Here is a 72,089-nt window from a genome sequence, read left to right as displayed (position 1 = left end):
ATACTACCTTCCTGGGATATAAAAGGAAAACCCATCTAAAGCCATCATCAATCCATCTTTCACCCAATCAGAGTTCTTCCAACAACCCTAAGCTCTTCCCCTATCATGTGTCTGGATTGCCATCTAAGCTTCACAGTGGAAGCGCACGGGTTAACATAGCCATTTTTGTATCAGTTCATTTGAAATGAAAGAAGTCTCTATTATTCTCATATTTTTTGTGTGTCCTCTACTCCTTGGTCAGATTCTAACTGCTGTGCCATGTAATTTCTACAAGAGGTAGCACCAATTAGCTTTTTAGTAATGAAAACCATCACAAAGTTCCTAAAAGCTCAAGATGGTAGTGAAATGATCTCAAAAGTAAAACATCTATCCAAAAATACAAAAAGCTATAAAAAGATTAAGAGGAAGTACCAAAAAAGCACACCAATTGCACCAAATGTTGGTGCGCAGATCGGACGCTGTATGCTCGCGTAGTGAATGACGGAAGGTCCCCAAGAACAATGAACTCTACTTTTTGCACAAATTACAAGGTAAAAAGCATGAACGACAAGAGCAAGAGACCAATTGGGTGCAATCTCCCCCCATGCATTGTGTGAGCGCTCCACAAAGCACCTATTTTATGTATATTTCATCTTCATGCTCAAATAATAGCCCAAATTACAAAATAGCAAGCTTTTAGCTTTTGAGTTTGCTTTTACACAAAAATAGGAATAAAGCTAATGGACGGTGCCCAAAGAATCTGGCCTGCCCAATACAATGTCCAAATAGAAATAACATAACCGTGCGCCCATGCGCATACAAAATAATAATAAATAATCGATGCCTCAATAAATAGGCATGACAAAATATAGGCGTGGCGCCTATCACAATATAATCCATAAACCGAATACTCGCTATCCTCCAATGCTTTCCTTCGCCACTGCTGCTATCTCTACACATCAACTGAAGCATTCACAATCGTTAGTAAAATAACACAATTAAAACCGACAAAAGTGAATACCTAGTAGTCTTCAGCTACATAAATAAATCAACTGGTTAGAAATAAATCCTAACCTTAATTTATTACGAGTGCGAACTCTAAACTCATAAACGTTTATTAATTTAATATGCATTTTGCGGAATCACCCGCTATGGAATCACCCATGTACACACTAAATTAATGAAACGCCCGAAAAGGACAGGCGTCCCCATCAACTTCTCGCACAAACAATCCACTTTGTGTATGAGCCCCGGTCATCAAAGTACACGGAATCCACCGTAAAACCTCACGGAATCCACCGTGGCACGGAATCCACTGTGAAATATGCCTCTTGGCATCATACCCCCGGGGTGGGATAGCAATTGACCTTAATTGCTATTAGCTCAATGTGGAGCTAACAGAGTGGGGAAAGCATTTAAGTCTTTAGCGTGCATCCATTGTGCTTCCTCTACAAGATGGTTGTTAAATTTAACTAGATATCTAGAATATCTTCGGCCAGTTCTAGTGGTCATAAAGTCAGTGTCTATGATAGCTTCTGGTTCAAGTATTTCAGTCTCTTCCTCTAACAAAGGTGGGTTTTCATAAACAGGGTGTACAGGTAATTGGCCTCTAAATGGTCTCAATAAACTAATGTGAAATGTGTTATGAATTTTCCAATGAGGTGGTAATTCTAACTTGAATGCATTGTCATTAATTTTATGAATGATCCTAAACGGTCCATAGAATCTAGGAGCTAATTTCACAACTGGATGTCTATCTACACTTTGTAGTCTACGTTTTTCTATTCTCAACGAAACATAGTCATCAACTTTGAAATTCATTGCTTGTCTTTTCTTGTTGGCTTGTTTGGTATATGATTGCTGGGCTTTGGCAATCATATCTTTAACCTCATCAAAAATAGTATTATGCATACTAGCAATATCATCAGCACTCTGAATTCTATTTGACAAAGATGCAACAGGTGTAGATAATCTATATCCATAAATCACTTCAAACGGTGCTTTCTTTGTAGATGTGTGTGGTGTATTGTTATATGCAAACTGTAATAAATGCAAATGTGTGTCCCATGTCTGTGGTTTAGAGATAGTGTATGCACGTAAAAGATCTAGAATTGTGCTATTAGTGGCTTCTGTTTGTCCATTAGTTTCAGGATGAAATGCAGATGAGAAATCAATCTTTGTGCCTAGGTTAGCAAACAGAGTAATCCAAAAGTTGTTACAAAATCTAGAATCACGATCTGAAATAATAACTTTTGGCAATCCATGGTTAGTAAAAACAGTTTTCAAAAACAATTGTGCTGCTTGTGATGATGTTAAAGTTTTCTTACATGGAATGAAATATGCTTGTTTACTAAATCTATCTACGACTGTCCAAATCATATCATGGTTAGATTTAGTATTAGGTAAACCAGTAATGAAATCCATAGAAATTTGTTCCCAAGGTTTAGATGGAATAGACAAAGGCATAAGTAATCCATACTGTTTACCATGATGTCTCTTAACTCTTTGACAAATCAAACATTCAGAAACAAAGTTAGACACATTAGTGTCCATATGCGGCCAATAAAAATCTTCAGTTAATGTACGTAAAGTAGATATGATACCTCTATGACCTTGATATGGGGGACAATGAATTTCATTCAAAACAAAAGATCGGAATGGAATTGTAACACACAATCTCTTTTCATAAAACATAAATCCATCATTATATGACAATGAATCAATAGGAATCAAGTTATTTTGAATTAATTTATTCCAATCAGTATGAAAAGTAATATCCTGATGATAAGTATCTTTCATAGCAATCAAAGAATCAAAAGATATAACAGAAATATTATGAATGGCAGGTCTTCTACTTAATGCATCAGCCACTACATTTTCTTTTCCGGGTTGGTATTGAATGATAGGATGAAAACTTTGAATAAAGGATGCCCATTTGATATGTCGGTCAGAGATTTGGGGTTGGCTAAGTAAATGCCTAATACTTTGCTGATCGGTCTTAATCATAAATTTTGAACCCATTAAGTAGTGTTTCCACTGTCTTAATGCTTGTACAACTGCTAACAGTTCTTTGTCATATGTGGAATATTTCAATTCAGAAGGTTTCAGCTTACAACTAGAATAGGCTATAGGATGGTTGTCTTGCATAAGTACAGCTCCTATTCCTGATCCACTAGCATTGGTCACTACTAGAAAGAATGGTCTATTAAAATCAGGCAACTGTAGAACAGGGGCATGGGTTAATGCATGTTTTAATAAGTCAAAGGATTTCTGTTGATTTTCAGACCAATGATAGACAATACCTTTCTTCAGAAGTTTGGTTAATGGTAAAGCAAGTAATGAAAAATTACGTACAAACTTCCTATAGAAACTAGCACGACCAAGGAATGAGCGTAACTCATGCACGTTTTTAGGTACAGGCCAATTCAATATTGCATCTATTTTCTTAGGATCAACTTTAATTCCATCAGATGATACAATATGACCTAAATACTCAATTTCTGTTTTAAAGAATTCACTCTTTTCAGGGTTTGCATACAATTGATTATCTTTTAGTAGCTGGAAAACCAATGACAAATGCTCATAATGTTCTTTCTCATTTTGACTAAACACCAAAATATAATCAAAGAAGACAATTACACAATATTGATATTTCAAAAATATACGGTTCATCATTCTACTAAACGTAGCAGGTGCATTAGTCAATCCAAATGGCATTACTAAAAATTCGTAGTGACCAAACTGTGTCCTAAATGCAGTCTTGAATATGTCAGACTTATCTAGTCTCACCTGATGATAACCAGACATAAGGTCTATTTTACTAAATATAGCAGATTCTTGCAGTTTGTCCATAAGGTCATCAACTCTAGGAATGGGATACCTATTCTTTACAGTGATCTTATTTAAAGCTCGATAGTCAATGCACATACGATAAGTATTATTCTTTTTCTTGACTAACAGAACAAGTGCACCAAATGGAGAACTGCTAGGTCTAATCAATCCTCTATTTAGTAATTCCTCAACTTGACTCTGAATTTCTTTTTGCTCTATCTGGTTATGTCTATATGGTGCTTTGCAAGGTGGTTGTGTGCTAGGGATCAAATCTATCTTATGGTCTTCTGGACGTGAAGGAGGTAAACCAGGTGGTAGGTCTTCTGCAAAACAGTCCTTAAAATGTGCAAGAAATTCTTTATGCCTAGGGTGCATATGATTTTCTTTTACTTGCAATTCATTCACCCAAATGAGATAAGATTTACTATTCTTGCGTAATCGTAATGCACGTTTAGCTTGAGTATGCGAAAGCAGTGGAAAAACATTAGATGCATGCATACCATATAATGTAATAGATTTTCCTTAAAAATTAATATTCATTGAGTGTGTGGAATAATCTATATCTGGGTTATGCTGGTGACGCCAAGGCATTCCTAAAATAATGTCACTCGACTGTAATGGAACAACTAGGAAATTTCTTCTTTCAGTGTATTGACCAATTTGAATCTCTAAGTCATGCATTTCCTGTGTACCATTATACCTAGTGCCTAAGAATGCAGCTTTGATGCAATAATGCGTAGGTACAGTATGTAACTTCAATTCTTTTACTAATTTTGTTGAAATAAAATCATGAGTGCTACCGTCATCATGCAAAATAATCTTTCCCTTTCCGTGCACCAAACATTTCATAGTCAATAAAGAATGTGGAGTAGGCATACCTGGCAAAGTATCCGAAGGTGCAATACTGTCATCCTCATCTTCAGTGAAATCAGGCATATCTTCATGTTCGTCTTCGTCCATTGCTCCAAGGTAGTTGATATGGGCAGGTGGCTTCTTTGAATGACAATTTGCTGCTAGATGTCCAGGCTGGTGGCATTTATAGCATACTATTGGCTTGGCTTTGGTTGCATTGTTTGCAATGGCGGGAAGTCTAGGGACATTAGGGTTTGGCTGTGGAATAGGCTTAGGGTTTTGATTGACATTGGATGGTAATGCATGTGGTTTTGCCCAATTTTTACGGAAAGATGATGAAGAGAAACGACCTGGATTAAATCTTTTAAAATTGGAATTGAATTGTTTAGATCCATAATTACCATTGGCTTGGAATTGCTGTGGACGTCTGTCTCTACCTCGTAGCTTATCTTCAATGTCGTGAGCTAGTGAAATGGCGTCTTCAAGAGTAGCAGGCTTGAACATGTTAACTTCAGCGTAGTAATGCCCAAGGAGTCCAGACATATACTTGCGCTTATGTGTCGCTTCAGGTACGTCTTCAAGCATGCGTAGCTGGAGTAATGCATTCCAAAAACGCTCTGTATACTGAGGAATAGGCTCATGATCCCGTTGCTGAAGAAGATCCCATTGCTTAATAGCTTTCTCATGAAATTGTGGAGGAAGGAAATTCTGCATGAACTTCTTCTTGAAATCCTCCAAGTAACAGGACAATCTATGCTCTTGCGTACTATAGTCCACCAAAGAGATGCTCTGTCCACTAAATGATTAGTGACACACTTGATTTTATCTTTTTCTGCATAGGTTTCCTCATGGAAATAGTCATCAAACTGACTAATGAATGCTAGAACAGTTTTTCCTTCTCGTATGCCATTGAAAGTACGAAATTTGAAACTTCTTTTACTTATCTTTGATTCCTTGCGGATGGTTTGAGCTTCAAGAGTTGCGTCGATGGTACGTCGAATAAGATCTTCAGCTTGAGGTTCTTCTTTGTCGGTAGACGCTCTTTGTAAATTTGCCAGTTGACCTTGCAATGCTTGCCTAGCCCTTCGTTCTTCTTTCAATTGCATCATGATTAAGTCCAGCTTTTGCTCCATCGTAGGCTTAGGTAGGTTGCCTTTAGCCATAAGATCATCCATATGTAGTTCCGTCATCCTGCAAAACTCAAAAGACCTTTCTCACTCAAAATCTAGTTAGCGGGATGAGCGTAGCTCAAGTTCGGGAATACAAGGCTTATGTGTTTTTGGGTATGGCTTTCACAATCTTCGGAAAATCTGCATTTTATCCTTCTTCGTATGCTGAAAATGCTTCAGCAAACCTGCGTATGAGTAGAGTACCTTCCAATGAACAACTTTGCAGTTCAGAGTTTCTGCGCAGGAACAATCCTTCTAGGAGTTTTGAGCACAAGTCAGTTCTGACTCTAGTTGACTTGTCTGACTTGTAGAGTTGCAGACTTATGTGACTTGCAGAGTTGCAGACTTGCAGAACTTAGTCGATTTATCTGACTTGCAGAATTTGACTTGAAGATACTTGCTGAACTTGATTGTTTGGGTGTGACCTGGAGTTAGTTGTGACTTGCAAGATTGAAGAGTTTTATGTGACTAAGCTTAATTGATTAAGCTTGAGGCTTCTTGGACAAAAAACGGCGCAAAACGTGGGGGGGGCATTTTTTTTTCCCACGGCGGAAAAATCGGAGGCCTCTGAAGACCTCGCGATGACAAATCGAAACTTTTTTTTAAAGCTTAGCAAGCTTTAATGCTAAGCTTACTAATAATAAAGCTTTGAAGTTTATGAGCTATGGAGGATTTCTCACTGTTTATCCACGACTTGATGAAGGAGATGTAGGAGTGGTCCTCCGCCTTTGTAGCCCGGTCCTTCGCGATCCAATGACAGAAACAGGGGTTCTTGATTGCCAGAAGTCTACCTGTATCGACGGTTCGCGACGAGATTGACCGTAGAGCCCGATCGTTCCAGGAGCTCCGCCTTTGCACGAGATGGGTAGCGATTGGAAGCTCTTGATCTTAGCTCTGCTCTGATACCATTGGTGCGCAGATCGGACGCTGTATGCTCGCGTAGTGAATGCCGGAAGGTCCCCAAGAACAATGAACTCTACTTTTTGCACAAATTACAGGGTAAAAAGCATGAACGACAAGAGCAAGAGACCAATTGGGTGCAATCTCCCCCCATGCATTGTGTGAGCGCTCCACAAAGCATGTATTTTATGTATATTTCATCTTCATGCTCAAATAATAGCCCAAATTACAAAATAGTAAGCTTTTAGCTTTTGAGTTTGCTTTTACACAAAAATAGGAATAAAGCTAATGGACGGTGCCCAAAGAATCTGGCACGCCCAATACAATGTCCAAATAGAAATAACATAACCGTGCGCCCATGCGCATACAAAATAATAATAAATAATCGATGCCTCAATAAATAGGCATGACAAAATATAGGCGTGGCGCCTATCACAATATAATCCATAAATCGAATACTCACTATCCTCCAATGCTTTCCTCCGCCACTGCTGCTATCTCTACACATCAACTGAAGCATTCACAATCGTTAGTAAAATAACACAATTAAAACCGACAAAAGTGAATACCTAGTAGTCTTCAGCTACATAAATAAATCAACTGGTTAGAAATAAATCCTAACCTTAATTTATTACGAGTGCGCACTCTAAACTCATAAACGTTTATTAATTTAATATGCATTTTGCGGAATCACCCGCTATGGAATCACCCATGTACACACTAAATTAATGAAACGCCCGAAAAGGACAGGCGTCCCCATCAACTTCTCGCACAAAGAATCCACTTTGTGTATGAGCCTCGATCATCAAAGTTTACGGAATCCATCGTAAAACCTCACGGAATCCACGGTAGCACTGAACCCACCGTGAAATATGCCTCCTGGCATCAAATGTTCAAAAAGAATGCACCAAGTTTCACCAAATGCTTCAGGTACTAGAGAGCTTAAAATATACCAAAGAAAACAAGAACCACCAGAATATCCCAAAATTAGCATGAGATAGTACAAATAAGAATTTTAGTTAATGAGAACAGCCAAAGAGAGTACCGAGAAACACTGAATAGTACTAAAAGGATTTCAAGAGTACCAAATGTATCCAAAACAACCATATGCTCTAAAAGGATTAAGAGATAATAAAGCATCAATTCCACCAAAGATTCAAAAAACACCTTATAATCCCAAAGTACCAAAAACCACCAAATGCACCCTACACTTTCAAGTGTACCAAATGCAATTCCTAAACCTAATGCATCAAAGAGAACCAAATGTATCAAATATGATCAAATCAACCAAATACTTTGAGAATGTACCAAGGTTTAACAAATGCTTCAAGTATCAGAGAGTTTGAAATGTGCCGACGAGTATAAGAAACACCAAAATGTACGAGAAAGAGCTAAAGTTTGTACCAATAAGCTTTTTACTAAGGAGAACAATTAGAGAGAGCTCCAAGGAGCACCAAATAGTATTGAAAGGGTTCTAAGAGTAGCAAATATATCCAAAATCATAAAGTGCTCCTGAAAGATTAAGAGGTAGTATTGGGGACAAACCAAGACAAAGTACATTTACCTACTCAATCTCAATCTCTTTTCCAAGCTGTTTATGTTCTCATTGACCCTAAGACATTGCAATATTCATTGGTGGTCAGCTTCCATCTCCTTTATCTCTGTATGGTTACACAAAATTTGCTATTGAAGCTCTTAAAGGCATACTTCATACACTTTAATGCCATTCTTTATGTGCTCGGCCCACTACATTCGACCCTCATACTTGAGTAATGCCTCATTTTGCTAGATCTCGAAGCTTTCAGTTCTTTTGACAACCTATTCAATGTACTCTGGGTCTTGCTAGGCATCCTCTCCAATAATGACTCCAAGTCAGTAATGTATAGACTGGCGCTACATAACCAAGCCTCGGCTTTGTATAAATGTCACTCGCAAACTTTATAAAGTGAGGCTTCTTTCTAGGAGGAGGGACACCAGCTTGGATAGCACCATTCGCCCTTCTCCATGTCTTAATCTTCTTTTCCAACCCCCTGGCCTACTCCTGCACATTTGAATTTACAATTTTCCCAAACCTAGCTCATGCCACTCTGTGGCCTATGGGGTCTTCTATCCCATCATGGCATCATTGAAATGCATAGATGCAAAATTGGTTGTGATCTCGCCACAAGATGGAGGTGCTTGATATGCCTTATGGAAAAGCAACTTGCAATCTTCTGCCAAGTGAGAGTGCATGTGGCTTATGTAGGTCTTTGCACATTTTTTGTGCGTGTGTTTGAAGACAATCAACCACTAGCCTTCACGAAGGGCATCTTTGCTTAAGTCCTTTGGAAGTGCTCCTTCCAAACTTAGGCCATACTCCTTGTGTAGCTCCTCTACCATATATCAAAATTTGCTTAGGCCATACTCCTTGTGTAGCTCTTCTACCATATATCAAAATTTGCTTAGCTGTGGGTACTCTTCTATTTTATTTTTTCTTGAGAGATGCTAATCAATACTCTAGAGTTGGGCATACCATGGCCCCATTTGAAAAATAAACAATGCTTAATGTATATAAATTTTATTTTGCTTTTTGGTGTGGAGAGAGGGGAGATGTGTGATTCAACTAGCCAAAATTATGTGGATACAAAGCAATCACATATGCTAATGTAGTCTTGGTAGAGGTTTTGATCAATGCAACAGTGCCAAATTTGGTTTATTACACCACCAAATTTGGTATTGTAAAGGTTTAGTTTCTCTGCTAGTTAGCTTAGAAAGGTCCAGAACTAGACAACCATCTACAACAAGCTCTTGGGAATTGCAACTACGATAGCATGCAATAATGTTGCTTTGATGTCATCATTGACCAAAATCACTCTATGCACAAGCATGCACTGGAAGATATGACCCCTTTGGTGTTTTTTAAAAATAAAAATGCTAACACAAATTCGTATTGATGTGTAAAGGTAGAACTTATGGCCTCAAAAAGAAGTCAAAGCTTTCTAAAGGCTAAAAATTTTAGCAACCACTTTATACATCTTTCTTACATCCTAAGCAATGTTAGGATTTGACATGCACCTCTACTTTTCATAGTATATTTTCTTTTGGACCTTGTCAATCCCAATTGCATGGAAAATTTGAACATTTTCAATCCATTGACAATCATAGTAAATTTAGACGTGAAAAGATAAAGTTGAATTAATAAATATCAAACAATACATATAACAATGGCCACTTGACATGGGCAATACATATAACTATGACAATCATAGTAAAATCATGCCTAATTTCACTTGAAGATTGAAGTTACAAAATAGAGAACCCACTTTAATACTTAAGAGTAAAAAGATTAGATATTTATCAAGCACATATTATATGCTTTAAATTGTTTTTGATTTTGGACGACCATTCCTTATTATTGCCTATCCATAACATTTTTCCAAAAACTTTACAGTTCCATATAGATTGATAATTTTTTGGGTTGACAATTTGATGAAAAGTTCCATGTTATTTTGCCATTCTTAGAACTAGTTAGAGACCCTTGGACTACCTTTGCATCTTAAGTTTAATCTTGCTATACAACTAATCAAATATTTACTTTAGTGTGAGCTGCAATGTGAGCCTGGATAGCCTAGGTATCTTAGTGGTTCCTGTGCATATACTATCTTAGAGCTTATCTCTATGAGCCACCTCGAGGGAGGGTTCCATGAGAGCATGATTATCTCTATTTTTTCCCTATTGATTTCAGAGCAAAATGGGATAGAAAAGTCTTCATACATATGAAGGAGTTCTTTCATGGGAGGTTTGCCCCAAACCCCATCACTTGGAGGGTTTTGAGTAGAAAGGATTATGAGAGCCAATCATAAGATTTTGCAAAATCCGTGATCAAAATAAGGTCTCCAATCTACAAGCTTTTCTCACCTCTCAAGCACAATTCTCACCTTCACCACATATGAGGGTCGCAACCATGCAATATGAGGGCCCTTTGCCATTGACATGGGGATCTCTTGCTTGGTGGTGAGCTATGGGGGGTTCACCTACCAAGTGATATAGTACTCTCCACCCTTGGGAGGGTCCTCTCTTGCTTAGTGGTGACCCATTGTGGGTTTAAACCATGCAAAGGTCATGATCAAACAACAAGCTCTTAAGAATTGAAACAATATGTTAATGGTATTTTGAGAAGGCTGCAGACACGCAAGTGTAGACTACTATTTTTTAGTGGATTATTATTTGTGAAGTACTTCAATGTAATATTTGTGGGCACTTATATTATTTGTGTACTCATGGATACCAAATTATCATGGATGCATTATTTACTAAGAGTTGCATGTAGATTGTATTTATCGCACCCACAAGTATTCCATAGATTGCGCATATATATTTGTGATTGGATTAGCATAGCCTTAGACTATTTAGACTAAGGTGTAAGCATGCATTGAGGTTTCATTGACTTAGATCCCACAAAGTGGGTAGGATGCACAAAAGAGGGTGCAAACCCTAATTCATAGTGGTGGAAACCCTAAAATGCAAAGTGGGGCACAAACCCTAACTCTAAAATGGTGCATTGTCCTAGAGAGGTGACCTAATCCTAACCCTAATTTGTGTCTATAAGGATAAAAGGTCTCTCTTGCAATTACCATTTTAGTACATCCATGTTGTGCGAAAGCTCTATCAATGCAACTATTGAAGCTTTCTATTCTCTTCTTCTATTCTATCATCTTGCTTCCATTGTTGAGAGTGAATGAGAGAGTGATAGTGAGAGATGTATTGAGTGAGGGACTAAGGGAAGGTTAAGCTCTTCATTGTCTTCTTGCTTTTCTCTTCTTCTCTACTAGCATCTCGACTCATTGATATACTTGGTGGTGGATGCAAAGGAGTGATGGCATTGGATTGTGTTGATCGCGATCATGGAACCATATTCAAGCCTTCAAGCTTTTAGACTACAACATAAGAAGGTAAGTTGGTGAGTTCACTACAACTAGACACTAGTCTTGTGTTCTTGCTTCCTTGGGATAGAGAGGAGGATACATGGTCAATTAGAGTGGAGTGTTGAGATAAGGTGAGAGATTGTCATCAAAGTGATGCCATGTGCATGTCTAATAATTCCTTGGTAGCACATTTTAGTGGTCCATCAGGGAACTATCCTAGATGGCTTCACTCAGCACTCACGAGAATGCACGAGGTCTATCATCTAGGTTTCCTAGAGTCCACCCCGTAACGGAAGGTACCAACCATCCCCATGAGGATGAACCTGCAAGCTCAGGGTCCTAATTTGACAACAATTGAGGACTTTATACATCAACTAGCTCATCGGAGGTGTCCCACAAGGGCTTCTCATCCAATTGGAGTGATCGTAGTTACCCTTGGGTCATGGAGTGCAACGCTTTTTTCCAGTAATAATTGGTTAGGATTCAGGGAACCTTAACAAAGTTTTGGCATAGCTGCCGCACCTTTCCCCTAAGATACTTTATGATTAAGGTTTTAAGACCTAACCTTAGGTAAGTCAACGCTCAGCTCTATCTATTTTTTCGTAATTAACATTTTGTTCAATCTCTTAAGAGAAGCTCCCAGCTTACCAAGACCACCCATCTGGGTGATCCATTAGGGATCTCGTCCACCCGCTTTCCACAAATGGTTTTCTTTAATTTTCTAATTACTTGTCACATTAGGCTATGGCATATAAAAGTACCTTCGTTAATTAACCCATTATCACAGGTTCCTTTGCATAATTTAACGACACAACACAAAGACAGAGAAAACAGTCTTTTGGTAAAACATATTTATTTATTATTTCACAAAGTTATTTACAACGATTTTCCCCTTCTTCCTATGCACAAGATAAACCTCCGTTCACCAAAAAATCCATTGTGTTCTTCATAGAAGAAAAGAAACCCTCCAAGATTTCCGTGCCTTCACTAGTATCAGGGACTCCAAATCCCATCCTAATTCGTGTGAGGGTCAAGAAATTCCTAGGAGCAATCGAGAGATTTACGACCAGAGTCCCCTTGGCACTCTCGCCTTCTCCTGCCTAATGGATTCCTTACCGAGTGACCTCAGTCCAAAGCTCCTCGTGGCGATACAAAACAATCCCCCTTGGAGTAGAGTTCTGCATCTAGCCGTGGCGAAGGCATAACACAATCTTTCCCCTTATTATTCTGATTATATATTTACAATCAGATATAACTATTGCAAGCACAATCAATCTTTATTGTGCAACCATCAATACATGCACAAATAAAAAAGAAACAATAGCAAGTGTTTTTAGCATAGGAAGCAAGGTCCCACCTTATTTTTAGGGTTTCGCTTCCTACTTGCAACTCTTTTTCGGGATCCACAAGTTATTTTGCGAATCTGAAGCCCATTTTATCCATATGAAAAATTTGCTATTTCCATCCTAAAAGATAATATGGGCATTGACACCTAAGGTAGGCAATTCATGCACTGTCTTGCCTAACCCATGCTTAGAAGGATTTCAAATGCTTTTCCAAGTTTGTTTAGACTTTAGAATTTGTATTGACAAATTCTTATTAATGTCCAACAAGTCCTACAGGCTTCTAATATTTATTTAATTTTTTGATACTAATAGTTTTAGGGTTTTCGAGTATTTTCTAGTTATTTTTGCTTCAACATTCTTGATATTTTAGGTTAGGTTTTCTCACTGATTCATACATAGGCCAACTCATGATATTGATGCTCTTGCTAATATAATCATTAATATTAACATTGCACGTGCTTTCAATAAGAAAATGATTTTTATTTTATTCTAATTATATTCCATGGTTTAATCGATGATGTTTGAAACTTTCAACGTTATCTAGAGAGATCAATTTTCATTTAGCTATGTTCTAAGTGCAATGTTGATTGTTTTTCTAAAACCTTTATTCTAGGCAATGCAAAATTCATAAGTGTAATTTTTCTTTCATCTTTTAGACATCGAATTATATTACTACGCACCTAATTTATGCACCTCTAGTATATATTTTCTTATAGAATTTTCAATTGATTTAATACATTGATTACTTCATGGTATTATCTAAATGATTTTCTATAAATTATTATAAAACTCATATGCATCCATTTATCATTAGCAAAATGAAATAGAGATAGTCACTTTCAGTGAAAGATTATAAAATATTCAATTCCCTAACACCGTCTACTTTTTTCTGTTATTATAATCACACGCATCATTAATGAAATAATAATACATATCACAAAATAAATTATAATTAAGATATTTTCTTAATGATAATCATATAATCATTTTCCAAGTGAAAGATTCTTTTCACTAAATAGTTAATTATTATATTACTTAGGCTATTTTCCTAAGCGATAGTTCATATGTATTTTCTTTAGAATGCATTTGTAATCGTTTAAAGCCAAATATAGTAATAAGCTTATAAAACATTATTTTTTTCCAAACCGACGAGATGTTACCTCTCTCAAGTTTGCTGTAATGAGGGGTTCGCCAATTCTTACTGCGTTATTTTCTCCATCAGTAGCGTTCTTTGCTTCCCTTGCTTCAAATGGGCTTTTTGAATTTCTACAACCTCGTGGAGCCATGGATGTCAGGTGAAATTGATGTGGTAGTTCAAGGAGAGTTGGTGGTTGTCCAGAAAAATTTCACCAGTATTTTGCTTAGCGATATGGCTGTATGAGAGGAAGGCGTAACAGGGGGTAGAGAAAATGGAAATGAGATAGAAGAGGGGTATTTTCCTCCTTCAAGGCTCAAGCTACAATGGAAAAGAGAAGTAGAGAAAATTTTCCATCATCAGGAAGTCTTCCTTCTTGCTTTTTTTGTGAAGGAGAGGGGGTGTATTTATAGGCATGAGGGGGAGCATGCAATCGACTCATTCTTTTGGCTACTTGCAAAGAGCCAAGTAAGCTTTCTTAAAAATCCATTTTGATTGCCTACATGTTGGATGGTGGTATGGGGATGATTTTAAAATGCTTTCTCTCCCTCCAGACATTAAAAAGTCATGAATTTTGGTCTATTTATTCAAAAATATGAATTTTTCTTCAAAATGACTTCATCTAGTGGTTTTTGGCCAAGTTACCTCATGACTTATCTATTTTATAAATTCATGCCATACTCTTTGATACTTAACTTATTCAATATCATGCTCCTTCTTGCGCGTTCTTTGTTTATCGATTAAGGCTTTTGCAATTTGTCTTGCGGTTACGAAATCAATGCAATCTTTGATGCATTAAATGGAATTCTGAATGCTAAATCAAATATAATGCAGAAAAAATTATGATCAAGCCATCGTAATATTATTTACGAGGTGTCTTTGCTTCTTATTGACTGGGAACATTGAGGCGTCCTCTCGTGTCAGATTGTGGAATTGATTTAATGCAAGACTCGATATTAAGAAAATTAAGTGCGATCACTTATGTGATAGCTCGATGAGTAATTTTTTTAAAAATGCCTCAAGCCTGAATTCATTTCTTGATATGAAGCATTGTAGCAGGAATATTACAAGTGAGTTGTAACTTCTAAAAGAATAAAAGTCCATCCAAAGTCCTAACTAGTGGTGTGTTTGGCTCAACATTTTGGTTCCATTGCTAGGACCTACGACAGTGCAACTACCAAGGTTCTCGTACTCTTACCATGTGGCAGAATAGGAGGCTTGTGTATGGGTGTGGATGGGATCAATTATGGGATACCAATCATTTGTATTTGTGGCTAGCATTCCAAAACCAATTCAGCTAGGTTAGGAAGGCCAAATCGAAAAAAGCCAATTCATTTGATTAAGATTGAAGCAATAGGAATTGTTAGGATAAGAAAAAATACAAAACTCAAACTCAAAAATACAACAAAACTCAAAAAAACACAAAAATGCAAAAATGCAAAACTCAAAACTCAAAATTCAAACTTTTCTTACTTAAACAAGCCATGTGACATTTTTATGGATTGAAGATACATCATGCTTGTCATGCTTGTTGAGTTGTGTATGTATTGAAGTGATAGCAATACGAAAATGTAAAAAGCAAAACACAAAACTCAACTCTTTATAATTGTATCAATGTTATAGATGCAACTTTCTTATTATTAATGATTAATAGTATGAGCATTGAAGGAAGAAGAGTGAGCAAACTCAAAAAACTCAAAACTAAAAAACACAACACAAAAGGCAAGAAAAACAAAACAAAATAAAACTCAAACTTCTCTTACATGAACAATTTGTGTCATACTATTGTGGATTGAACTTGCATCATGCTTATCATAGTTCTTTGGTTATATGTGCATTGAAGAAAGAGAAGTGATCAAAACTCAAAGCACACAATGCAAGAATTAAATACATAACCATTGTTTCATTGTTTGGTTGGTTGTTGCTTGTTGCCACTAGGGCACTTCCACACATGCACTTCCACACGCATGCGTAAGCACTTTCACACACGCACTTACTTCCACACTCGCACTTCCACAAACACACTTATGTACTAGGGCACTTCCACACACACACTTATGTACTAGGGGACTTCCACACATGCACTTCCACACGCATGTGTAAGCACTTTCACACATGCACTTACTTCCACACTCGCACTTCCACACACACACTTATGTACTAGGGCACTTCCACGCACACACTTATGTACTAGGGCACTTCCACACTTGCATTTTCACACTCACACTTATGTGCATGCACTTCTATACTAGGGCACTTTCACACACGCACTTTCATAGTAGGCCACTTTTACACTAGGGCACTTCCACACTCGCATTTCCATACTCACACTTCCACACACACACTTATGTACTAGGGCACTTCCACACTTACATTTTCACACTCACACTTATGTGCATGGACTTCTGCACTAGGGCACTTTCACACACACAATTACTCACTAGGCCACTTTCACACAAACAATTCCACACTAGGGTACTTCCACACGCACCACCTACCACTTACACACCCAAGGCCTCACACATGTACGTCCACACTTGCCACAATCCTATGCTTCCTTATGTGTACCTTGATTTTTGACCAAAAGAAAAGCATGATTTTATACAACTCTTTTTTATTGAAAATCCATTTCTCTTCATGTGATGTGAGATCTTATATATTAAAATCCATCATTGGAAGGAACTTTACAAACGCCTTGTGCACTCAATAGGCATTTGGCCGAGTTCAATCTAGTACACTTAGACATGCTTTCTCATATAAAAAATACTGAACCCTAAAATCAAAGGTCGCACTCTAAGGCCTAGACATGCTTTCTCACATCACAACGACCGAACCCTAGAATCAAAGGTCGCACTTCAAGGCCTAGACTCCAATCCAAAATTGACTTTGTTGTATGCGTTTGCAAAGCAGCAAGGTAATCCCCTCTCCTCTCCAATGGTGGGGTAGAATCCTTGTCCCAAATTTGATCCAACAACATCCAATCTTGACTCCTCTCTTGTCCAAGGTTCAATCCTTGAGGCCACATCCCTCAAGGATCCCATTGCTTAAGACATTGACCTCGTTAGTCGAGAGACTCTAAGCCCCCAAGCAAACACCATGGATGAGGCAACATTTCTTACTTCTCTTCCTAGTGATGTTCGAGAGAGTCCTTGGATAGCTACCAACAAGCTACACACCTTGATCATACACGACTCTCAAATGCAGACCTTGAAGCAAAAATCATGGCCCTTAAAGATCAAGGGACTAGTACCTTTAGAAAAATCCTCAAACACACAATGGACATAGAGAAGGAACTCCTAACCATGAAATCTGAATTAGATGGGATTAGGAACATGCTTTTGAATGTAAGAACATCAAGATTATCCACAAATACCCTAACTGACCTCGTTCAATGTAGGCTGTTTAATCACATCAACTTTCTCATTATAGGATCTTACATGGCCCAAACATTGCTAACTGGGATGGGTAACACCCTTGCCTAGCAAGACCATGCCAAAGTACCTCTAATGGCTAAGAACATTGACAAGTACATAATGGAGTTGACCATATAGCTTCATAGAGAAATTCAAGCAAGTTTGTGAGGCTAATAACCTTATAAGAGATGCCAAGCAAGCTCAAGCATTTTAACTCTGCATGGGTGAGAAGGGTCGTACTTGGTTTACATGTCTTGATATATAGCTAAGAAGGCTTCCTTTGTAACTCTTAAGACTCACTTTATTAGGCAATTCACAGAGGAGGCTGGCTATGGGGATAATTTAATTGTTTGACTCATGAGCATAGACCAACACGACAAAGAGAGCATGTGAGACTATGTATCTAGATTGAGAGAACTCTACAAGAGAATCCCATTAGCAAAAAAATCAGCTACCAAAGTAATTATGAATGACTCTACAAGAGAGCATGTGAGAATATGTATCTAGATTGCAAGGACTCTACAAGAGAATCCCATTAGCAAAAAAGCTAGCTACCAAAGCAGTTATGAAGGCTTTCATCAAGGGTATCCATGATAAAAAGATATATGAGGCGCTAGCTAGCAATTTTGTGCTAGATTGAACCAATTTGGATGGGGCCTTAGATGAACCAATTCATATAGAATACCTCCACAAGGAGATAACTCATGACAAGAAAGGAAAAGGCCTAGAATCTCAATCCCAATCTAGTAGAGGCAAACTTGAGATAGGAACCACCCAAAGTCAGAATCTCATGGCTAATGTGATGAAACAACAACGAGAGCTCTTGAAAATGATCGAGTCATTATGACAGACTCAACAGTATACTAGACAAAACTTGCATTTTATACATTGCAGCAATGATCACTTGCCATCTAAATGCTATCGATAAAGTAAGACTTACACAAATTGCGGGTGATTTGGTCACAAAGCATCTACATATAGAGTCCCTATGCAACTTTCCTATGCTAGAACATATGCAAATCGTGGGCTCCCATATCCAAGACCATAGAAAATGGCTCTTATTACTGCCCCAAATCAGAGACCGGCAGCTCCTCTAGCTGACATTAACCCATTTGGTATCCCACAGCCTCTAAGCCCAATCATAACTCATGTGCCACCTAGTGATACCCCCATTCACTATATTGAGAAGCTTGTCGACGATGAAGATTATACCAATCCGTATGTCTCCTATGAGGAGGAAGGAAATGCGGTGCTCATGGACTATAGAGAAGTCCCGATCACGATGTTAGGATGAAGTCAAGGGTGCAACTTGATGTAGCCCTGTGAGACTCTTGCCTGCTAGACTTGCCAACCCGATCACATCTCTGCACAATGCCCTTAAAAACAAGAACAATTGAAGGAGAATGAAGCTAACCAAAGGTGTCCTGAATGCAAAATAATTCTTATGTATCTCGATTTCCCAAAGAGGAAAGCTAGCTCTAGCAAAGCTATAGCACATATTGTGCTCTTAACTCTCTTTGCATTAGAAATACTAAAGGATAAGGATGTGATTCCCATCCCGATTAATGCCATTACTTGAGTGCAAGGTAAGCAAGGTGGAGTCAATATCCCTAGCCCATCTCTCGTGACTGGCTCTATCATTGGAAAGAAGAATGCAAAGAAGAAAGCTAAGTGTGTTGCTCTCAAGCTTAAGAGTGACAGTGAGACTTCAATTCCCAAAATTGCTTTGACTGTTGAGCAAGCTACATCTGCTCCACACACAAAAATGGTTGCATCAACAAAAGTATTTGAACACCTCAACCCCAAGCAACATTAAATTAAGTTGATTAGAAAAGTGAAGAATTGGGTGGAAGAGGCTCAAGCTGCAATTAGGGCTGAAGAAGCCAAGGACAATTTATAGCCACATGGCATTGATAGCACACTTCCCTTGGCCTCAAGAATTGGACCTAACACCTTCGAAAGACACACTACTAAACTTGGAGCACAACTGCCTACCCAAGGTTAGCCAAGGAAGTTACAATATTACGAAGTGCACCATGGGCTTTTGGATACCTTAGCCTCAAGGAGCGTCTCAATATCATTGGGTATGCTCTTCAAGAACACTCCTACCATTTGGACCACTTTCAAGACTTGGATTGATGGAAGTAACAAGACCTAGTCTATTGAGGATCACCCACAAAATCCATTGCTTATTAGCTCCCCACCTACCCTTATACTTGGCGCTCTTGGTATTGCCACATATTGGAAGGGTGCTTAACAACATGCCGTTCTGCTTGTGGTAGCACTTGGTGACTTCATGTGAAAAGGCATTATAGATATAGGAGCTGGTGTTAGCATCATGAATCCCTCCAATTATAGAAAAGGTCATAGTCAATCATGGATTGGCTTCCTATTCTTGCCACCTTGGAGCATTCATTCACTGAGGAAAGGGAGTACAAACAAGCTAACAAATGTCTGAGTCAACATAGACTTAAGGAAGCCCCCATAAGCAAGCTTGATATTCTTGATAAGATTCCTTACATGCCATTGTTGATGATGCATGCTAGTCCATCACAAACATCTATGCCAAATGGCTTCCGTGCATCCACTAATAGACTTAAACTCCATAAAGTCCTCTCATTATGGAGACCAGTTCTTCAAGAACGTGGGTGAGGCTAACCTACTTATCTTCAAAGACCTCTTAACATGTCTCATGTGGCACTAGACTAAACTATATCATGTTTTTTTTAATTATCATAATAGCCTTTTTATCTCCATGATACCCCCTAATGATTCTGATATAGAGGAGGGCAATGACTTTGAAGATGAACTAACTAAGTATGAAAGTGATACAAATCCTAATGGAAAAACCATGACTCTAATGGAACGACAATTGAACAAATCACAGTTGACCAAAAGCCCTCCAAATATCCTCCATTGCACATTGATGCTAGCCTTGTTTGTGTTAAATCTAACTTAGAATGGTTGGAGTACCTAAGTGCCATGGATTATGATTAGATGGCATCCCATACCTTTGACATTGCTTCCAAGTCTAATCATTCACTACTGAACCCTCAAATGAACCTACACTTTGATGCTCCACTGACATTAGATGAGTCTGATTTAGAGTTAGATGCTAGCACTAACTCAGATCCTAACATTCCTCGGCCTACCCGTAATGCATACTCCAAGATGAGCTTTTCGATTCACGTGAGACAGAAGCATCTTGAGAAAGCTCAAAAGAACCCTGACTTTGATATAGTCTCTCAACGTAAGCCCATGATCTCCCTAAACTCTTTACTAGATTGAAGAAGGGGGATTGGATTTTCATTATGCTTGGTGCCAAACGGCATGGTGCAACTCGTGAATCTATTGAAGACCTAGCTAAAGTAAAGGAATTTGACCTTGCTGAGGAGGGGGAACACCTAAACTAGCCTTTATTGCTGAGAATTTAAGTAAGGAAGATGAGTAGGTGTTCATCCGATTACTCAAGGAGTTCCGTGATATGTGTTTGCCTTGAATTACATAGATCTCAAAGGAGTGCCACCTCAAGTCCTTACTCACACTATTCTCATGTAGTTAGATGCCAAACTTGTCAAGCATAGATCCTATCCCAGGAATCCTTGCTACACCTAGCATGTGAAGGAGGAACTTGACAAATTATAGAAAGCATGATTCATTTATGAGATTGAGCATACTAACTAGGTATCACCCATTATTGTGGTACTAAAAAAGAATGGAAAAATTCAAGTATGTGTCAACTATAAGAAGGTTAATACAATGACCAAACACAATCACTATCCACTTCCCTATACAGATTACATGATTGAGATGATGGCTGGGAAGGAAGCTTATAGCTTCCTTGATGGATTCTCTAAAGTTCAAGTCACCAAGATGACCTGCCTTTGCCACTAAGTGGGGCGTCTTTGCTTACATTTTCATGCCATTTGGGCTAACCAATGCACCCGCCACATTTCAACAATTGATATGCACCATCTTCAAAGACATTGCATAAGTGGCTTTAAGTCTTTGTTCATGACCTCTATGTCCATTACCAGTTGGGAAGAGCACTTTGCAAGATATCGGTAGTATTAGCTTTCCCTAAATCCACTGAAATGTTAGTTCTAGGTAAAGCATGGCATTATTCTAGGACATATTGTGTCTAAGGATGGCATTGCTATTGATACAGCCAAGATCAAGATTATTGTGAAACTTCCACCTCCCACCAATTTGAAGGGTATTCAATGCTTTCTTAGGCATACTAGCTATTATCATAGCTTTTTCCTAAACTATGTTGTTATTGCCAAGCCCCTTTCTAATCTTTTGGTTGTGTGGGAATAGGCTACTGAATGCCAGGACACCTATGAGGCCTTGAAGGCTCTCATCTTTGCACCCATTTTACGAGCCCTAGAGTGGACAATCATGTTCCATGTTCATATTGATGCATCCAAATTTACCATTGGAGTTGTTTTGTACCAACCTGGTGAACATAACATGGACTTTCCAGTGAGCTTTGCAAGCAGGCAACTCACTGAGACTAAGATGAATTATTCCACCTTGAATGGAAAGGTTCAACAATAGTTTATGCAATTAACAAGTTTTGACATTATTTTCTTGCCACTCCCTTCATGTTTTTTGTTAATCGTTAAGCTCTACTTTATCTTGTGAATAAGCCATGTGCTATAGGTAGAATTTCCCGATAATGGATATTGCTTTTGCTTGAGTTTCATTTCTATGTGGTTGTGCCAAAAGGAAAACAGCATTAGATGGCTAATCACATGTCTCAATTAACCAACGAAGAAAAGGCAATGTGCATTGATTATAATTTACCCAATGCTCATTCGTTTCAACTTCAATAAGAGGCCCAATTATTCAAGGCTGATCTCACACCCCATTGGGCAAATGATATTATCACTATTTTAGAGAATGGAATTCTTGAACACCCCATTGAGAAGGCTTCTCACTCACTTCTTGATTAAGACTTAACCCTACCAAATGATTGCTGGCCAACTCTATAGACTAGGACATGATGGTCTTCTTTGACGATGCGTCTATGAACATGATATGGAGCATGTGCTCCAAGAAGCCCATACAAACATTGCTAGTGAACATTTTGATGGTCAGGCTACAACACATAAGGTTTCATAGGCCCATTTGTTGTGGTGGCCCACCTTGTTCAAGGATGTGACACGTTTTTTTAGGCATCGGATGAGTGCCAATGTACCAAACTTCCTATTCGCAAGGACAAGATGGAGCTATCACGTGGCATTACTAGACAACATTTTGAAAAGTGGGGGATTGACTTTGTAGGACCTATCACTCTAGTTGCCCAGTATTCACAAGCACGCTCATAGTGGCAAAATTGACAAATGATTAAATAGACTAAGGCACGAGCCACCAGTAATAATGACACTCGTATAATGGCTAAGTTCTTGTGGGAACACATGATTTCTCACTTTGGCTTCCTGATTGAGTTGGTTAGTGATCAGAGGACCCCCTTTTTTGTATGAGGTCATTGAGCATCTGCTCTCTACCTTTCTAATTATCCACTGCAAGTCATCTCCATATTATCCTCATGCCAATGGCCAAGTTGAGTCACCAACAAGATTTCACTCAATGTTTTGACTGAGACTATTTCTACTTTGCACTTTGATTGGGATAACAAGCTCATGGTTGCCCTTTGGACCTACTATATAATAGCTTTCAAATCTAGAAATGGCTAGTCCATTTTGACTCACCTATGGCACTGATGCTACTATGCTAGTTGAGTTTCTAATTCCTAGTCTTCGCATTGTAGTCCAGGAGCATTGGGAATGCACTAGTGCTTAAACCAACTTCCTTGTGGAGTTAGAATGCCCAACTAAAACTTTCCTTTAAGACACACATGTCCTCTTTGCTAAGTCCCAACTTAAGGCTTGGTTTGATAGATATGTGCAACATTGTTCCTTTGATAAATGTGGCATGATGCTCTTGTGCTCTCTTAAAGGCCATAAGCAAAAATTGAAATTGTGATCCTAGGATTGTATCGCATTCATCAAATGAGCAGGATAGAAAATGTCAAGCTTGAGACCATGGAGGGGGAAGGCATTGGACACTTCAATGGTAGTCATATTAAGAAGTATTACCCCCCCATGCATCCTCTTGATGTTCCTGTCAGTGCGGTCATGGTGGTTGAACAAACATGGTATGAGCAACTTGAACAAAAGGCTCACGTTTAGAAGTTGACTTCATCTAGCCCCATGTAGAACTCTTTATTTTTCAATGTAAGAGCTATTTCCATCTCTTTAATTGACCTTGTCATTCCTAGTCTTTCTTCGGATCCAGTTGACTGCTGCCAAGAAAGTCACTACCGATGGCATCATTGATGAAGGTTTTGACTTCAACACTCTCCAATATAACCTCTGGATGGATTTAGGCCAACCCACCTTGACACCCACTCACACTAAGATTAACCTCTATGGTGGCCAACCTTACCCACTATTAGATAAATATAAGTTATGCCTTACTATTGCAACTGAGAGTATCCCTCTTCTTTTTTACGTTCTTCCAAATTAAGAGGATGTGGAAAAGGAACTTATTTTGGGTTGACCATTTACGTGTCAGGTTCCTTGCACCATCAACTATGTCGATAGCGCATTAGATTGCAATTTCTAAGTGCGCATGTTGTTTTTTCTTTCAATAATGGGGATCTTTCTACGGGGAAAATGCCAACTCCTCATCCCACCCCTTCTCAATCTATTGGCTCCTTATTTTATCAATTACTCCATGCCCACCATCACCACACTACTCTTGTTAGTCGAGCCTTAAAACCCGTACCTGTGAAGTCTACTCACTTCCAGTGGTGACCTCACCTCCCATTAGCAGCTCCATCTCCACCTTCACAACCCTCAAAGCCATTACATAGGAAGCCAATTCCACATCGCAAGACTCCCCCATGCCCAAACTTTCCTTGTGTTGCGTGGCTCGGGCTCTCTTGGAGGCTCAAGGCTATTACAAGGGTAATGCCTATATTTGGATTCCCAAATGATCTAAACATTTATCTATCGTTTTTCCTTGGGCTTCATCCACAGTTGCTCTAGGTAGCACCAAGCACCAAACTTTTGATCTACAAGCTTCTCATTCATTCTCACCCCCAACTTTGTCATCTCATGTAGCGTTGGATTCTACATCCCCTTCCGCCCCAATTGCTCACCCACTTCCCACTAAAAAGGATTCACTTATTCTATCTCCCTCTAACTCCCCCTCTCCATCTTTTGCTCTTGGTCCACCCACTGATCCTATTCCACACCCACCCTTGAGCCCTCAGAATCATCTAAGGCATCCTTCTCTGCGACTCCCTCATGGCCAAGTCCGCCAATTGGATCAGGTAGCCCAAGCTAAAATCCAATATGAACGAGTAAAACTGATACAAAAACATATTCAAATTAGTTCCACCACTTCCAACCCACCTTCTGGTCTCAAACCTTTGCTCATCTATTGCTCTCTTAGTGGCATGGAAATAGACTTGGCCATGAAGGACAAATCCTTAGAAGCTAGTTGGTTACTTTAGTTCAACTATATGTTTACCATCTTTGTGAAATTTTTTGCCATGATTGACCTTAGCCTTGCCAACGATGAGTGTAATATCTCCGCACAATAAAAGTTAGTTGGTTAGTTCGAAAGTTAGTTAGTCAATTTATAAGTTAGTAAGATTACTAATTAAAGACTAACTAAGGTAAAAACTAACTAACATTAATTATTGATAATTTTTATTTAATTTAAAATATTTTATTTAGAAAAATCAAGAGTCATAAATTTGATATTTTTCTCGGATTGGCAAGGACCGTAGCCACCCTTCACGTAAATTACAACGTGAACAAGACTTATGAGTTATATTAATAACTAGGTTAATATGTATAGTTTGGATGGTCCAAAAATATTAGATTTTGGGCAAAACTAGTATATTTTAGATATTTTAGATATTATCCTAAAAAAAAGATATGGAGATTTTTAGAATTGGATGTCATTTAAAAGAAAAGACAAGCGATATTTTAGTTAGTTTGCAGATTTTATAAAAAAAATAAAATAAAGAGAGGATTGCGAAATCGCGCGCGCCGCGATCGCAGTTCACAGGCAGTGGACAGCACTTTGAACAGAGAAAAGAAGGAGTGAACCAAGAGCTTTCTAAGCAAGTGTCTTGGGGTTTTACCCCCCTTTCGGAGCCAATGGAACCATCAGATTTATGATCTGAGCATCAGATCACTGATTTTTCCAAGATCCCCCTCCATAAAGAGCTCCACTTCTCAACCACAAGCCCTCTTCTCTAGTTCACTATAAATATGAGGCATGGGAGAGGCATAAGGAGAATAAGGAGACCCCGAGAGGCTGCGAGAGAGAGGTAGAGAAGAGGATACTCCTCCAAGAGATTGTGAAGAAGAGCTTGAAAGAGAGCTTGAGAGAGAGAGAGAGAGAAGAGTCACCTCGAGAGGCTGCAAGGAAGAGAATTAGCTCAATTCCCTCTATCTCGATCCTCGACTTAACCATCTTCTCTTACGCTCTTCCATCTTGAATCTATTTCCACCTTCTTAATCTCTTGAGTTTACTTGCAGACGATGGCCTCCAAGCGAAGAATGTCGCGTGCGGATGACAATCCTGCAATCAGCAACAAGGCCTCGGGCAAAGGCATCACCATCAATCCAACTGTGGTTCCGGTCATAAGTAATGTATTTTCAAATTGATAGATGCTTGTTTTGACTCTCGTATGAGATACGTTAGGCCCCATACTATTGCACGAGTACAGGTCATGGGAAAGGATAAATTTCATCTCACCTACTCGGAAGATGGAGTTTGTGAAGTGCATATATCAAGGGAAGATAATTGCACCTAGTTACATATGACTTATTTGCTAGTAGAGCAATTACAAGGAAGAATTAGTCAAGTGTTATGAATGGCATAGTCGTCAAAAGAACGACATTAAAAGATTGGGCATACAAGTGCTAGATTAAAGTATAGTCAAGGGTTATAAATAGCATAATTGCTAAAATAATATGACGTTGAGAATCATGAATAGAAAGTACTAGTTTAAAGTTTAGATACTTCAAAGTTACTTAGCCTAAGAGCCTAGGAGTCTAATTACTTGAGATCATCTCACACTTATCTTATCAAGTATTTACATGTTATGCCTATGACATGTTTGATATATGAGGATAATTTTCTAGTTGCCTCATGACTTGACTAAGAGCTAGTACAAGAAATTGATCATAAGGGTTAAAGCTAGGATGTCTTGAGATCCGTTGTATAACGATGACTTTTGCCAATCCAAATTCAAGGTTGGGTTATCGATCAAGGTAAGTGACCTATAGAACTTATATCATGAATAGTGTTTGAACCCTTAACATATGCCCTAGCCGAAGGAATGAAGTGTTAAGAACATTTTTGCATAGTATTGCTCTTAGATCCCAAGGGGGAGAGCAAATATGCAATGGAAAATATTATATCATCTACTCTTGCATTGTTTTGGAAAGAATGCAATTGGTTTTGTTGGTTGATCGAACAATATTCTAGATGCTTTTACATTCAATTGGTTGTTAGTTGCTATTTGGATAATTATTCCAAGTGCTTGTGATTTATGGTAAATGCATGGCAAGGGTCTGTGATGACAAGTTGCCATGGGAATAAATGAATGTTTTCTTGGAAAATGATATTAGGCTGAATGCCTTGTTTGTGCTTGATTCTTAAAGGATTTAATTAAGGAAGGATATATTGTACGGGTGGATCACCTCCATGGTCGCACCACGTATTAACCCGAGAGGGCACTGCTCGATTCATGGGCAGAAGGTCGAGTGGTGAAAAGGCCAACCACGGGAATGATGTTTCGCTCCTAGACAGCTTGCGGGTCAGTTGGAGCTCTGGACACCCCTTGCTAGGTCTAGAATGGAGTTGAAGACCTCCGTGGCCCCCAACATCTGGGCATGTTGGGAGATCCTATTCTAGATAAAGGATTGAGTTTGTGGTGCCATGTGAATTGGACCAGTTACTTCTGCAGGGCAGAAGGGATACTTTTGTTGGACAGAAGCGATACATAATTTCTCCTGTATGGGCAGAGACAAAGATTAACTTGAAGATAAGTTAAGGAACTTGTTTGAACTTGTTTGTCAATAGATTGCTTTGCTCTGTTTTCGTGTCTATGCTATAAGTTATGCTAACGAACCCTGTTCCCTAAAAGGCTTAATTAATGAAGCTGGCTTTAAGTGTCACACATAAATGTGGTAGGACCTAATTAGAAAACTAAAGCTATTAAGGGAAGCGGGTGGACGGAACCCCCGACGGGTCCGTCCTACGGCAGGGTGGTCCCAGAGAACTGGGAGGCTTCTCACAAGTTTTTATCGTCATTCGACCTTTAGGTATTGACAGGTTAGAACCCGATTCATGCCATTTTAGGGGACCAGAATGGGACTATGCCCTATGGGCAGAGAGGTTGAGCAGCGCATCCCTCTCGTTTCCCATTCTCTTTGAAACAAGTGTGGCATGGGTCTACTTCGGATTGGGTATCTCTGCGTAAAGTAGGATGTCCAAAACCCGACGCTAGAATGCTAATAGGAGACCTTGACAACTAGGAACCCGAATTTCAGGTCGATCCTAGTGGGTTTGGTCATGAACGTTCCGTTGCGAGGCGGATTCGAGAAACCCTAGGCGACAAAACTCGGAACATTCCCTGGGAGTGCGGGCAGTGATGCTTAGATTTGTTTCTCGATAGACCACTAAAAGAGTGCCTGGAAAGCCGATGGGCGGGCACCTCACAGTGAGGCACTTGAACTTGCTACTCGATGAAATCCCACTTGGGAGAAACATGAACATCTCTTTTGTAAGAGTCTCTTGGTGTAGGCTAAATATGTCAAGACTCTTCCTTAGAAGTGTCTCCAGTCCTCTCATTTCAGCTCTTCTTATGCTCCAATGACCAAATGTGATGATGTCATTGAGATTTCAACTCTTACAACCAAAGGAACCACTTCTAGTCATTTCTTACACCACTAGTATAGCCATTGGCTTGAGATCACTCATGATGGCAATTGTCTAATGTCCATTTATGAGAAACGACATGCCATTAGTAACCTTTGGGCTGATCCTACACATCATTCTAATGTTTCACTCCATGCCATCATTTTATCTTGTGACCTAGAGGTGCCATCCAATTTGCAAAACCATCCCTTGTTTAACAAGATTTCTACATAGGAGGAACTACATGTGACTAGCTACTTTGCTAGTCCCTATGTACTCATAGATATTACCATTTATTTGTGTTATTTGGCTTTATGACTATTTGACCTTGATGCCTTTGTAGAAGTGGATTATAACCCCAACTTTTACACTTGGTGGCTATCCATCCTTCATCTTCACCCCCGACTAGTTGTCTTTACATTTTTGTCCATAATTAGTTTTCTTTCTCTTTTCCTTTACTGGTTACAACTGCAAGCTAGGAAGCTTGCTAGTCCTTTTTGTTTGCAGGGGAAATAGGGCCAATCCATTTTTGATATTCTTGATAACATGCAACGGTATGGTTTGGCTCTTATTTTATTTTGTGATGGTTATTCTCAAGTTGTGGTCTTATCCTTTTAAACAAATGGCTGTTGAGTGTTGAAATGACTTGTTTTTTGGCTGATTTTTGTTGTTTTTGAGAGCTGAATGGTTGATTTTATGAGATGATTGATTGATTTAGAAGTGGTTTGAGAGTGTTTTGGATGATAATGATTGTGTTTTGGAAGTTCATGATGTTTGTTGGTGGTTCTGTGATGTTCTGATAGATTCTGATTGGTTCTGTATACCTTCTGTTTTGTTCTGTTTTGCTCTGTTTTGGTTTGTTTTGTTCTGATTGTCTTCTGTAAGGAGGGATGGAGTATTGATTGATGAAGAATGAGATATTGTGAAAGTTTATTGAATGGTTTGTGAAAGTTTGGAATGGTTTGAGAATGAGTTATGTGGTTTTGATGATCTTCTGTAACCTTCTGTAGGTCTTCTGTAGAGCTTCTGCTTCTGTTCTACTTCTGTTCTGTTCTGTACTGTAGCTGTTCTGGTACTGTTCTGTAGACTGTTCTGTATGCTTCTGTAAGTGTTCTATGGAATGTATGTGTGACTTTGGGAAAGTTTTCTAGCCTTGGAAAGAGGTGAATACAAGTGCAAAAGAGCTGAAAGAAGTGGAAGAAGTAGCTGCTAAAGACTCAAGTGAAGACTAGAGTGAAGTGACAGTAGTGAGCTATGAAAAGACACTGTAGTGGCTCTGGTGACTCTTCATATCAGACATACCTCTTGGGAGGGGTATCCACGACCTAAGAAGGATTATTGAGAGTGATTTTTGAGAGATTGTCGTGAGGATATGATGTATTATTGATGGAGAGAGAGAGAGAGAGTCAGAGATAGCCAATTCTACTCAAACAGAGTGATTGTATAAGAGAGATTGAGAGAGAAGACTATGAAGATATTGAAGATGAATACTATGTGATGTATTTCCATTCAAAGATGGTGTATTCCTTTGCTTTCTTTGTTCTATTGATGGATTTTGTGAAGATATTGAAGAATATGGTTGATTCTATTAAAACCGTGGGAGATCTACATGATGCTGCATGAAGATTTGTTGTGTTTGGTGTTCTTTTCTTCATTGTGATCATATGAAACATCATAAATAAGCTTGTTGATGTTACAAGATAGATTTTCTTGCAAGAGAATTTCTTTTTTCCTTGGTGTTCCTCTCGGGGCTCCATGTTTTTGGTGCGCAGCCGGGGAAACTTGCCATCAACAAGCACCAAAAGAGGCTGAAAATGAAGGAAATGGCATTGCCAAGAAGAGAAGAATTCAATGGATGTTTGTAAAGTTCCTTCTTCCACTGAAGAGTTGGAATTCCTCATAATCAAAGCCACTTTCCATAAGAAGTTCATCCCACAATGGCGGAAACACATCACCATCATGATGCATGCTTTATGTGGTGGACAGTTTCCTCTTTCTATTGAAGCAGCAGAAACTTGCATCTTGGTGGCAAACTGTTTGGGAACAAACTGAAGAGCAGAAACAGAGAGAATGACCATCCATGGAAGATTTGGCATTCATTGAGAAGTTTCCAGACAACATCAAGTGGGAGATTGTGAAGAAGCTTCAGGAGTCTTGGTCTGTAGAGGTTCACAAAGATAAGAAGGAAAAGAGTTGGAATTTGTTCGTGGATGCTCAACAGCAAGATACATGGGATGCTTGGTGCACTGATAATCTTCTGTTTGTTCAATTAGCAACCCATTGGAAGTTGGTAGACAGAGTGTTTTTCACAACATACACTGTTGAAACCATCAGAAGCTGGCATTACTATGATGATGGCACCACCACAATGCTCAGACGTATGCATTTTGACACCTTCAGAACCGAATACCTTCCTCTGTGCAGTGGCATGAAAGCCGAATTCAGGGATGTTGAAAAGAAAGAAGTAGAAGAAATGTTGGCAAGAGAGTCCTCCAGAGACTGAAGTCTTCTGTTAACCCTCTGTGAAGCACTAAAAACATAGTGGAGCCAACCCCCTGATGAATGACGCAATAAAGAGGCAAGCATTAGAACGAGTCTAGAGGTACGTGAGAAGAGAGAAAGCAAAAATCAAGGCTGAGAACGAGCTCGAAGCAGAAGCCGCCTTTGACGCCCTTGCGGAACTCTTTACAGAAGTCCCAATGGCACATCAAGCCCTTCCTCCTCTTGCTGGAGGTCCACTTCCAAGCCAGATCCGTCCTGGAAATATTGATGACAGGCCAGCGAATGTAGTCCCATTGCCAGTTTTTAAGGGAGAGTACAATGAAGACCCCGATCTTCATGTAGCAGAGTTTATGGTAGCGTGTGTGGCTAACAATGCCAGAACCCCTAAGCATTGGTTAGCAATATTCCCCGCCACTTTCAAGGGCGCGGTGTTTCAGTGGTATGAGAGACAAGCAGCAGGAACTTTTGGCACATGGGACGACCTGAAGTTGGCCTTCCTCACTAAATTCAGGCGTGAAGGTTTTGAAGAGCGGATGCGAGAGGAATTCATGAACCTAAGTCAGTCCTCTGGAGAAAGAGTGGAAGCTTATGTCTCACGAATGGAATCCATCCTGAAGAGATGGACTAACCATAATCTAGATGATGGCATTCAGAAGGGAGTGTTTCTCAAAGGATTACAACCAGAAGTCTGTAAGTTTGTGGAGCTGCAAAGACCAGCCACACTGCAAGCTGCAACAGAAGGAGCAAGACTGTACGATGAAGTGGAAGCTAGATTGGCGATGAATACATGAAGAGGAGTCCTACCTCCCCTGATGCCAGGAATGATGTACCCACCAAATGCAGTTCCAGGGACTGTTCCCTATCCCTACCAACAGATGCCCCCGGTATCACAGTACAGTGCACCAAATCCACAGTGGCCACAATCCATGCCTCAAATGATGGTTCAACCACAACAACAATGGTCCCAACCAATTTCCTCAATGTCAAATCAGCAGCAACAGTGGAATCCTACCAATTGGAGCCAACAGCCAACAGTTCAAACAGGAGCTCTGAATCAGAACCAGAACAGAGACCCCTCTGTACCAGCCCAACCCGTTTATGCAGTGATTACAGAAACTCCTCAAAACCCTCCTGCTAGTACGTCAGGAGGAGAAAGCTTGAAGGATTATTTATCCAATTCAGTTGCAAACATAAAAAAGGAGTTGATGGATGTGATTACAGAACAACTACAGACGTTGAAAGTGAATACCGCGAGCATATCCAACGTTGCAGGAGCAGGAAGAGATGTGATGCGGTCAAATACCTGGTGTGGTAAGTGTCATCAAGGAGGCCATTTAGCCACTGAATGTACACGAAAACCAACTATTCCTGGGGCCTTCTGTTCCTACTGTTTGCGGAAGAACCATACAGAGGACATTTGCTCTCTGAAGGAGATGTATGATAGGAGAAGGAGGGAAGAAGACGCAAGATTTAACTTGCTGGAATCCAAAATGACAACACAAGATATTGGACCCAAGCCTAGAGAGTTTGGTCCTAATTTCGGACCCAGAAGATTTCCTTCTCAAAGTTACAGAGGAAGACAGTCTGGCGGTGGTCAGAGATCAGAAGTGGAATGTTACAGATGCGGAGAAAAGGGACACATCTCACCAAATTGTCCAAATCCTCGAAGGTCAGTGGATTACAAGCCCTTATGTAGTAGATGCAAAGGAGAAGGCCACACTGCAAAAGACTGTCCAAGCCCAGCCCCAGTGAAAAACAGTGCTACTGATAGTCCGTCCAAGGCCCAAGAGCCTACCTCCAATTTGGTGGAATTGGAAGTTGTTGCCATCACACGTGCAAAGTAGAAGGAACCACCTATCCAGAAAGAAAATAACCCTCCTGCCAGAACAGTGAAGTTCAATCTTCCACTAGAAGAACAGAACAGAACAGAGCCTAACAGTGCCGTACAGAGCCCTACATTGCCACAGACAGTTACAGAGACAGTTACAGAGACAGGACCAGAGGTCCAGGATACAGAAGAGGAGGAAGTGCCACAGGTGGGAGAAGAAGTTCCCATGATTCCTCTGATGGAAGAAAGAGGGAAAATGAAAATGGGTGTTGCCCCATTCCCTAATCGGTTAGAGAAGCCAGTGGATCCTATTAAGGAATACGATCTAGTCAGAGATCTAGATACCTTTAAACCAAACCTCACATTCCGACAATTATTGATGTTGTCTCCCAGTTGCCGGAAAAGGTTCAAAAGTATACTGACAAGAAGACGTGGCTTAAGGATTGCTTCCTCAACAGCAACAAAGCCCAACAAGGCTCCAGAGCCTGTAAAAGAAGTGGATGTGGCTAACGCTTTCCTAGATCCGGGTACTCCAGAGACTGGCGTGTGGATAGAAGGCTGCTTCATCGCAAATGCACTGATTGATGGTGGTTCATCAGTGAACATTATGACGGATGTTACAATGAAGGATCTAGGCTTACAAGGTGTGCAACCAACCCAATGGCTCATCAGACTGGCGGATCAGAGTAGAATCAAGCCTTTCTCAAAACTTCTTTATGGGAAGAAGAATCCTCATTAGAATGTAAGGTTACCTTGGGTTAAGGATCTACATTAGCTATGTGAAGCTGTGAACTGCACGATGGTGTGATTGTCATTGTTTGAAAAGATTATTTGTGTTTGCTAGAATCTAGATCTCTGATCAAAAACATTGACAAATAGGATAAAAGGAAAGATTGTGCTAGGCTATCCCCAAGCTAGCTATGAGACCCTACTCCAAAGGGGTCATGATTATCACTTTGAGAGGCTTTGACCAACTCCATAGCAGAGAGGTTTGTTCGTAGGGATAGTCTCAAGCAGTAGGAAATGTGGATGCTAGTGGGGGCTTTGGCCGTAAATTCCGCATTACTCTTAGAATCTGACGAGCCTCTTCGTGACCCAAGATGGGATCTTGGAACCCTAATACTAGTTACAAGGGAGGAATCTTGGTGGACAGAATACCCTCGTGGAATTTTGTATAGTATCTTCTGTAGGATCAAAAAGATGAAAATTGTAATAAAATTCCAATATAATAAAGGAATTTGTTTTTATTCAAGGGTTGTTTGAATTGTATGCATGTCCATGAGATAAATTACGTGAAGGAACCTATGATTTAATGGACTAATTAAGAAATCTGGTTATATATGTTTCAATAAATGTGCTGTAGATATTTAAAAAACTAAAGATGATACTGACATCGTAGGAAAGTGGGTGGGCATGACCCCTGACAGGTTCATTCAATGGTAGGGTGGTCTCGGTTAGCTGGGAGATTTTTCTAAATTGACGATAGAAATGGGAAGATGATAACTTGATCAACTAGTTGCTAGGTAGAATCGATTTTCATTGTTTTAGGGGGCCGGAATGGGATTTTGCCTTATGGGCAGGAGGGTTGACATACCGCACTCCCCTTCGTCTCCCATTCTCTTTGAACCAATGGTAAATCCACATCAGTTTGAGTAATCCTATAGGAAGTGGGAACTCAAAATTACTGATGCTAGCTGGCTGTTAGGAGACCCGTCCGATTTCAGAAATTCGCCGAAAATTTAGGTCAATCCTAATAGGTCGGCCGGAACTCTTTCGTTGCAATGTAGACTCAATAGAACCTAAGTGACAAACCGTGCGATACTCCAAGGGAGCACCGGGTGGCGTCATTTTGGAAAACCTACTGATGGACTACTAAAAGGTGCACCTTCGATTGAGACTGGTAGATACCTCACAGTTGGTATTAGAGCGCTCATTAGAATAGAATATGATGTAAGGTTAAGAAATTTTTTTCTTAGATGGTAAATATAGCTTAGGACATGTTTTCTTGTCTTCGTTAATGTATGTTTTGAATTATGGCAAAGTAACGAATCTTGGAAACGATTCTTGATCTTTCAAGTAATGTTTATGTTAGCTATGCATTCATCCAGTATTGCTTGGAGGAATCAAATGATGCAGATACTAGATCAGGTGCACAACCCATCACCTATATATCATGAAGAAAGACAGTGGATGATTAGCAAAGGATACTGCTATATCAATGCAAGCCATCTAACTTATCTTCAGAATAATCTAAAAAGGGTAAAATGGATGGAAGATCTTAAAGTTGTCAAGATCTATCTATTTTGTGAAGCAACTGTAAACTCAACCCTGTATACCAGGGGCAAGAAGATCAAACTAAACCCGTGAGGAAGTTACAAAGATCCTTCCAGCCGACAAAATAAAAGTCATAGGTCGCTCTAGCTCCTGCAACTACAAAAAGGATGGATTTTCTAAACTCCCTAAAAAATATAGATTCCTAGATATCTACTCTCAGAATCCAAGTTACTTCATTAGGATGTATTAGAGTGCCGTGCTTAGATTGTAGTAGGGAATCCTTTTCTTTAAAAAAAAAGAAGATGAGCATGTGAGCTATCTGAGTTATGTATTTCTTCCCATTTGATTACCTTGTACATTCGTCGTAACAAAGATTGATTAATACTTTATCAATTAGAGAAATAATGGAACCTTATTTTCCCTTGGAACCTCTGAAATTGCAGTTTAACTTTAGCAATGGGAAAATAGTTTTATTTGAAATTGTTTCAATAAATTAAGCAAGAAATAATTTGAGTAGCAAACTCTAATATTAATGCTATATAAATTTTGTAAAGTTTAACTTGGGAATTGTTGAAAATTTTCCAAAATTTTGCACCCACAATAATTTTCAACGAAGCCCAAGAGAAAAGGAATCTTTTGAAGCAAGTCAAACCTCTGAAATTTCATGGGAGAGATGAGAATGTGGAAGCGGATGCAAAAATTTGGATCGAATCCATGGAAGATTATTTTAATGCTATTGAAACTGTCCCAGCTAATCAAGCCATGATAGCTAAGCTAAAATTAATTGGTGAAGCTTGACTCTGGTGGAAGCAGTGGTACTGAGATCAATGTGTCCCTAAAAATACCATTACTTGGGATCTGCTGAAAGAAGCTGTAAGAGGAAGATATTTACCTCTAGCTTATCGCACCAAGAAGATGAACGAGTTTTTTAATTTGAAGAAAATGGGACTAACCCTGGAGGCATATTACTCCAAGTTTGTCTCATTTCTTAAATATGCACCCTCCATGGATACTGCTCAACAAGTGTCCAAGTTCTGCAATGGGCTAAATTCTCCTATGAACACTCGTTTGGAATCAATGTGCCAAAGGAGGATTCAAAGGTCAAGCAAAAAGAACCCAAGGTCAATTTCACCAAGATAAGAAGAAAAATGTGAAATCCAATGCAATTGGAAATTTTGTTCCTACCTAGGGAAACAAGGATGGTCTTAGGTGCTTTCACTGTAATGAGCTAGGACATTTAGGAGAGATTGTCCAAAACTTGGTGGAAATCATCGCCACGGCCGATTTCGAGGTTAAGACAGAGCTGCCCAAGGCTGTGGTCAAATAACTATGGCAAGAGGAAGAACATCAAATATTACCCTTAAACATATTAATAAGGAGGAAGACCCTACGATGGAAGAAGATATTGAAACTGTTCATGCTGCATTTCAAAAGAAGGGTCCAAATCATCAATATTTGATGATACAAACACCAACTAGTCACCTAGGTAAATCATTTAAAGTTTTGATTGACTGTGGAAGTACACACTCATTTCTTTCACCCAAGTGTGCTAAAAAGTTAGGAATAGATATAGTAAATGCATCAAAGCTACTTGTGGAATTAGCAAATGGAAAGGAAGTACTTTCTACACAGCAAACTGCCAAGGTAGAGTTTAACCTAGGAGAAAACCTTTCAAGTATGAGGTTCAGAGTAATGAACTTAGGAGCTTATGAATGTTTATTAGGAATGGATTGGCTGATTCCCAATGATGCTCATACCCATTGTGGAAAAGGTCAAGTCACATTTCAAGATTTGAATGGTGAAATAGCAACTACACAAGGTGAAACAAGGAAACCTAAAGCTCAATTAGCAAAAGCTTTTGGAATTGTGAAAGACCTGAAGAAAGGATTACCAATTTACTTGATCAAGATTAACAAGGTTTTCAAGATGGTCAATCAGAAGAAGAACCATCGTGGTTAAAAGAATACACATACATATTTCCTGAAGAGCTAACTGAGTTACCTCCAGAAAGAGAAGTCGATCATGAGATCAAACTTGTTCCAGGAGCTGTTCCAGTGGCAAAAAGACCTTACAAAATGTCTATTCCTAAAGCCATTGAACTAAAAGAGTAACTCAAACAACTACTAAAATAAGGGTATATTCAGCCAAGTAGTTCACCATGGGGAGCCCCAGTATTATTCCAAAAGAAGAAAGATGGAACTCTCTCTCTTTGTATCAACTACCAAGGGCTAAACCAGGTAACAATAAAGAATAAGTACCCGATCTCGAGGATAGACGAGCTTCTTGATCATCTACAAGGAGCAAGGATCTTTTCTAAGTTTGATGTTCGATTAGGATATTATCATATCAGAATCAAGGATGAAGATATTCCTAAAATCGCCTTCAACACAAGATACGCATTTTGAATTCATTGTAATGTCATTCGGGTTGACAAATGCTCCAGCTACCTTCAACAGGTTAATGCAATACATTTTCAGGCCTCATCTCACTGATTTTGTTCCTGTATTCTTTGATGACGTCCTAACTTATTCTAAGGAGGAAGAAGATGATGAACCACATCTTTAAATTTTCCTGGAGACGATGAGAACACATAAATTTTATGCCAAGAAGAAGTGTGCCTTCTTCAAAAGGAAGATTGAGTACTTGGGGTTTATAGTATTTGTTGAAGGTATATCAATAGATCCTACCAAGGCCAAAGATGTTCAAGATTGGCTACCCCCAACCACTATCAAGGGAAGGAAGTGAGAAATTTTCTAGGTCTAATAGGATGGTATAGGATATTCATTAGAAACTATGCCCAAATTGCGGCACCTCTTACAGACCTACTCAAAAAGCAAGTTGCCATTATCTAGAATCTAATTGAAAAATCTAGCTTTGAGCAACTAAATCATAGTTTGATAACTGCTCCTATCTTAAGGCTACCCAACTTAAGCAAGGAATTTGAAGTTGTCACAAATGCTAGCTCTCTTGCATTGGGATGCGTACTAATGCAGGAAGGTCATCCTGTTGCTTTCTCTCGAGAAAGTTGAAAGCCCATCAAAAGAGATATGCTACTCATGACCTGGAGTTGTTAGCTCTAATTCACGCTCTCAAATTATGGAGACATTACTTACTTGGAAATAAGTTTTTCTTACTCATAGATCATAAAAGTATTAAGTAGATTTTCACTCATCCTGATCTTAATATGAGGCAACGACGATGGATCAAAATTCCACAGGAGTATGACTTTGAAATTAAGTTTAGACCTAGTAAATATAATATAGTAGCAAATGCCCTTAGTTGTAAAGCCTTTCTTAATGCTCTTATCCCTAAAGAACCATCTAGGGTAGGAACTCTGGCTACAATGGTATCAACGCCAACTAATCCTATCATCGAGCTGACTAAGGATGAAGCAAATAAGGACCCAGACTATCAACAATTGTTTTGGGAAGTTCAGAATAAGGAACAAGATCCCAAATTCAAGACTAACTATCAAGAATTCTCTACGTATGAAGATGAAGGACTTGTTTATTTCAGAATGGGACTATACATTCCTTCAAATCAAACTCTCAAGAGAAGGATACTTTGGGAAGCACATGACTCTCCTTTTTCAGGACACCCGGGGTATGCAAAACTCTTAATGCTATCAGGAAAAGCTATTACTGGCAAAGACTCAAGGGTGATGTACTTAAGTATGCCACTAAATGTTTAAATTGCCAAATGGTAAAATCTGAACGTGTCAAGTTACCAAGAAAACTCCAGCCACTTGACATTCCCCAGATCAAATGGGATTTTATTAGCATGGACTTTGTAGTTGGCTTACCTTCTGTGAAAGGAGGATATAACTCAATGATGGTGATAGTAGACATGCTAACAAAAGTCGCTCATCTTATTCCAACAAAGACCAATTACAATGCTTCAGATATTGCAAGAGTAAAAGAGATTTTTAGGTTACATGGGTTACCTAAAAGGATCATCAGTGATCGTGATTCTCTTTTCACATCACATTTTTGGAAGAGTTTACTTGAAGCCATTGGAACCCAACTTTGTTTCATCAGCACTGCTTATCATCCACAAACTAATGGGCAAACACAATGAGTTAACCAGGTGATTGAGGATATTCTGCACGAATATTGCAGCAAGGAACCTAAAAGGTGGATTCAGTATCTACCCTTAGTGGAATTTGCTTATAATGCCTCCTATCATCGAAGTATTCAGATGAATCCATTTCAGGCACTATCTGGTCAAGATTGTCATATGCCGCTTAATTTTTTCAATCCTACTCTAAGGGTAGAAGCTTCAAGAAAAACGTTAGAAGAAATGGATGATCAAATCAAGATTATCAGACAAGATATTCAAGTTGCCAGCAAGGACTGCGACAAAAGGCGTATGCTTATCTAAAAAGGCAAGAATGAATCTTCAAGGAAGGAGACACGGTCTTCGTCCCTCTCCATCGAAAAAAGAGTTCTTTGTCTTTAGGAGAATTTAAGAAGCTAAGTCCAAGATATTGTGGACCCTATAAGGTTCTCAAGTGATTAGGACCAACCACTTACACGATACAACTTTCTAAGAATATAAAAATCCGCAATGTATTTCATGTTAGCTTATTGAAAGCATACATAGCTAACCCTAATCATATCCTTGATGATCAACAAGTTGTAATACCTAACCAAGGAGTCCTTGAGCTACAACCTGATAGAGTAATTGATGTAAGGGAGAGAAAATCAAGGAGTAGAACCCTTAGAGAATACCTTATCTAGTGGAAGGATTATCTTGAAGAAGATGCTACATGGATAGATGAGAATGCTCTTTATCAACAATACCCACGGTTTCTCTTGAGATGAGGACATCTGGATTTCTCTAAGGGGAGGAGGATGTAATAATTCTGTAAAGTTAAAAGTTAGTTGGTTATTTCGAAAGTTAGTTAATCAATTTATAAGTTAGTTAAGAGTTAGTAAGTAAGTTAGTTAGATAAGCTAGTTAATAATTAGTAAGTTAGCTAACTAAATAACTAGTAACTAACGTAAAAACTAACTAATGTTAAAAAAGTTAAATAAGTACTAACTAAATAACTACTAATTAATGTAAAAACTAACTAATGTTAAAAAAGTTAAAGAAGTACTAACTAAATAACTACTAACTAAAGTGAAACCCAACTAATGTTAAAAAAATTAAACGTTAAAAAACTAGTATTAATTAAAAGGGTCTGTCGAACCAACAGCTGTTGTAAAGGCCACCCCTCCTAATCATCATCCTCATCATCGGCATCATCTTCATTATCGTCGTTTTCACCATCATTATCTTATTCGTCATGATCATCATCCTCATCATTGTCATCATCAAAATCTTCTTTATCCCCATAAATAGGCGTTGACAGCTTCACGAAAAACCCCCTTTTTCACCAAATTAAATAAAGTAATAAAACAAAAATAGAAAGCGAAAAAGAAGCTTCCCACACTGAGCGAAGGAGCTGTATTTGCTCAAAGAAAGTAGAAAGAGAGGGGAAGGGGGAGACATCATGCACTCCCTTTTGCCTATATAAAGGCATGCCCTCTACCCAGTTCGGGGAGGCACAAGGAAATTTCAAGAGGCTGCGAGAGTAAGGAAGAGAGAGGAAGGTAAAAGGATACCCCCCTCCCCCGAGAGACTGCGAGATGAAGCTAGAGAGAGAGAGAGAGAGAGAGAGAGAGAGAGAGAGAGAGAGAGAGAGAGAGAGAGAGAGAGAGAGAGAGAGAGAGAGAGAGAGAGAGAGAGAGAGAGAGAGAGAGAGAGATATATGGAAGATCCCGAGAGGCTGTGAGAGAGGGAATTAGAGAGAGGGTTAGAGAGAAAAATAATTAACTCAACCTCCCCCTGTCTCGGTCTTCATCTCAGCAATCTTTTCTCATGCTCTCCCATTGCGAATTCATTCCACCTTCTCTATCTCTCTCGAACCTGCTTGCGAACGATGGCTCCAAAGCAACGAGGCACGAAGACCATGAAATCCATTGCAACTAATCAAAGAACAGGTATTGCTAGAGATATGGGAGTGCCCCAAGTTGTCGAATTTGCCACTACCAAACGGAACATCGAGAGTGCGAATGAAAGTGCAAGCAAAGACAAACTTCCCAAAGTCGTCATGCCAAACCATATTACTTACAACTCAAAAATAGGCTATTATTTTCATATCACCACATAAAATAATAAGGGTTTTGCCAAAATTTTTCATAAAATGTTAGCTTTTGCATTAATTGGTACAATAACCACTTATTAAATTGCATGGACAACACCCATATAAAAATTAAGTACATAAAATATTAGCTTCCATACTTCTACTTACATGAAATGTCAATTTCATCTAGAGAGTGTATTAATAGACACATAAAGGATTAATTGCTACCTATGATTTGTAGATACATTAATCAAGATTATAATTTGTAGAATCATGATGGAAATAGTTGCAAGAGGCTATTGCACGAAATGAGTAAAGGACGCTATATGCATTCAAGATTAGTAAAATAACTTGATATATTTATTGCTAAATGTGACAATGGTTAAGAGTTCATTAACACTTAAAAAAAAGTGAAAGTCCATTCAAAGATATTGTAAATCATCTCGTTAAATTACTATCGCAATATTTTTCTAAGTACCAGCTAAAGGAAATTCGTTTATGTTGGGTGAGTTAGCCCTAAACGGGAAATTCATGTCTTGCTTAACAACGTTGAAAGATATGTACTCAACACTTCTTTATGGGAAGAAGAATCCTCATTAGAATGTAAGGTTACCTTGGGTTAAGGATCTACCTTGGCTATGTGAAGCTGTCAATTGCACGATGGTGGGATTGTCATTATTTGAAAGGATTATTTGTGTTTGCTAGAATCTAGATCTCTAATTAAAAACATTAACAAACACAGGATAAAAGGAAATATCGTGTTAGGCTACCCCCAAGCTAGCTGCAAGACCCTACTCCAAGGGGGTCATGATTATCACTTCGAGAGGCTTATCCGGCTCCATAGCAGAGAGGTTTGTCTGTAGGGATAGTCTCAAGTAGTAGGAAATGTGGATGCTAGGGGGGACTTTGGCCATAACATCCACATTACTCCTATAATTTGACGAGCCCCTTTGTGACCCAAGATGGGAACTTGGAACCCTAATACTAGTTACAAGGGAGGAATCTTGGTGGACAAAATACCATCGTGGAATTCTGTATATCTTCCACAAGATAGAAAAGATGAAAATTGTAATAAACTTCCAATATAATAAAGGAATTTGTTTTTATTCAAGGGTTGTTTGAATTTTATGCATGTCCATGAGATAACTTACGTGAAGGAACTTGTGATTTAATAGACTAATTAAGGAAGTTGGTTGTATATGTTTCAATAAATGTGATGTAGGTAATTAAAAAACTAAAGATGATACTGACATCGTAGGAAAGTGGGTAGGCATGACCCCCAACAAGTCCATCCAACAATAGGGTAGTCTAGGTTAGCTTGGAGCTTTTTCAAAATCGGCGATAGAAATAGGAATACAATAAATTGATCAACTAGTCGCTAGTTAGAACCATCTTGCAGTGTTTTAGGGGATCGGAATGGGATTTTGCATTATGGGTAGGACGGTTAACGTACCGCACTCCCCTCCATCTCCCATTCTCTTTGAACCAAGTGTAATGGCAAGTCCACTTCAATTTGAGTAATCTTGTAGGAAGTGGAAACTTGAAATTATTGATGCTTGCTGGCTGTTAGGAGACCTGTCTGATTTACCTAGAAATTTAGGTTGATCCTAATTGGTTCAGTCGAAACTCTTCAGTTGCAATGTAGACTCAGTAGGATCTAAGTGACAAACCCCACCATACTCCAAGGGAGCATCGAGTGGCATCATTTTGAAAAACCTACTGATGGACTACTAAAAGGTATTGAGACTAGCGGACACCTCACACTTCATTACCAAACATGATTGACATTTTCTTGGATTACTCCATGGAGCAACTATCCTTGCTTGCACCATGATTGGGGTTCGTGTCTCCTCCGACACAGACCATGGTGTCTTGTTGATGCTACAAGGGGATTTCATCCCCTTCTTACACTTTGTCATTGGGGACCTCATTGGGTGGATTTAACATCCCCCTTCCTTGATGGAGTCCTCATGGTAACATGCAAACAAGAAAACTATGTACAAAGCACTAAGAAGAGAGTTTGACTAGCACATCAAAGAACCTTAGGGGTTGCATCGAGAGCTTAATTGTTGGAGGGGATTCATGCCATATCTGGGGCAATGAGCTTTAGCACGTCTTGTTTGCCCCCTTAGTTAAATGACGGCAAGATTTGTTTATAAGATAAGATGTTTCTCAGTGGCTTAAGCTCGAGTCTACTCAACTAAACTCCATCCATATGCGATCATAATGATACCATAAATGTACATTGCGGCTTGATATCATTTGGGTTGGCCACATGCTCAAAATTCTTTATAAATTTAAATTTTATTATCTAGGGATTTCTCTCTAAAATCCAAATTAAGAATTAATGGAAGCACTGGGCACATACAAAATTGGTCCTTTTCTTGTACCACCAAACTATGTTTTCACCCACCAAGGGCTGAATTTCCCATGGATTGCAATTTTTGTTCCACTAGTGTATTTTATAAATTGCATAGCACTTTCTCTTTCCTCAATTTCTTACAGGGCCAAAAATTAACCTCAAATCTTCCCTAATGCGTTTGCTAGTCAGTCTTTATCTGATATCAAATAAAACACGATTTTAAGGGCTTCTTTTTGTTGCATGGTAACATTTTCACATTTCATTTGTTACGATGCAATTTTGTGGTTGATAAATATATTTTCCTTTCATTTTCTTACTATTGATTTTATTGAGCTATGGGTTGAACTAAGGCTACTCTAAGAAAGCAAAAGATTGATCCTAAGAACGTTGCTAAGATGATCCATTAGTCCTCCAAACCATCCAAGCCACTAAAAAAGTATAAAAGGGTATTCTCATAGAGTGTGAGATGTTAGGGAGATCAAGAAAGCAATGAAAACTCTTGATGATGCAATTCCAAAGTTTCCATTCCAAAGGGTGGTCAATGAGATATGTGATAGGAATGTCTCAATAGTTACAAGTGGACAAGGAGTGCCCTTACTTGCATCCAAGAAGCTACAAAGGATTTCTTATTTGAATTTTTTAAGGATGCATACATCTCTTAATATGTAATATAAATATTAACTTTGTGTGTGTGTGTGTGTGTGTGTGCGTGTGTGTGTGTGTGTGTATGAATGATATACACATATATACATACACATTTTTTTCTTTCTATCTATTCTTATTTTTTCTATGCTTTATATATGTATGTATGTATGTATGTATGTATATGTGCGTGGGCGTGCACATGCATGCATGTATGTATTTATATGTGTGTCTATTTATGGATGTTTTTAGAGTATATGCACATTGCATGCACATATTCAACCATTACAACATCATTTCATTTCATATTCCTAATTCAAAAAGAAATTCATATTTGAGAGAGAGAGAGAGAGAGAGAGAGAGAGAGAGAGAGAGAGAGAGAGAGAGAGAGAGAGAGAGAGAGAGAGAGAGAGAGAGAGAGAGAGAGAGAGAGAGAGAGAGAGAGAGCCACATACAAGTTTTTAAAGACTCACCCTTCCCCTTTCCATGGTCATATTCTATTTATTCAACACACACACACACACACGCACGCACACACACACACACGCACACGCACACACACGCACACGCACACGCACACGCACACGCACACGCACACGCACACGCACACGCACACGCACACGCGCACACGCGCACACGCGCACGCGCACGCGCACGCGCACACACACACACACACACACACACACACACACACACACACACACACACACACACACACACACACACACACACACACACACACACACACACACACACACACACACACACACACAAAATATATGTGTGTATGTGTGTTCTATTGGGTAGGGGAAATGATAGAAATAAATATAACCCCCATTCACCCTTCAAGAAAAAGCCATCTTTATTTCTTGAATACCAAACTCTTTCTCCTTGTGCCATAGGCCTGGGAGCCATTTGGTTCGTTTGAGATCCCCAAGGCAAAGCTTTGAAATATATATTACTTACTTACTTACTTACTTACTTATCTAAAGCCTATGATAGGTTTGAAATACATGTATGAAATTTGATTATCACCATGAAGAGACTACCGTCATCACCACCCTATGATCAGTACCACTATGCTTTTTATCCAATTTGCGAGGTGAGTGAAGAGTCTAGTGAAGGTCCTTGAGTGTGGAAGAGTTCAAAGGTTGTAGCTACTTCATTTTCAAGGAGCATAGGCCATTTTATCATGCCTACTGTTGCAAGGCTAGCTACTCAAGTCCTAGGCAAATGTGACCCACTAGAGAGCAAAGACAATTGTAGCATTAAGTCAAGATAGCACCCAAGAGATGTGTAACCCAAGCAAAACAAGCAGTGGTTGCTATGAGTGCAACACCTCCTCCTCCTCCTTCCAAGAGTTTCATGTACCCTCTTGAATATAAATGATAGATCGATATAATAACACATTGTTAAATGTGAATTTTTTCAATGAAGCATGGTTAGAGGAGCAATAATTTAGCATCATGTAAGTCACATAATATAAAATTATTCAAATATAATTTAAAGAAGGTAAGCTTACTATACCTAAGCTGCTGGACTAGGAAAATTTTCTAAGAATAGATAAATAGGGTTAATATAGAAGACTTATGAACTAAACTTGTTTCATAGGGATGTGATCTAATAGCTCTATCAAACTATTTATTTTCCTACATGAATCTAGTATTAATATTTCTCTCAAAGAAGTAAACCCTCCTCCCAAATGGGTATCTAGATCAGCTCCAAATGGTGAATTGTAAACTATGGGCTATGGTACCATAAAAGCGTAATTATAGTTGTGATAATTACAAGCAAAACAACATGTTTAAACCCTAGTCTAAGAACCTTGACTTCAAATTGAGAAGGAAAGAACTTCCTCAAAGATCACTTTTACGAAGGAAAGAAACCATAAAAAATCAACCTTGAAATTCAAATAACTAGAAAGAAATGTACTAATATTTTGATTGAAACTAAAACAACTAGTTAATCTAGTTTGAGCAATTGCAAGCATCAAGTGCCAAAAATGATATCATTTTTTTGAAATAAGTAAAGCAGCTTAAGAAAATTCTTAATTACAAAAGGATTATTTTTCCTAAAAAATATTTATTTGTCCCTAGAGAAAGGATATCTAAGTCAAACCACATTGTTTTCTCTTGAGTTGTTTTTCAACAAGAGATATTGATCAACTAGTTCTGCACAAATGGTACCAGGGGGTCAAGGGGGGATGGATACCCCAAGTCCCCTACTAGATTCCTACACTACAAACTAATTACCATCATAGATGCTAGGACCAGCACTGTGATGAGGTCTCTCCACAATTGTGATGTATTCTTGAGAATCATGGTGACCATGGGGCTTTAATAATAAAAACCATGATTTTGAAGAACAGATAGGTAATATCCTATTGGATTTAGGGCTGCAAGAATACACTTGGAGAAAAAGGAGCTTGAGACAATAAAACTCAAAGTATATTGAGAGGTGACAATAGAGAAGATTTACAACCCTAAGTATGCCATGAAATAAATGGGCATATATACAAGGTCATGGGAAAAAACCTCCTAAAGAGGGGAAAAAGCACCTTGATAGTCCTAAAAGCATGCACACACATCACTACCAAAATATAGTAACAAATCCCCCCTTATAGTAATGTGATGAACAAGATTTGGCACTTAAGTATAGAAAAGTGTCAAGCTCGGTTACTAGATCAATCCACAAAGGGAAATAAGCCCAAAGCTTTGCATAAACCTTCAAACTTCTTATGAGGCAAAGCCTTTATGAAAAGATATGTAAGATTTTCTTGTGTTAGTACATAGGCAAAGTTGATCCCTTCTTTGTAGAGTCTCTCCTTGACATAATGATAATCTACCTCAATGTGCTTAGTACGTGCATGAAACATTGGATTATGTGCAACTGCTTATGTGGTCTAACTATTAGTGAAGATAGTGGTGGCAGATTACAGTACAACTCCCAAATTAAGCAAAACGCATCTAAGCCAAACACACAACTGTAGCTACGAAAGCTGCCATGTGCTCAACTTCACAACTAGAAGTGGTCACAATGGGCTACTTCTTACTGAACCATGATATGAATGAGTTGCCAAGCATGAAGCAAAACCCACTTGTTTTTGGATATCAACAATTCACCCTCCATGCAGCTATGTAGGTTTGTGAGCCCCCACCTAAGCTAGTAGGTTCTGGCTTCAATATTGGACGGTAGTCAAGTATGGTTGTTACTACACTGGGTTCTTATTTGGAGGACCTTGTTGTTGTGTGGCTTTTCCCACTAGCCTTCTTGGGGTGCGAAGGGGTTTGAAGCCCCTCTATGGTGGGAGTCCAAGGCGGCTCATCCCGCCCTATCCTAAAGGGCCATTACACTAAATACCATGCATAATTTATGAACCTATTGAATATACATTCAATGGTCAATTTTGGATGCATGATTGAAAAAAGCATGCATGCAATGCTCTATTTAACATAGTAGTGTATGGATCATTTTCATTGCTATAACCATGCTTTTTTGTATACATAATCTTTTTCTCATGTTTGTTTCCTGTGTGTTATTGAAGCTTCCTAATAGAAGCACACAGCAAGGAAGCATTAACTATCTATTATAATCAACTACATTAATCGATGTTTTTTATTCTCCATATTCTTTATTTGTCACTTGCTTATAAATTTATTGTACTCTACTACACTACTTTATTACATGGTATCAAAGCATAGGCTCTAAGCAAGCATATTTTTGAGATTTGGAGAGATGGCATAGCCCTTTGTGAACCTATCTTTTGACTTTTGACTTCCTGCATGGGAGAGAGAAGGGAAGCTTGACAGCACAATTTGCACACTATGAATATTTAAGATGAAGGCCATATTAAGTGCTTATGAGTTATGAGATACTATAGAAGGTCAGATGTGAAGCATGTTCCATACCCAAATCCCAATGATCCACTGGTAACAATTCAACCCAACTCAAATGATGTGATGGTGTGGAACAAAAGGGATGCAAATGGCTTGTGTCAAATTGTGATCAATGTCAAAGACTCAATCTTGACATTGAAACAACATGTTGATACTATAGCAAAAGCATGGGCAATTCCCAAAGACTAATATAAAGCAAGAAGGCAGAACCTTGAAAATCAATTAGTTCTTGAGAAGATATTTGAGAATGAATCTATTAAAAAATTCATCACTCGAGTCAAGGATTTGAGAGATTAGATGGTGGCTACTATTGGAATACCTATTCCAACTAAAGATCTTGGACAAAGATGTCTTGCATACCACCACCAAAATTTAATAGTCTAGTTACATCTTTGAATATGCAAGTCAAAGTTCCTCCATTTAACTTTAAGGATTTTTGTTCAACTTGCAAGAGGAAGAACTATGACAAAAGGTGAGGCAGTAGTTGCTGTTGGGGGTAAAGGTGCACATCACGTGCCTACCTAACAGTTCCGTAGTAGCACGTTTTAGTGGTCCATCGGGGAACTATCCTAGATGGCTTCGCCTGGCACTCGCGAGAATGCACAGGGTCTATCATCTAGGTTTCCTAGAGTCCACCCTGTAATGAAAGGTACCGACCATCCCCACGAGGATCAACCTGCAAGTTCAGGGTCCTAATTTGACAACTAAGGTATTGATGCATCAGCTAGCTCCATCGGAGGTGTCCCACAAGGGCTTCTTGTCCGATTGGAGCAATTGTAGTTACCCTTGGTTCATGGATTGCAACGCTTTTTTCCAGCAACTAGTTAGGATTCAGGGAACCTAAATTAAGTTCTGGCACAGTTAGCACCTTTCCCCTAAGATAATTATTGATCAAGGTTTTAAGACCCGACCCTAGGTAAGTCAATACTCAGGTCTACCTAATTTCTCCTAATTAATATTTCATTCAATCTCTTGAAAGAAGCTCCTAGCTTACCAGGACCACCCATCCGTAGGACAGATTCATCAGGGATCTCGCCCACCTGCTTCCCACAAATGGTTTTCTTTAGTTTTCTAATTACCTATCACATTAAGTTATGACATATAAAAGCAGCTTCGTTAATTAACCCATTATCATAGGTTCCTTTGCGTAATTTTACGACACAACACAAAGATAGAGAAAAACAATCTTTTGGCAAAACATATTTAATTATTATTTTGCAAAAGTTATTTACAATGCTTTTCCCCTTCTGCCTATGTAGAAGATAAAACCTCCCTTCATTGGAAAATCCCTTCTGTATGTGCAAAAGAAAGCAAACCCTCCAAGATTTCCATCCCTTCACTAGTATTGGGGACTCTAGGATCCCATCCTGATTCGTGTGAGGGTCAGGCAGTTCTTAGAAGCGATCGAGAGATTTACGGCCAGAGCCCCCTGGCACTCCCACCTTCTCCTACCTAATGGATTCCTCACCAAGCGACCTCTCGCCATCGGGGCCGGTCCAAAGCTCCTAGTGGCAGTATAAAACAATCCCCCTTCGAGTAGGGTTTCGCGTCTAGCCGTATATTTACAATCAGATCTAACTGCTTCAAGCACAATTAATCATTCTTGTGCAACCATCAATACATGCACAAATTAAAAAAAAGAAATGACAGCAAGTGTTTTTAGCATAGAAAGCAGCCCCACCCAATTCTAGGGTTTCTCTTTTAAGGTCCCACCTTATTCTTAGGGTTTCGCTTCCTACTTGTAACACTTTTTTCCGGATCCGCAAGTTATTTTGTGAATCTGAAGTCTATTTTATCCTTATGAAAACTTGGTATTTTCACCCTAAAAGATAATATGGGCATTTATATCTATGGCATGCAATTCATGTGCTGCCCTGTCCTAACCCATACTTAGCAGGATTTCAAATGCTTTTCCAAGTCTTTTAAGACATTAGAATTTGTATCAACAAATTCTTATCAATGTCCAATAAGTCTTACAGACTTTCGATAGTTATTTACTTTCTTGATGCTGATAGTTTCGCGGTTTTCGAGTATTTCATACTTGTTTTTGCTTCAACATCCTCGATATTTTAGGTAAGGTTTTCTCGTTGATTCATATGTGGGTTGACTCATGATATTGACTCTCTCTAATATAACCATTAATATTAAAATTGTATGTGTTTTCATCAACAAAATAATTTTTAATTTATTCTGCTCATATTCTATGGTTTAATCAATGATGTCCGACCATTTGTCAAACTTTCAACATTATCTAGGAAGATCAATTTTCATTTAGCTATGTCATAAATGCAATGCTAATTATTTTTTTGAAAAATTTATTCTAAGCAATGTAAAAATCATAAGTGTAATTTTTCTTTCATCTTTAAGACATCGAATTATATTACTACACACCTAATTTATGCGCATCTAGTATATATTTTTCTATACAATTTTCTGTTGATTTAATGCATTGATTATTTCATGATATTATCTAAATTATTTTTTTATAAATTATTATAAGACTCATATGTGTCTATTTATCATTAGTAAAATGAAATAAAGATAGTCACTTTCAGGGGAAAATTATTAAATATTCCCTTCCCTAACACCGTCTACCTTTTTTTAGTTTTCATAACCACACACATCATTAATGAAATAACAATAAATATCACGAGATAAACCATAATTATGATATTTTCTTTATGATATGCATATAATCCTTTTTCAAGTGAAAGAGTCTTTTCACTAAATAGTTTATTATTATATTACTTAGGCCATTTTCCTAAGCGGTAGTTCATATGAATTTTCTTTAAAATGCGTTTATAATCATTTAAAGCCAAATATAGCGATAAGCTTATAAAAAATTATTTTTTTCCAAACCGACGAGATGTTACCTCTATCAGGTTTGTAGTAACAGGGGTTTCGCCAATTCCTACTATGTCATTTTCTCCATTGACCGCGTTTCTTACTTCTTTTGCTTCAAATGGGCTTCTTGAATTTTTGTGACCTCGTGGAGCCATGGATGTCAGGCGAAATTAACGTGGTAGCTCAAGGAGAGTTGTGGTCGTCTAGAAAAATTTTGCCATTGTTTTGCTTAGCGATATGGCTGTATGGAAGAAAGGCGTAACAGGGGGTAGAGAAAATGGAAATGAGGTAGAAGAGGGGTATTTTTCTTCTTCAAGGCTCAAGCTAGAATGAAAAAGAGATGTAGAGAAATTTTTCCATCATCAAGAGGTCTTCCTTCTTGCTTTCTTTGTGAAGGAGAGGGGTTGTATTTATAGCCATGAGGGGGAAGCATGCAGTCACTCATTCTTTTGGCTACTTGTCAAGAGCTGAGTAAGCTTGATAAAAAATGTTCTTTGATTGCCTACCTGTTGGATGGTGGCATGGGGATGATTTTAAAATGCTTTCTCTCCCTCCAAGAGTCAAAAAGTCATGATTTTTTACTTTTTTTTCAAAAACATATTTTTTTCATCAAAACGACTTCATCTGGTAGTTTTTGGCCAAGTTACCTCGTGACTTATCTAGTTTATAAAGTCATGCCATACTCTTTGATACTTAACTTACTCAATATCATGCTTGTTCTTGCACGTTCTTTGTCTACCGATTAAGGCTTTTGCAATTTGTCTTGCCGTTGCAAAATGAATGCGATCTTTGATGCATTAAATGAAATCGTGAATGCTAAATCAAATATAATGCGGGAAATATTATGATCAAGCCGTCGTAATATTATTTACGAGGTGTATTTGCTTTTTTGTTGGTTGGGTTCATTGAGGTGTCTTCTTATGTCGGATTGCAGAATTGATTTAATGCAAGATTTGATATTACATGTGGTCACTTATGTGATAACTCAACGAGTAATTTTTAAAACATTTCAAGCCTAAATTTGTTTTATGAAATTTTATGGCGGAAATATTACATCCTCTCCTCCTTAAAGGAATCGAGATGTCCTCATCTCGAAAACTGGGGAACTGTTTTTCTAGAGCTGTCTCTTCTTTCCAAGTATCATCCTCCTCAGGATAGTCTTTCCACTGAATAAGATACTCTCTAATGGTTCTGTTTCTAAGAGGTTTCTCTTTTACATCTAGGATCTTATCAGGCTGGAGTTCAAGGGCTCCTTGACTAGGCATTACAATTTGCTGGTCATCAAGAATATGATCTTGATTTGCCACATAAGCTTTCAGAAGACTAATGTGAAATACATTGTGGACTTTCACATGATCAAGAAGTTGCAGTTTGTATGCATTAGCTCCTAGGCATTTGAGAACCTTGTATGGTCTACAATACCTTGGACTCAACTTTTTGAACTTTCCCAATGACATAGAACTCTTCTTTGGGCGTACACGAATGAAAACCATGTCTCCCTCTTGGAAGATGCACTCTTGCCACCCTAGATTAGCATAAGATTTCTGGCGATCTTTGGCAGCTTGGATGTCTTGTCTGATAGTTTTGACTTGATCATCCATGTCTTCTAGCATTTTCTTAAAAGCCTCAACCTTTAGGGTTGGATCGGAGAAATTCAATGGCATCAAACAATCTTGTCCATACAATGCTTGAAATGGAGTCATTTGAATACTCTGGTGATATAATGCATTGTAGGAAAATTCTACTAAGGGCAAATATTGTATCCACTTTGTTAGTTCTCTAGAACAGTAAGCTCTCAATATATCTTCAATGACTTGATTAACTCGCTTTGTTTGACCATCAGTTTGGGGATGGTAAGCTGTGCTAAAGCAAAGTTGGGTTCCAATTGCTTCAAATATGCTTTTCCAAAAATGTGACGTAAATAGAGAGTCGCGGTCGCGCTAACGATCTGTTTAGGCAATCCATGAAGCCTAAAGATTTCTTTCATAAACAATCGTGCAATATCTGAAGCTTTGTAGTTGGTCTTAACTGGGATAAGATGAGTTACCTTTGTCAGCATATCCACAATCACCATGATTGAATTATACCCTCCTTGAATAGAAGGTAAGCCAACTACGAAATCCATACTGATGAACTCCCATTTCATCTATGGAATTGTAACGTGTCCACTAGTATCATCCAGGACATGTCTTAGCACTCCATCGGAAAGGATGTCTAGAAAACTCCGCCTGGCACTCCCATGGAATATTACGGGGTTTGCGATCTAGGGCTTTCCGCATCTGCCACATAGCGGAAGTATTCCGGCCATTCCCACTTAGGATCGACCTGAATTAGGGTTTTCCTGATTGGTCATTTCCTAACAGCAACTAGCGTCAGACCCAAGCGAACTACTTTACGCAGAAACGCCAGGTCCGAAGCAGATTCACGCTACACTTGGTTCAAGGAAGATGGGAAACGAAAGGGATGCAAAACTCAACCTCTCTGCCATAAGGCATAGTCCCATTCCGTTTCCCTAAAACAGCGTAAATCGGTTCACTCATAACTCTAGGTCAACGCTTTAGTTGTTCATGTTCTTTGACGATCTTCTTGCTGTCCATCGTGATTTGAGAAAAGTTCTCAGCCAACCGGGACCACCCATCCGTAGGACGGACCTATGGCCCATCCTCCGCACTTTCCTCGAGTTGTTTTAGTTATTTAATTACCTAACACATTAGTCGGACATGTAACAACCAGCTTCTTTAATTAATTCATTAGGCACTGGTTCCTTCATGTAATCTTATCACTTGACATAGAAAAACAATATCAGACAAGTTCCTTATTACAGGTTATCATATTTATCTTTGAAATACAAAGAGTCCAGCCCGTAGGCTTATCCACAATTCGCCCGAAGGCTATCCAACAATCCACAGGGATCACTAATCCAAGTTTCCGCCCGTAGACTAGTATGCGGGCCTCGAGATCCAATCTCGAGTCACGTTAGCCTCTTGTGTAGGACCCGGAAGGTGAGGGATTTATGGCTAGAGCCCCCTTGGCACCCAAGCGTCCTCCTGCTCCAAGTAGCACTCAACGGAGAGACCTCTCACGGCAGGTTTGGTCCACTTTCTCGGTGCGGTCAACAACCCCCTTGGTTAGGGTTAGGCAGGCAGTCGGGGGTAACTAAGCTGCCTCTCCCTTCAGGCCTTCAACCTGAAGTATAGACATTCATTTATCTTTCAATTCTTTTGAACAAACAAAGCCAAATAGTGCTCTAAAATCTGTAGCAAGCACAAACGTTTCCATTGATCGTTTTTGTTGGCAAACTGCTAAGGAATGAATCCTTCCTTTCGAATGCCTCCAGCACTCGATCCGAGATAACTTGCGACTTGGCAAAATCCCCTATATCCTGGGTTAGGGCGTACCCTATTAACTCGACTTGGTCAAACCTTAAGTTTATCGGTTGATCTTTAGTTTCCAAACAATCTTCCTTACTCAAGAAGGATACTAAATTAGGATGATTATTCATCCTCTTGCAAGATAACTTGCGTAAGGACATGCCAACTTCATTACGAGAACTTGGCCATTCCCTTGTGATCCAATCACAAGATCATATGACTCCGCACTTGTTGCGCAAGTGCTGCATCAAACTATGAGACTATGGAGTCACGAAACAATCTGTTTCAGGTTCTTTAAGCTGACGTCGTTAGACCTAAGGTTTCCAAGCTTCATCTTTGTAAGATTCTTAGGGACAAACCCTAGTTCCTTTTACGATTACAATTCACTGTCCCTACATTCAGGGAATGTGGGCAAGTATTTAAGGTATAGGCATTTCTTGGAATTTAACTCATTCCCAACAAGTATTTCACAGCATATGTATTTTAAGTTTATGTCAATTTGGTTAACTCTAGAAGATAATTTCGAGATTACTTCCACATGATTCGTTGTCTATGCGTAAATTGATTTTTCAATCCTAAACTTTATCGATTTGAGGTTAGGTTAATTCCAAATAATCTTCCTACACTTTTGCGAACAAAATTCATGCTAAACAAGCAACCTTTTACTTGATAATTTATGCTGTTGACAAACGATATTTTCCTAGAGTTTATGCATCATAAGAATCATTTCATGCTTGCACTTTCCATGATGATTCATTGCAAAGAGGATATGGATTAATAGTACGAGGATGCAGCTTATACTTCTAGGCTTAATCGAAGTATACTATTTCAATGGATAATAATCTAATCTTATAATTCATTTCAAAGCATAAGCTATTTGCTAGAAATGCTTTTATGCTTTCTTTATTTTGCATGTTTCATTAAAAGTATTGATGACTAAGTTCCTTCAACGTGAACAACTAGGACGAAAATATATCCTATTTCTAGCAATTAACCTTGCAAGATTGAATTACAACAATATCAAATAATAATTTAGAAAGGAAAACCTGGGTTTGGGGTGAGATATCCACGTGGATGCCAGGAGACGACCCTCTCGTGGTTGCGCCTTGGACTTTCTTAGGAGGCATTTCCGCCGTGGAAGCAGCTTAACAACTTCTTTCTGATATTCCACCGTGACTCTCTTCCATAATAACTTGCATCGTCCGTCGAAAGTAGTTTTTTGAAAGGCTCCCTCCTTGAAGTCGGGAATTTGAAAGGGTGTTTCAGAATCTTTCACGACTAAGGCCCATTAAACCATGGGGACGGCTTAATGGCCTTTGTAAACTTCGCACGAACGGGAGTAGAAAGGTGTGGAAAAAAAAAACACAAGGTGCGGGAGAGCTCCAAGGGAAAACAATAACCGTAAAGGTTATAAGTAAGGTTGAAGGACCCTTAGGTCAAACTTGGAGAAAAAGGGGCTTATGGGGGTTTACACATGGTGGGGGGGAGGGGGGCGGAAAGATTTTGAAGCCAAGGAAAAGGCTTAAGGGGTAATCACGAGAGAAGTGGTTTTAAGAGGCCACGGAAAGGGGGTGATTCCAAAGCCAAGGGGAATGCCTAAAGGAATTTAAACACACAGGGGGGAAAAAAAGGGTTTCAAAGCCCATAAGAAAGGGCTTAAAGGTTTATAAAACACAGACACGAGGGGGGGAATGATTCCGAAGCCAAAAGTAAGGGGCTAAAGGAAAATTAAAAACACTAGGGGGGAGGGGGGCTTATTAAGCCCTTTGGAAGCTTCCCCCCCAGGAAGCTTCTAAAGCTTCCCCACGTGGGGGAAGGGGGGGGAGCTTAACGACGACTAGCGGCGTGATGGACAGGCGGCGAGGCCTGCGACTGCAGGTGGCGGGCTGGGAGGACAGGCAGGCGGACGACAGAATCAAGCGGCAGGCGGAGTGCTCCGACACGTCTTCTTTCTCTCCTGTCGATTGCATCAGTGTAGGGGCAGCACTCCCTTCATCTTCAGTCCCTCGTCCTCCTCCGCCTTTTTTCGGCAGTAGCCCCCCTTCTGGTTAAATAGGGGGGGGAGGGGAGATGATTCCTCCCCTTCGTGTCAACGCGCATGGTTGTGTCCCTCTACGAGCTCCACCGAGGAGCTTCTGCGACCTTACTATTCCTCCCCCTCCAGCACGACTGTCGGTTGGGGGGAGAATAAGGAAACAAAATTTGCATTATCATCAAGAAATTAATAAAATTGCCTTATCATTATCCCCCTTTCCTATAAGGGGTAGTTCATGCAAGGAAAGAGATTTAGAACTTTACAGGAATGTCAAGTGGCTGGAGCTTACCTGGCATTTTGACACGCTCAGCTTTCACCCGCTAGCAACTTAGGCATTTAGTAACATATCTGAGTACATCATGCTTTAGTCTTTCCCAGTAGTAACTTTTCCTAACTGCATTAAGAGTTTTTGCATAGCCAGGGTGTCCTGAGAACGGGGAGTCATGGGCTTCCCATAATATCTTCTTTTTCAACACTTTGACTGAGTGAAATGCAGAGCCTTGTCCTGGAATAGACAAGTCCATCATCCATATTGAAATTTTGGTATTTGACTCTGAGCTTAGGTTCAGTGTTCTTAATTAGGATTTCTCTAAGCATTAACTGATACTTAGGATCCTTGTCTACTTCTTCTTTGGCTAGCTCAATGACTGGATTGCTAGGCATCAATATCATGGTAGCTAAAGTCTCTCCTTTAGATGGCTCTTCCATGATAAGTACATTCAAAAAAGCATTACGACTTAATGCATCAGCAATCACATTCTCTTTCCCAGGTCTAAACTTGATTTCAAAATCAAATTCTTGCAGGACTTCAATCCATTGAAGCTGCCTCATGTTGAGGTCTGGTTGAGTAAAGATCCATTTGAGACTTTTGTGGTCTGTGACCAAAGTAAACTTTCTTCCAAGCAGATAGTGTCGCCACAATTTAAGAGCATGGATCACAGCTAACAACTTGAGATCATGGGTGGTGTAATTCCTCTCATGGATTTTTAATTTCCTTGAGGAATAAGCTATTGGACGACCTTGCTGCATAAGCATACAACCTAGTGCAAGAGAACTTGCGTCTGTTACGACTTCAAACTCTTGACTTAGGTCAGGTAGCTTTAAGATGGGTGTTGTTACCAAACTTTTCTTGAGCTGCTCAAAACTGGTTTGCTCAATGGGCGTCCACACAATAGCAATTTGCTTTTTTAGCAAATCAGTGAGAGGTGCAGCTATTAGAGCGTAATTTTTTATGAAAATTCTATACCATCCAGTCAATCCTAAGAAGCTTCTCACTTCCTTAATTGTCGTTGGAGGTTGTCACTCTTGAACATCTCTAAATTTGGCTAGATCTATAGAGATTCCTTCAATAGATACTATGAATCTGAGATATTCCATTTGTCTTTTGAAAAAGGCACACTTCTTTTTCTTCGCATAGAGCTTGTGCATCCTCATGGTGTCTAGCACAATGCGCAATTGCAGCTCATGGTCTTCATCTCTCTTGGAGTATGTTAGGATGTCATCAAAGAAGACTAGGACAAACTCATCAAGATAAGGTTGAAAAATGTCCTACATTAATTTATTAAATGTAGCAGGGGCATTATTAGACCAAAAGACATTACAAGAAATTCAAAATGACCATATTTGGTATTGAAGTCAGTTTTGGGAATATATATATGTGGTGGTAGACAGACTCACCAAGGCAGCCCATTTTATTCCAACCAAGATTCAGTTTGTTGCTTCTCAAGTGGCCAGTCAGTTTATGGAGCAGATTTTTAGACTATATGGATTACCGCAGGTGATTGCTCATGATAGAGACTCAAAGTTTATGAGTAATTTTTGGCAAGCGGTATTTACATCTATGGGCACTAAATTGGCCCCATCTACAGCCTATTATCCCCAAACTGATGGACAGACAGAAAGAGTCAATAAATGGTTGGAGACTTATCTTCGCCATTTCTACTATGATGTCCAAACTTCATGGGATTCTTGGTTACACTTGGCTTAGTTTGCTTATAACAATTCTACCCACGCTAGTATTGGAGTTTCACCCTTTGAGGCTTTGTATGGTTACAAGATGCCCTTACCCACAGTCATCTTTAATGAAATGATCAATCCTCATGGGAAGGAAGAGTTAGAAAGAATGCAGGCCCTTCTTCAGCAATGCAAGATGAATCTTAGGAAAGCTCAAGACCAAATGAAGATGTATGCTGATGAGAAGAGACGGCCTTTAGAGTTCCAAGAAGGAGAGTTGGTCTTATTGAAGGTGCCCAAGTCCAAGTACTCTACATTAAAAGATGGATCTAGTAATAAGCTTGCCCACAGGTTTTACGGCCCTTACCAGATCCTTAAGCGATTTGGAGACTTGGCATACAGATTAGAGCTTCCCTCTTCCACAAAGATTCATAATGTCTTCCATGTTAGTCAGCTCAAGCCCTTTTATGGTGATCCAGTGGATATAGTTGATGAGCTGCCACCTACTGATGAAGAAGGTCTTATTCAGTACATCCCAGAGGTTGTTACAGGTCAGCGTGAGAAGAAGCTTCGATCTCATTCTATCGTGGAATATCTAATCAAATGGAGAGGTTTACCACCTGAAGAAGCTTCTTGGAGGCCTGATTCTATATTGGATGAGTTTCCTTTCTTAAGAGATACATTGGTGGTTGGCTGAAGTCTATTGATTATGGAGCTAGTGATGATGCAGACAAGATTAGGACAACACGCTGTTTTAGAACAGTTTTTATCGTGCCTAATTTTCAGAATTAAGCTATCTACATGGGCTTAAAGTATTCTTCAAAAGCTTTGTTTTGATATATGGTACGCCTCATTTGGACACTTCTACTAGAAGTTATGGCAGATTTGGTCCAGTAGGGCCTGTTTACACAGCAAGCTGTCTACTTTATTTTGAGATTATTTGTTGAAGACTTTATGACTCCATATACTTTTGAAGTACTCCAGATCATGTATATAGTTGAGGCCTACTCTCGTTCTTCAATTTCAGTCCATATAATTGGTCATACTACATTCATTTTTCCATTTATAAAGTTGTAAAAATAGAGTAGTACTCTGTTCTATCCATCCTTTTCTAGTCTTCCAGGTTTGTTTTTGAGGACAAAAACTTTTGGGAAGGGATGGATTGCAAGAAGCTGGGAATAAGGATTTAGTGTAAATAATATTGATATTATGCCATGTCACACTGACATTGGTATAAAAGGAGAGGACATGTAATTTTTCATATCTTTTTGACACATTAATACAATTACTGTCCTTCTCTCCCATCTTGCTCACAACTTCCATGGCTTTCCCCTCTTTCTTGTCTTTCTCTCTGCAAATCTAGTATTTCTCTCTCCTCTTCACTCTTCTTCTCTCTCTTCCTGCAGTCTTTCTCTCTCTTCTGTAATCTTCTCTCTTCTCTTTCTCTCTCCCTAGATCACTCTCTGATAGAGTTCCGTCCTTTTTCTTTTGAAACAGTACTGGGGCTCCCCATGGCGAATTACTAGGTCTGATGTATCCTTGATCCAGTAACTGCTTGAGTTGCTCTTTCAGCTCAATTGCTTCAGGGATAGACCTTTTATATGGACTCTTAGCAATTGGAGCGGCTCTTGGTTCAAGTCTGATCTCGTGATCGACTTCTCTCTTCGAGGTGGTAATTCAGTCAGCTCTTTTGGGAAGATGTCATCATATTCCTTCAGCCAATATGGCTCTCCCTCATCTTGTTTATTCTACTCAACCTTATTTAATTTTATGAGATACACTGGTAATCCTTTTCTTAACCCTTTTGTTATGCGAGATGATTTGGCTAGTTGAACCTTGGGTTTTCCTATCTCACCTTAGGTCATCACTGTTTCCTCCTTTAGGTTTTGAAAAATCACTTGCCCTTTTCTACACTGAATATGTGCGTCATTGGGGATTAACCAGTCCATACCCAATAGACATTTGTAGGCCCCTAAATTCATGATCCTAAATTTCATTTTAGAGAGATTGCTTCCCAGGATAAATGTCACTTTGCAAGTTTGCTTAGTAGACATGATTTCTTTTCCATTAGCAAGTTCCACAAGTAACCTAAATGTAGGTATTGTGTCTATACCTAATTTCTTGGCACACTTTGGTGACATGAAAGAGTGTATGCTTCCACAGTCAATCAAGATTTTAAAGGACTTACCCTCATATTTTGCTGGTGTTTGAATCACTGAAAATTGGCGATTTGGGCCTTTCTTATGGAGGGTGGCGTGAACTGATGCCCTCTCCATATCGGCTTCCATAGTTGGGTTTCCATCTTCTTCAAGATCTTTAAGAATTATAGCATATGCTTTTCCTTCTACAATTAAAGCTTGGTTCTGACCTCTAGCCTGTCCTTGGCAAGGAATTTGGCCAAGCTTTGGGCACTGTCTTTTAAAGTGGCCTGGCTCATTACAGTGGAAACACCTAGGTACTCCTGAATTACTTCCCATAGGTATGAAGTTCTCAACTGCATTTGTTTTGGCCCTCTTTCCTTGACCAAGTGGACGTTGACCTTGGGCTCACTTAACATAGCCCTGTGAAGTCCCTTTGTTTTGATTCCAGAGCTTATTATTCCTTGATTTTGATTGAATCTCCTAAATAAGAGGTACTGCACAAATCAAAGCATCTTGCAGATCAGTTGGGCGCATAGATTCAAGGCATGTGTTCAGAGGAGCATTCAATCCGTGACAAAACTTAGACACCTGCTGAGCAATAGTCATGGAAGGTGCATAATTAAGCAGTGAGATAAACTTTGAGTAATATGCCTCCAGGCTCATTCCCAGCTATCTTCAGTTAAAGAACTCATTCATTTTAGCGTGCGATAAGCTGGTGGCAAATATCGACCACGCACAGCTTCTTTCAACTATTCCCAGGTGATAGCTGTCTCAGCAAGTCCCTGGTCTTTATAGTATTGTTTCCACCACAGATGTGCCTCACCGGTCAATTTCAACTTGGCGATCATAGCTTAATTAGAAGGGCTAGTTCCTGCAACAGTAAAGTAGTCCTCCATGGTCTCAATCCAAATCTCTGCCTCAGCTTCAACGTCTTTGCCCTTGCCATCGAATTCCGGTGGCTTAACCTACTTAAGGAGATACTTCTTCTCCTGAATTTCTTAGTCAGACTAGCGATAGTTGTATTACCCTGGGTTATCATAAGTTTCACAAATTAGTTTAGTGCTTTAAACTTTTCAGCTTCGTTTCCACATTAACATATCTTACTAGTTTTGTAAAACAATGATGGATCAAAGAGCATAATATTTTTACAAAATCTAGTCGTTGTTATCTTTTATAATCAATAGCCATATGTTATGATTTTTACAAGTAAGGACTATTTACAAATGGCAGATGTTTACAAGTAGATATACATCAACATCGATAGGATAGCTAGATGCTATGTACAATTTTCAAAATAGGATATCATTATATCTTTCTTTTTCAGGGATGGATATCAGTTACATTCATGTAGAAGAAAGTAGGCCAATTGTTGTCTATGTCCAAAAACCTATACTGTGGAAATGGCAGATCTGGAAAACCATGGATACATTAATCTCGATACTTGTGACGTCCTTGGATTATGATCCTATCGACTGGGATTACCTTTAGTACTTTATCATAGACATAATGGTCTAGACATATCTGTCGACGACTGGTAATCATAAGTGGATTCCTTTTGGATAGACAAAAGATAAATGCCTCAACTACTTTTAAATTTTCCATCCATTCAAGGCCTCAACAATCCTAACTAGTTCCCTAAATCCTAACTAGTACCTTTCCCCTAAGATAATTATTGATCAAGGTTTTAAGACCCGACCCTAGGTAAGTCAATGCTTGGCTCTACCTAATTTCTCCTAATTAACATTTCATTCAATCTCTTGAAAGAAGCTCCCAACTTACTGGGACCACCCATCTATAGGACGGATCCGTCAGGGATCTTGCCCACCCGCTTCCCACAAATGGTTTTCTTTAGTTTTCTAATTACCTATCACATTAAGTTATGACATATAAAAGCAGCTTCGTTAATTAACCCGTTATCATTGGTTCCTTTGCGTAATTTTACGACACAACACAAAGATAGAGAAAAACAATCTTTTGGCAAAACATATTTAATTATTATTTTGCAAAAGTTATTTACAATGCTTTTCCCCTTCTGCCTATGCAGAAGATAAAACCTCCCTTCATTGGAAAATCCCTTCTGTATGTGCAAAAGAAAGCAAACCCTCCAAGATTTCCATCCCTTCACTAGTATTGGGGACTCTAGGATCCCATCCTGATTCGTGTGAGGGTCAGGCAGTTCTTAGAAGCGATCGAGAGATTTACGGCCAGAGCCCCCTGGCACTCCCACCTCCTCCTACCTAATGGATTCCTCACCAAGCGACCTCTCGCCATCGGGGCCGGTCCAAAGCTCCTCGTGGTACAAAACAATCCCCCTTCGAGTAGGGTTCCACGTCTAGCCATATATTTACAATCAGATCTAACTGCTTCAAGCACAATTAATCATTCTTGTGCAACCATCAATACATGCACAAATAAAAAAAAGAAACTGCATCGAGTGTTTTTAGCATAGGAAGCAGCCCCACCCAATTCTAGGGTTTCTCTTTTAAGGTCCAACCTTATTCTTAGGGTTTCGCTTCCTACTTGTAACTCTTTTTTCCGAATCCGCAAGTTATTTTGCGAATCTGAAGTCTATTTTATCCTTATGAAAACTTGGTATTTTCACCCTAAAAGATAATATGGGCATTTATACCTATGGCAGGCAATTCATACACTGCCCTGCCCTAACCCAAACTTAGCAGGATTTCAAATGCTTTTCCAAGTCTGTTTAGACATTAGAATTTGTATCGACAAATTCTTATCAATGCCCAATAAGTCTTACAGACTTTTGATATTTATTTAATTTCTTGATACTGATAGTTTCATGGTTTTCGAGTATTTCATATGTGGGACGACTCATGATATTGACGCTCTTGCTAATATAACCATTAATATTAGCATTGTGTGTGTTTTCAACAGGAAAATAATTTTTAATTTATTCTGCTTGTATTCTATGGTTTAATCAATGATGTCCGACCATTTGTTAAACTTTCAACATTATCTAGGAAGATCAATTTTCATTTAGCTATGTCATAAATACAATACTAATTGTTTTTCTGAAAACTTTATTCTAAGCAATGTAAAAATCATAAGTGTAATTTTTCTTTCATCTTTCAGACATCGAATTATATTACTACTCACCTAATTTATGTGCGTCTAGTATATATTTTCCTATACAATTTTTTGTTGATTTAATGCATTGATTATTTCATGATATTATCTAAATTATTTTTCTATAAATTATTGTAAGACTCATATGTGTCTATTTATCATTAGTAAAATGAAATAGAGATAGTCACTTTCAGGGGAAAATTTATAAAATATTCCCTTCCCTAACACCATCTACCTTTCTTTAGTTTTTATAACCACACGCATCATTAACGAAATAACAATAAATATCACGAGATAAACCATAATTATGATATTTTCTTTATGATATGCATATAATCCTTTTTCAAGTGAAAGAGTCTCTTAATTGAATAGTTTATTATTATATTACTTAGGCCATTTTCCTAAGCGACAGTTCATATGCATTTTCTTTAAAATATGTTTGTAATCATTTAAAGCCAAATATAGCAATAAGCTTATAAAACATTTTTTTTTTCCAAACCAACGAGATGTTACCTCTATCAAGTTTGTAGTAACGGGGGTTTCGTCAATTTCTACCGCGTCATTTTCTCCATCGACTGCGTTTCTTGCTTCTTTTGCTTCAAATGGGCTTCTTGAATTTTTGTGACCTCGTGGAGCCATGGATGTCAGGTGAAATTAACGTGGTAGCTTAAGGAGAGTTGGTGGTCGTCTAAAAAATTTTCACCAGCGTTTTGCTTTGCGATATGGTTGTATGGAAGAAAGGCGTAACAGGGGGAAGAGAAAATGGAAATGAGGTAGAAGAGGAGTATTTTCCTTCTTCAAGGCTCAAGCTAGAATGAAAAAGAGATGTAGAGAAATTTTTCCATCATCAAGACGACTTCCTTCTTGCTTTCTTTGTGAAGGAGAGGGGTTGTATTTATAGCCATGAGGGGGAAGCATGCAACCACTCATTCTTTTGGCTACTTGTCAAGAGTTAAGTAAGCTTGATAAAAAATGTTTTTTGATTGCCCACCTGTTGGATGGTGGCATGGGGATGATTTTAAAATGCTTTCTCTCCCTCCAAGCAAAAAAAAGGCATGATTTTTTGCCTAATTTTCCAAAAATGTCTTTTTCTCATCAGAACAACTTCATCTGGTAGTTTTTGGCCAAGTTACCTCATGACTTATCTAGTTTATAAAGTCATGCCATACTCTTTGATACTTAACTTACTCAATATCATGCTTGTTCTTGCACGTTCTTTGTCTACCGATTAAGGCTTTTGCGATATGTCTTGCCGTTGCAAAATCAATGAGATCTTTGATGCATTAAATGGAATCGGGAATGCTAAATCAAATATAATGCAGAAAATATTATGATCAAGCCATCATAGTATTACTTACGAGGCGTATTTGCTTTTTTGTTGGTTGGGTTCATTGAGGCGTCTTCTTGTGTCGGATTGCAGAATTGCTTTAATGCAAAATTTGATATTACATGCGGTCACTTATGTGATAACTCAACAAGTAATTTTCAAAACATTTCAAGCCCGAATCTGTTTTATGAAGTGTTATGGCAAGAATATTACAGTGCATGTGCCTAGCTACCTATGTATTACTACATTGATAGTACCTGCATACTTGTACACTATAAGTAGTGAGCACCCATCACTATCACTTCATTCTTTATTCTTTCAATGGCATTTTTTATTCAAAGGTTCAACTCAAGGTTTCTTGGTATCCATTGTTTCTTTCTCTTGAGGTATACATTGAGTCTTTCCTTCTTCCGGCTTGTTCTATCTTGCTACATACTTGTTGAGGAGCTTGCCAAAGCTTAGCTTAGCCTTGTTAAGTGCTTATTGAGCTAAGAAGAAACCATTTTATCCATTTTTTAGTGCATATAGAGCATGGTATAGAAGTCGTGGATAGCTATGAGAGCTTGGCAGCACTATCGTATTTTGGCCATAACTATTGTATACAATATCGAATTTATGCATTCTATAGCTAGAAACAAAGAGCACAAAGAAATCTACAAATTTGGGCACTCACAGAGTTGATTTTGTGAAGTTTTTTAGTCTCTATTTCACATAGAATAGAATTGTTCTAGTTTGGAAAATAAATAGTAAATTCAATAATGCATATTTGATGCTTCTGGGATGCTATTTTTATGCTCTGATGGTATGGTTATGCTTTTGGACTGATTGAAGCATACATTTGGCTTAGTTTTCTTAAGATTTCATTGCTATAATAATAGGTCTGAATGTCATTTATCTAGGAAAAGCATATGCCCCTTGCCACTTGATGCTTCTGGGGCTTAGTATCGATGCCCAAATGTTCGCTTGATACTTGGGGATACTTAACACATGTCTTAAAATGCTTTTGGTCTTTTACTGAGCTCTCATTCACTGACCTTTGACTATCATATCCTTGCTATTCATAGTGGATAGTAATTAGCTGTCTAATAAATATTATGCTCGTTATGCTTTGAAGCTACTCGGGTATCACATATTAGATGTACCAACACTTTGGTTGTCATGTATACCTATGGATATGTTTATGACATGGTCCTAAGCTAAGATTGGAGCTTGGATGTTTTGACATTGGCTATCATTCCTCTTCTTGGATGCTACTTGGACGTTACAGTCAGAGTCTTGCAAACTACTTGGGCTCAATGCTTCCAGATGTATATGGATCTTGGATACTCGAATGTCATTCACATGATGTTTTGAAAACTATAGTTAGAGTCTTGCAAAATACTTGGGTTTAATTCTTTCGAATGTATGCTCTATGATCTTGAATACTCGAATGTCATTCGTAGTACAGTCAGAGTCTTGCAAACTACCTGTGTTCAATGCTTTTGGATATGTGCTCTATGGATCTTGGATACTCAGATGTCATTCACATGATGTTTTGAGCCTTGGTTGCTCATTTGGCATTTGACTTTTGCTTTAGTGGGAGCTACTCGACTTTATGGTACTGAGTCACATTGGCACTTGGATGTACTATAGAGCATTTGGTTTATACAATTGAGCTTGAGCTTATTACAGTGAGATAATGGAACTCGTTGTGACATGTACATGCTCTCTTGATATTTATTGGATGCAATTGCCATATTGTGGACTTATTTGATCTCTTGGCTTGGACTTAGTACTTATTCAAGGTGTTTTCAGTGGTATCTATGTACTTGTGGATTATGTATTGAGCTTTTCTCAGTGGGTTATGTATCTAGCAGTTCTCTTCATTTACGTTTGAGATCTACCTTGTGCATGATATCTATACCTATTGCATGTATGGTTTTTGACACATTGGAGTTGTGATAGTATTTAGTGTCAGTTGTTCTTGGCTTCTTTCTTCTTGGTTGCTCACAATTGGTTGTTCGCATATTGTTGCAATTTATTACAACAACCTATCATTTTGGTTTTATGCCTTCTATTTGAAAGCAATCACTTGGACTTGATAATATTTTGCTTATAGTTTGTGGATAGCTCATTACTTTGACAGTATCTCCTATCTCTCGCTTGATTTAATAGTGGTTTTTTGGATAATTTGCAAGGTATTACAATAACCTACCATCTTGCTCTTCTGTATACTTACTTGATCTCATTATGGCTAATGGTTCTTGTAACAATGATATCTTCAATATTGAGAAACTGGATGGTACCAATTATAGCTATTGGGAGACCTAGATATGGCAAGTTTTAGTGTAGAAATTGCAAGTTAGAAGATCACTTAAAAATGGAGATGTTGAATCTGAAAATGTTGTATCCAAGGATTGGGATGAACTAGATGAGCTATGCAAGCCCACAATCATTTTATCACTCTCTAAGTAGGTTCACTACAATGTTGTAACTGAAAATCAGATTGTATGTGTGCTTTGGACACATATTAAGAATCTTTATGACAAGTAGAGTCATGCATCTCTTAGCTGAAACAATTGATAGACCTTCACACGAAGGAAGGGACTTCTATGTCTACACACTTGAACGAGTTTCACTCCATCATCAGCCATTTAGCTTTGCAGGAGATTGAGTTTGAGGATAATTTGCATCCTTTATTTCTACTTGGTACTCTACCTAAGTCATGAGACACTTTTTGTACAACTCTCTATGCTAAGGATGGGCTGAAATTATAGGATGTTGAGTGCCCTCTTGACAGAAAAGGAAAGCAGAAAGATTTCGAATGCTTCCCATACATCCCATGCATTGGATTGTGAAAGGCCAGCAGGATGGAAATGGTCATGGTGGAGAATCTAATAGGTCTCAGTTTAGGATAGGTGAATAGTCTCGCAGTAAGTCCCATGGCTGTAAGTTTGATCTTACTTATTATTATTGTGGAAAATCAGATCATATTCAGCTACAATGCCATAAAATGTGCAAAGACAAGTGCAAGGAAAAGGAAAAGGGTAAAGTGCAGGACAAATGATTGCAACATTATGCCTAGCAAGTCTAGTATCAAAATTGAGGAGATTAATGTGGCACAGCCTAATGTATCTAATGATCTTATCTTAGCAGCTTCTTCTTTGGATGCTTCACAAAGCTTACTGATACTTTGTTAGGATATACTCGGTTTTGATTTGATAGATTCAGAGGCTTCCTTTCATGTGACCCCTCATAGAGAGTGGTTTCACTCTTATTGCAGTATGACTAGATATGTATGTTTGAGTAATGACCTGGCATTGGAAATCATTGGTATTGATGATGTCCAACTGCATTTTGATTCAAGCAACACGTTCACTCTTCACGATATATATCATGTACTAGCTCTCACGAAGAGCCTTATATTAGCTAGCACCTTGGTTGATGCAGGTTATGTTATCTCTTTTGATGATTCCTCATGGAATATTTTCCATGGAAATCTTGTTATTGCACATGGTGCTAAGTCTAGTACCCTCTATTATTTGCTTGTATCTGGGTCAATTGACTATGTTTTGGTTGTGGTTGCAATTCCATATCTCTTTGGTATCATCGCCTTGGGCACATGACTTTGAAAGGAATGAAAATGTTTACTAGTTTGCAATATCTTCCACTCCTAGATTATAAGTATTTTGAGTCTTGTGATCATTGTTTTCATGGCAGGCAAACATGTAGTACATAACAAGTCTAGCATGAAGTAGTATATGGGTGAGCCTTTGGCTCTTGTTCATTCGAATATATATGGTCCCATGCCCTATCAATAGCTAGGTGATACGAAGTACTTTATCACATTCATTGATAATTACTCACATAAAGTCAAGCCTTTTCCTATTAAGCAAAAATCTGATATCTTGTTTACCTTTCAATGTTGGCTTGCTCTTGTTGAGAACCAATTTGGATATAGGCTGAAATATCTAAGGTCAAATAATGAGGTAAGTATGTCTCAAAAGCTTTTGAGTAGTTTTGCAATGAGCAGGGTATTAAGTGTTAGTTGACCATCCCCTACACCCCTTTGTAGAATGCTATTGCCAAAGGCATGAACAGGATGATTTAAGAGGGAGTCTGTAGTATGCTTAGCCAGGTAGGCTTACCATAGTACTTTTGGATTGAGGCACTTGCTACTATCGTACACTTGATTAACCGGTTTCTTTGCACTGTTATTGATTGCTAGGTTATAGAAAAGGTATGGACTAGGAAATCTCCATCATCTGCTCATTTGCATATCTTTGGTTGTGAGGCATTCTACCATTTTCCAAAGACAAGCACAATAAGCTAGGTCCTAAATCTCTGAAATGCATCTTTCTTGGTTATAGGGATGCAAGTAAGATAGGGTATCACCTATGGGATCTGCAAGCTCGCAAGGTTATCCACATCCATGATGTTGTTTTCCATTAGGAAAAGATGTATAAGCAGCCTAAGCATGTGGTTGAGATATGCAAGGTGATCTTTCATGAGGAGCCTCCTGCTCCTATATAGCCAACTAGACAACCTACAATAGCTGATGCTCCAATGGCCTAGGCCCCACGCCTATTGTGCAAGATCAGTCTACTTTGAGATGCTCTACTAGAGCTAGACATCTACCTATTGAGCACTTTACGCCCTCCATGGATTATGTTATGGTAACAAATACATGTGAGCCTCTCTCTTATGATGAGGCCATGCATGGAGATGATAGTTCTTTTGCCTAGTGGCAAGAACGCACTGTCATGAAAGTGGGTATACAAGCTAAAAAGTATCTATGGACATCCAAGATTTCATATGAGGCCAAACGGGTAGCTAAGAACACTAGATTAGGGAATTTGGAAATTTCCATGCACTTTGGGAACCCCCTATACCTTTATTATTTGACCACATGGTCAAATCTTATTATCTTACTTAAAGGTGGAGACTGCCCTAAATGATATATAAGTTACATTCCCAAATCTCACTTTTAAATATGAATCAAGATTTAGCCATGTTGTAAAATATTTATCACTTATTTGAAATTGGGACTTGGGAAATTTCCAAATTCTCTAATATCGTGCGTAAGGGTTTCGAGCAAGAATATGGGGTTGACTTCAATGAAGTATTTTTCGTTGTGGTCAAAATGATGGCCCTATCCTTGGTAGTAGCATTGATTGCTTAGACCTTTATCAAATGGATGTAAAGATGGTTTTTTTACATGGGGACTTACATGATGAGATCTATATGCAAAGCCTAAAGGCTTTGAAGAAAAAGGTAGGAAACACCTAGTATGCAAGTTAAGAAAGAGCCTTTATGGCACCTTCAACAAGCACCTAGGAAACGGTACCACAAGTTTGATGCTTTCTTTTATACATTCATAGGGATATAGCTGTAATGCTATGGATATGTATTTATACACAAAGAAGACTTGTAATGGTGACCTTGTGATTTTAGTACTCTATGTGGATGATATGCTTATTGTTGTTGCTTGGAGAGCTCATGATGAGCTAGATGCCTTGAAAAATCAGCTCAAGAAGAGATATGAGATAAATGACATGGGATAGGCCTCGCACACTCTTGGGATGTGCATCATGCGCAATCGCTCTAAGGAACTCCTATATCTTTCACAAAAGGAGTATATAGAGAAAATCCTTGAGCAGTTTCATATGCAACATGGTAAGCCTATTGGTTGTCCTCTACCTTCTCATGTGATGGTTAGCCAAGCCGATTGTCCACAATTTGATAAGAAAAAGACCCAAATGACCAAGATCCCTTATACCTCTGCCATGGGCAGTTTGATATATGCCATGATAGCCAATTGTCCTAACATAACATTTGCAATGGGAGTTGTGGCATGCTATATTGCTACACCTAGCCGATGACATTGGGATGCCATCAAGGGTAACATGAGGTATGTGAAGAGCACATCAACTATGTGCATATGTTAAGGTGGCTAGGATATAAGAGCCGTGGGGTACATTTTCTCTCATTATACAAGACATGCAAACAATAGAAAGTCCACCACCTCTAGCTATGTCTTCACCTTTGTTGGAGGTTCGTTTCTTGGATGTCTAGGGTGTAGAAATGCATGGCCCTCTCCAATACTAAGGTAAAGTATATTATACCCACCGCTAAGACTTGTAATTGTTAAGAATCGTGTGGTGGGGGGACTTGCTTGAGTTGCTATGCCAAACACACACTGTATACACAAGAGGAAGCTCACTTAAGAACATAAGAAGAGAGATAGAGGCCAAAACGTTTTCTTTTCGATTTCTTCTTCTTCTTCCATGCACTATACAATGTACACAATTATAGATAAGATACAACATAAAGGAAAGTGGCCTACTAAGCCAAACAATGCATATAACAGACTACACTAATCGCCTGGCACTATATCTTGGCTAGCTATAGGTAGATGTAATAAACTAAATATAATAAGTGATAAGTCAGTGGCCATGTGAGTATCATATAACCACCAATGTGCTAAGTATAGATGCGCGAATCCATCTAGCTAGGCAGTCCATCATCAATGTCCGCACGTGTTGAGCTTGCCATCTCAGCACTCCCCCTCAAGCTCAACCCTATCTCTGCAACTCCAAGTAAGCTTTAGAACTTTCGAAGCTTCTCTGTACCCAATGCCTTTGTGAAAATGTCAGTTATCTGATCATGTGTGCTGACATATACCAAGTCAATCTCTCCTACAAGTACATTCTCTCTCACAAAGTGGTAGTGCACCTCAATGTGTTTTACCTAGTATGGAACATTGGATTCCTAGCTAGCTGTATGTTGCTCATGCTGTCACAATGAATGAAAATTGGACCATCTCCCTGCACATCCAAATCACCTAATAACTTTTGCAGCCATGCCACCTCATATGCTGCCATAGCCACACCTCTATACTTAGCCTTTGTACTCGATAAAGCAATTGTAGGTTGCTTTTTGCTGCTCCATGTAACTAGTACACTACCAAGGGAAAATGTGAATCCACTAGTAGATCTTCTGTCTAATATGCTACCAGCCCAATCTGCATCTTTGTATCTAAAGACCTCTACATCCTTACCTGCCTCATAAAAAAGTCCATAATGTAAAGTGGACTTCACATACCTCAATATACGTCTAACTACATCCAAATGAGGCTTTCTATGCATCTGCATAAACTGACTGACAAGGCCAATAGCATAGCTCAAGTCTAGCCTTGTGATAGTCATGTAAATCAAACTCCCTACTATCCTC

Source organism: Lygodium microphyllum, chromosome 30 (genome assembly GCF_053477565.2).
Source record: "Lygodium microphyllum isolate KBCC chromosome 30, Lygodium_microphyllum_v1.1.10, whole genome shotgun sequence".
Taxonomy (NCBI): Eukaryota; Viridiplantae; Streptophyta; class Polypodiopsida; order Schizaeales; family Lygodiaceae; genus Lygodium; species Lygodium microphyllum.
Note: the sequence above shows the minus strand (reverse complement) of the source record.